The sequence below is a fragment of the Neomonachus schauinslandi genome, chromosome 12 (assembly GCF_002201575.2).
Source record: "Neomonachus schauinslandi chromosome 12, ASM220157v2, whole genome shotgun sequence".
Classification (NCBI taxonomy): Eukaryota; Metazoa; Chordata; class Mammalia; order Carnivora; family Phocidae; genus Neomonachus; species Neomonachus schauinslandi.
The window spans coordinates 17,839,267-17,911,355 of NC_058414.1; the positions used below are offsets into that span (position 1 = coordinate 17,839,267).

The following is a 72,089-nucleotide window of genomic DNA, read 5'->3' on the forward strand; positions in this document are numbered from 1 at the left end:
ATAGGGTAAGGAAAAAAAATCATCTGAAAGTGAAAATAGAAAGCAATGTAATCATAACACCAAAAGCTGAAGAAATGGTTTGCAAATGTGTTGCCTGATTTGGAAAATGGTTGATTCCTATGTCAAGAAGACATGGTTCCTATATCACTGATGTAAAATGAAACTGATCCCCCTCTCCAATTGCATTGTAGCTTGCTGGCACACTGAAATGGTACCTGTGGGATTTGCACTGTTTTCTGATACTATCCAGGAGGCGCTTCGATCCTAGAAGACCAAGAGCCCTAACCTTGACCATATTATTGCCAGAATAAAGAAAGATAATTTTCCAGACTTAAATGGCCTAATGAAGATATCTTTTGAGAGCATCTAACACTCTGTTAGATCTGCCAACCAAATTACTAATATGTAAACTCGTTTTCAGAGGGAAACTGCTATACAGAATCCCATTGTCAAGTCAGGTTTGTTTCACATTGCAATTTATTAAATTTTCCCATGAAGTGACCAACCTTGAAGCTGCTTGTGAGCTTAGCTGGTGTTTCACAGTCTCTCTAGTTTTATTTTAAGATTTTTTTTATTTATTTGACAGAGAGAGACACAGAGAGAGAGAACACAAGCAGGGGGAGTGGGAGAGGGAGAAGCAGGCTTCCCGCGGAGCAGGGAGCCCGATGCAGGGCTTGATCCCAGGACCCTAGGATCATGACCTGAGCCGAAGGCAGACGCTTAACGACTGAGCCAACCAGGCGCCCCTCACAGTCTCTATAGTTTAATCAGCTTTGAACAAGCAATTGATAGAACTCTTTCTAGGCCAGCTCTAGGACCATGTAGATACCCAAGATATTTTTTATATGAAGAACATAATGGCTTCTCCGGTGCTTCTCCCTTCATTTGCAACAGATATTTACTCTCTAAATAAGAAAATATCAATAATAAATATCCAACTTATATTTATTTAGTATTTGGCCATTTTCTAAAAATATATTTATTTCTTTGCTTATGCCCACTGAATGGACAAAAGAAGACAATTACACAAGACAAAAATTTCCAAGATCTTGTTTCATTCAAAAAAATGATTTGTCTATTCCCAGCAGCTTCATCTGTATAGACGTGATTTGCGTAGTCCCAAGGTATTTTGTGACTACAGAAACACAGGGTCAGAGCTCACTCTGGGGACAGAAAACCAGTACCAGGCAGAATGGAGCTTGGAAAAGTGAGAACAACAAAGACTAGTCTGAAAACAAATGGCCAGAAAAGTCCAGGAAAAAAAACTAAGGAATGGATAGGGGCACAAATTTGTTCCTAATTATGGAAGCCTTTGGGACCAGGTATCCATTTAGCCATCAGGACATAGGAAGGAGAAATCCAAGTAGTCAAAAACTCAGTAAGCAAGCAGGTAATCCTATAATTACCTAATAGAAATCTCAAGCTTAAAGCCCAAATTGAGCTTTTAATTTGATCCCCTAAATCTCTTTCTGAAGTTGTCCACAACTCATTTAATGAACCACCCTGCAGTTACAGCCAAAAGCCCAAAGCATTATATCATTTCTGCATTGCTTATTCTCAGAGAACGAAGTAAAGTTAAATCTTATTTAGGGCCCTGTTTTGGGGGGTTTGTTTTGGTTTGTTTTGGTTTTGGTTTCTGGTACAACCAACTAACTGTAACTGCATCCAAATACAGACTCTGGATGGAATAATGTGCTCTAACAAGGGACATGCTTTAATAGAGATAAAGCCTATCCCCTGTTTCTCTGCCTTCCGTGGTGGCCCTTTCAGACAGGGCCCCATCGCACGGAAGAAGGCTGCGGTCTGTGCATCCTGAGCTCTAGGAGCAGCAAGAGAACAGTGGTTTAAGGTGGGATGTCAGCAGAGCAAGGCTAAAGTACATCATTTCTGAGGGGACACGAAGGAGGGAAAACTGATTCTTGGGTTTCCCCATAAGATTGTTTGCCCCTAGGAGGCAGAGTTTCTATCATATAAATCGCTGTAGGGCCAACAAGATCTTGAGCTTAGTAGCTGCTCATGAAACAATGGAATTCAATAAAGGCCTTTCCGAGAGGCAACTATCCCTTTGAGCCCAACCTGAGCTTGGCCTCTTTCTTTGTCAGTGAAAATTATGAATTTTTAACTCAATCAATTACTTTCCTATATTTAGTATTAAAGCTCTGCTTAGGGGCACCTGGTGGCTCAGTCAGTTAAGAGTCTGCCATCAGTTCAGGTCATGATCCCAGGGTCCCGGGATTGAACCCTGTTTCGGGCTCCCTGCTCAGCAGGGAGCCTGCTTCTCCCTCACCTTCTGCTGTCCCCCCTGCTTGTGCTCTCTTGCTCTCTTTCTCTGTCAAATAAATAAATAAAATCTTTTTTAAAAACCTCTGTGTAAAATGTGTTGCATTGTTTTGTTTATATACCAGCTAGAATAGTACTACATGGAATTCAGTGCTTAATAAATGCTTTGGGATGGTGGTGATAACAATTTATTGAACAGAAGCTCACATTAATTTTTAAAGGTCTAACCATTAATGCATGAAAAAGTATCTAGATGGTACTTAAAAACTACTGTTGACAATATGAGAGCCAATACTGTGTTAGATTTAGTGTAATGATACATGGGCACATGATGTAAGATTATAATGAAACTAGTTGAGTAAATGTCTATGAGAGTAAGTCATTATTTTGTGCTCACTCCTCAGAGATTTTAATGATCACGCTAGAAAAAAGTGTAAACATTTTTGCTAGCCCACACACATTTTTCTGAGCCTGCTCAAGGAGTAAACATGGCCTTCTGTTGCTTTACTGTAGTAAAACCACAGGCAGGGGGCAGGGCAGGATGGGAAGTTAAGGGGCAGAGGTAGGATTCATTCTACACATTCTACTCAGGTTGATTCTGGAGTCCCAAAAGGCCACTAGGAGTTATATTTGTACTAAGACTGCCTTGGGAATGGTCAGATTATTACCCCATAACAAGGAGACAGAAGAGGCCAAGTGTAGGAGCAGATTCTTTCATGTAGGCAGAGAATTAATTCACCCTGAGACAGAAGACCTCTGAGGCATCTGGGCTCCTAGCTGGTAGTGATATGGTGATTACTGTTGTTACCCATGCAACAGACAATACTTTTTTTTTTTTTTTAATATTTTACTTTTTCATCTGAGAGAGAGAGAGCACATGAGCGGCGGGGGGAGAAGGAGAGGAAGAGGGAGAAGCAGACTCCCTGCTGAACAGGGAACCTGACATTGGGCTCGATCCCAGGACCCTGGGATCATGACCTGAGTGGAAGGCAGACGCTCAACCATCTGAGCCACCCAGGTGCCTCATAATAGATATTTGTAACCTCCGTCTTTCTTGCAGGTGGAGCTTTCCTCCCATTCTACCAACTGAATACTGAATATGCCTATATTCTTACTTTTTCTTTTTCTTTTTTTTTTTTTAAGATTTTATTTATTTATTCATGAGAGACAGAGAGAGAGAGACAGAGGCAGAGCGAGAAGCAGGCTCCACGCGGAGCAGGGAGCCTGCCGATGCGGGACTCGATCCCAGGACCCTGGGATCATGACCTGAGCCGAAGGCAGACGCTTAACCGACTGAGCCACCCAGGCGTCCCTCTTACTTTTTCATCCTCCCTTACAGCTAGGACACGGACATACATCCAGCTCTGGCCAATAGGGCCCAAGGGAAGTCTGTGGGGGCCTCTTGGGAAAGGTTTTTGCATCTAATAAAGAGAGACATGTGTTCCAAACAAAACCCCACTTTCTCTTCTTGCTTCTGTGTGTTCTTGTGGGAGGTCGTGATAATTAGAGCCGTGGCAGATAGCTTGTGACTTGTGTGACAAAGACACATCTTCAGTACATTGAGGGTAACAGAGTGGAGAAAATGGAGAAGAGCCAGGAATCTTGATATTCTTGAATTAGTGAGCCCACCCTAGAAAAACCTACCTTAAGACTCCCTGCTGTGGATGAAATTAAACCCCTATTCCTTAAGCCACTTTTAATAGTAGTTGTGTTAGCTGGAACCAAAAGCATCCTCTCTGAGAAAAGTGAGGGAGACTTTCTTAAGACAGAATGGTACCATGCAAATATCCTCTAGGTAAGTGAGCCCTTGAAAAGTTGTCCTACATATCTGAGATGAGAGAACTACAAAAGCCAGAATTCTTTTTAAGGGTGTATTCTGAGCTACAATCACTTAGTGGTCCCAGAGCCTTACCCAGCACCACAATTCACAGAAGTCCAAAGCCACCGAAAGCGCACGAGTTCAGGATATGAGCTGCAGAAGGATGACAAGTAGAATAGAAGAGCCCTCCATCAGCCAGAGCAAAGAGCAGAGACAATGACCCCCAAATCCAAGAGTAATCAGTGCCCTGAAGTGAGTGTCTTTGAAACATTTTCAAGGAGGATCTGGGACCGTTTGGAAGAGAAGACTGTAAGTCCTAAACCATGTGGTTTGTTTCACAAGTTCTTGATTATCCCACAAGGTTGGTGGGACCTCCCGAAACAAAAGAAAATCTAGAACAGTTTATTGTGTGAGCGTCTATGGTAACTGAGGCGTGGTTCAGCAGAAGAGAACACTTAAAAAGCCTTGGCAAGCTCCATGAGCCTTAATTAAATTGGATTATTTTAATTGAATAGTATATACAGACACACTGCTCAGTTTTCAGGGTGGTGCCCATGTTCATTCTTACTGAGTTTAGATGAATTTGAAGAGAGGATTCATATCCTTATACGCAGCTTATAGCATGAAGTATCTGTGGGAATTCCAGTCCATGTGCCCAACTCAGAATTCTGAATTTCAGAGAAGGCCACAGGGATTCTATTATGCATGAGGCACTCCTTGGCCTCCTCTGAAAAATAGGGGAAGACTCTTTGGGACTGAAGTTGGCCCCAGGTTGGTATGACTAACACCCCTGGCTAAAGATGGGATCCAAAATATTCCTTAGCTTCTAATTAGCAGAAGCTATAGGTGAACAGAAAATTCACCGCTGGGAAAGAAAGAGGCACCTGGTCCAGGTCCAGGTAAATTTTGGGGTAGATAAGAGACGATTTCCTCTGGGACCTACAGTCAAGTTCCATGCCAAAAGGAACTGTGGAATGATAGGTTCAGACTTCCTTTGGAGAAAATGCTGTCACCCTGGGGTCAGAGGGAAACACAAGAGGGATAATGGTTAAAGGAAGAAAAGAAAGGTTTTTTTGTGTTTTGTTTTTTCTTTTTACTGAGGTTATTAGCCAATATCTGTGAAATGTAACCATTGGGTCTGCCAGCCTGTCTGGCCAAAGGGTCAGTGCCACACAGACTGAGGTAGGCGAGATGAGGAAAGAAAGCAGAGACAGGAGGCAGAGACCTCTTTTTCTGGAAAAAGAGAGCGATACTGTGATAACTGGAAAAGGAAGTTTGGCTCTTTCAGTTTTGTTAAGAGGAGAGAAATCCAAATATGTCTATATGCCAAGAAGAAGTCAACAGGAAGGGGGTGTTTAAAGGTTCAGAACAGAGAGGGGTGATGTCTAATTGAGCAGGACCGGGGGAGACTGAGTGGGGGTGGGCAGGGAGGGATGGACCCAGAGCACCGATGAAAGAGATTCACCTGAGGCAGAAGGAAGGACTCCTCTTTCCCTGAGCCTGGAGAAAAAAGAAAACACAGTGTGTGGAGGCCTGTATCTGTCAGGATAAACCCGGTTATGCTTGTGGTAGCAACCTCTAAAATCTCCACGGCTCACAATAAGAAAGGTTTATTTCTTACTCACACTACATGGCCAGCACCAATTGGCCCTGATTTGGTTCTGGGTTGTCTGCATTTCAGGATTTAGGCACATGGACCAGCCCCTATGTGGAACACTGCAGTCTCTGGGGCAGAAGGAAAAGAGAGAATGACAAACCATGCCCGAGCTCCTAGAGCTTCTGCTAGGAGTGATGCTCATCCCCACGGTGCACATTTCATGGCTAAAGCAACTCCCATCATCACGCCTGAGCTTAACACAACAGGGACATAGAAAAAAGATGGTGATTTTAGGCGAACAATACAAGCTGATAGAAGTTGCTCCTTCGTTCATTCAGTAACTATTTGCTAAGCCCCTACTACGTGCCTGGTGCTACACTTGGCTCTCTGAATAAAACAGACGTGCTGTCGTAGCTAGGACCATTTAGGGAGTTCCCGCTGGTGGCCTTGCTTTGTCTGACCGACACAGGGGACTCCCCATCTGCTGAGAGGGAGGGAGTTGTTTCGAGGTAATAGGTTTGAGGAGAGAGGTGAACATTTCAAATAACCTCTGAGGAAAATGGGAAAGAAAGCCGAATAGAGGGAATGGAATGGAAGAGCAGCCCTACACGTCCTGCTGTGGATGCAAATTCACGGCTGTGTGATGTTTCCTATGAATGCTCAGTAGCCTGGATACTCTCAGAGCAGAAAAGGTAAGGATTTGCAACCAGCTGGGAGATGATGGAGCCAGGGATGGTGTGGGTAATATGAAGGAATGGGGTCTAGACTAGGTCTCGATAAGGAGAAAAGGAAAGTCATCCGGGCAGGTGCTGGGTCTTGAGAGCTAAGTTTAGGAGGACAGTGAGTGAACTAGAAAGGCAGGTGTACTGACCCAGAATACAAGCCTGCAATTGAAGGTCTCACAGGTAGAGCCTTTCCTGGTACAGAAACATTCTAGGGCCTGGGCATGGCAGCGCTCGTAGGTCTTTATTCGGGCCTTACTCTGCACTAGTCACTGCAGTTCAGGGTGATGTTCACAGGCAACTTGCTATTGACCTCACAGTCCCATGCTGAGTTTGCTGCGGATAACAGAGTAACTACCAATATTTTTTTGTCTCCCTTCACACCAGATCCCAGTGATTTCATAGCTGCTTTGGAAAAGACTGAGGATAAATACGGCATTTCTTCTTGAAGTCCTCCAATGCTGCTTTGGACATGTGTATACATTCCTATTGAATCGAATCACATTGGGATTAATTTTTTTCCTGCTTCCCACTCAATAGCAGGAAACTCCTTTTGACATCAGCGTTCTATACATGTTCACCAGCTTCAACACTATCCTCTCTGAGGAGGGTAAAATGGTGCTCATCTCCAAATCATGTAAAGTAAGATGGAAACAATAAAATGTGTAAATGGAAACATAAGAAAACAGAACAGGAAAATATTTAAAATGGTTTCAAGAAAACTGGTCTTTTTTAAAATTCAGTTTTATGGAGATTCAATTTATATATGATAAAATTCACCAACTTTAAGTATAGAACTTAATGAATTTTCACAAATGTATACAATTGTATAATCACTACCCCATTTATCATTTCCATCACCCCAAAAAGTTCCCTCACATTTGCCCCTTTACAGTCAATCTGCCTCCCTTAACAATCACGGATCTGCTTTCACTATAGTTTTGCCTTTCTAGAATTTCATATAAATGAAATCATACAGCATGTAGCCTTTCATGCTTAGTTTTCTTCAAGAAAACCAGTCTTATATTGAGAATATGAAAATCCTCGGTTATAAGTTAGGAAAGGCAAGGAAAATAGTTTCACCAGTCTGCGTCCGCCTACTCTGGCTTCATCCTCAGTATTAATTCCCAAGAAAAATCGAGTCTTACATGCTAGTTATATTATTCTCAATTCCATTAGAAATAAATACATCATTATTGAAATGAGAAATGTTTATCTGAGTACCACTGACACACATCTCATGTACCATGAGTGATCAGCAAACCACACTCCAGAAAACACTTCATTAAAAAATCTTAACAGTTTTTATAGTTCTAGCAGTCTCATTCTCTCAGTCATTGATTTTGGCTATCGAGTCTTCAGGTGACCGTCAGAAAAATGCATAAGTAATATGACACCCAAATCCTCACACAGAGCATCTAAACTTGTGCACATCTGTCCTACTTTTAAAAATGAACTCAAACCTTTTTTTCTTTTTGCTCTCTACCATGACTTCCCACTTTATATGGTTGGAATTAGAAAAATTTATGTTTGGATACAAAGGGAAACAACACAACTAATAAAGAGGAGGAAACTGATGCAGCATAAGGACTAGGGAGACTTCCTGCAGGATATAAGATTTGAAGAGGGTTTAACATCAGATGGATGATGAACCCGGCACTGTCCAGGTATATAATGGGTGTAGCAGTCAGACCACAAGGACATTTGCCGGGCAATGACGGTGAACAATCCAAGTCCATGTGCTAATCCTTCCTGTTTGTGGGTTACACTTAACGCTATCACTTCTGTACTTTCAGAAGACTCAGTAGTTTTCTGTGTGTTTCTGTGTGACTGCAGAGGGCCCAGCAGACTGAGTGATTAAAGAGTGCGCCAAGGGTGGGCAGCGCTGACAATCAGATCCATGAAGACCCACATCTTTCCGTAGATGAGTCCTTTTCCTTGCGAAATTACAACTCTAAGAGGTCCCCAAAGCGTCATGGAAGTTTGAATTTAAAAAGGCCTAAGTTTAATTAAAAAGTTCTTTTACATTTGTCTTTCTGACAGTAGTTGCTGCTTGGTAAAACTAGAAGTTATAAAGGGCAACAGACAGGACCATTGTCAGGAGTTGCAGATGGGTGAATCCCATGCCTACTTCTCTAGGGGTTTTTTCCTGTTTTTATTTATTTATTATTTATTATTTATTTATTTATTTATTTATTTATTTATTTGAACTGTGTTTCTTACTGAAGTGAAGCCAGGTCAGATTGGAATATCTGAGGCCACTTTGAAATACAAACGTGTACCAAAGTCTGTCTGGAAGAGTGTGTGGAAAACAGGAGTGGTGCAGTAACACCCACTTGGCCTGATCAAATATATGAGTGGCAAGCATTCATAGTACTCTGCAGGATATAAATCAAGAGCTGGATGCCCAATTTACCCTGCTTGACTGGCCATTTGGTAGGAATGGTAGTTTAATCCAGGGCTTTGAATAAAGTGAGGGATCCAGTTGAGTCTTTGTATTGACATTATTTGTCATGTGTGGGTACCCATGAGAAACAGTTTCTCAGAAACTTTTACATGCTACTAAACGTACTGAATGCTAGCTGTTAAGCTCTTTCAAGGGAGGCCATCTTAAAAATGAAATCTTAATTTTGTATAGTACTGAAGCCCAATTAATTCAAAATGGTCCGGTGTTTAGCATGTAGGTAGTTACATACAGTGTGTGCCTGATTATTAGGCAAATGGTGATTTTCTAACGTTCTCTCTTCTGGAGACAGCTATGAGGGTTTAAGTCACTAATACGTGTGCAGGCCTTGTGACTTTCGTACATTTAACAAACAATGTCAATGCAATATTAACATTTTTGCTTGTATTGATATTAAACTTTTTCACCTCAAAGACAGCAAAATCAAATTTTATTTTGCTTTAAAGAAAATGCTACCATAAACAAAGCCCATTTTGTAATCAGAACCCAATTTTTTTTTCCTGCATAAGGCAGCATAGAACAATGGTCATTTATACATACATGGATTCCAGGAAGCTAAGCCAAAAGAATTTGTCATTTAAGTAAGGTAGGTTATGGAAATGTTAAATCAAGAAAAAAGCACCAAATCAAGAGAGGCATAAAGGATCATCTTCCTTCTTTGAATCCCACTGCACGACTTGATAAAATTTGCCAAAATAAAAAAAATTTTAAATGATTTACCTACTTGTTTTAAAAAATAATTTCCCCCAGGAAACACAGGGTCAACCCAAAAAAATCCTCTTTGTTTTCAACTTTTTTGCTGAAAATTATTCTTATTCTATTATTCTAAATGTATTATTATTTACTACCTTGGTGAGTGTACTATTACTACCTTGGTATCTCACCACTTCCGTAATCTTTGCCTGTATAGACTCTAGATGGAGGCGACTCTCCAGAATCTGTACTTATTCCAAGACCACAGTCTGGACCCAAGTTGCTTTTAACTGAAGAGGTGTCCGTTTTGTTGTGATGAATCTCTCAATTCACAGCGTCCCCCTTCTCATCCCACCCCACCCCCCAGATAAAATGAGATTTTCACTAACTTTAAAAATAATCTATAAAGTTCCTGTGCCAGTTGTCATTGAACCGCTTTTTTTCCGGCTACTTGTATCTTGTAAAACCTAAATCTTGGAATTAAAAAAAAAAAAAAGCAGCAGCAGCTACGCTGACCATGTGGACAAAGGAAATCTTAGTTTTACGCAAAAATGCAATCACGTATGAGAATTGCGTAAGTGGATGGTCGGCACTTAGGTGAAGTCATTCGACGTCGTTTCCCTTACTTCTTTTTTGGAGGTTACCAAACCATTTCCCAAGATGTAACGATTAGAACAATGATGAAATCTGTTTTGCATCGTGTCAAAACTTGGCCCGTTGCCATTTACTTCTCGGCACTACTAGATTCAATTAGGCCTCGTACTTTCATTATCTGTGAGGACTGAAGTCAACCCCTGCCTTCACGTGCAGGCAATTTTCTCCGGGAAAGTCAAAACATCATTCAAAGGATCCAAGAGCTCAGCCACACAGCGGAGGAAAGCGGAGTCGATGCGGCAGAGCAAAGGGGACCCTTAGACCTTCTTCCTCACCGCAGCTCTTCGGATTTTAAAGAGAGCCTTAGGAGGACCAGGAGGGACAAGAGGGATGCAGGCAAAAGGTTCGATCCTCAATCCCAGCCGGAGACAAAGGTGAGTGCGCGAGCGGGATGGGGAGACCGGCAGAGGAAGGCTCCTCAGCCCCTAGCCGGGTGGCATGACTTCAGGGGACTCAGAAAACGAGCCAGGACAGGGTAGGACAGGAAGGTGTCAGCCGGGCGGGCGAACCGGCTAATCGCAGGAGGGCCGAAGCTGGGAATTCCCCCGCCCACCTCCGCTCCGCCGTGCCGGGAAATGAAACCGAGGCAGGGACGCGGGTCCCTGGCCGAGACTGCCCGGAAGCCTCCGGTTCCCCCCGCCACCCCCCCTCTCCGCTCCGCCGTGCCGGGAAATGAAATCGAAGCAGGCGCTCAGGCCCTGGCCGAGACTGCCCGGAAGCCTCCGGTTTCCCGGAGCGGGCGTCCGGGAGAAAGATCGCGTGCCTCACGTCTTCTCCGCCCAGCCCCGCCCCCCGCGCGCTGCGCACGCGCGGCCGCGCCCCGCCCCTCGCGTCCCCTCCGGGGTGATGGGGCGGGGGCGGGGGCGGGGAGCCGAGGTGAGGAGTCGGTCGGAGTCCCTGGGCTGAGAGCTCGAGAGCTACCGGCGCCACCACCCCCGGCCGCGTCACGGCTCCCGGACCCGCCCTCCAGTGGCCCCTCCTCCCCACTCCGCTTTCCCCTCCTCTCCCCCGCCCCTCAGACCGAGCAGTGACTTAAGCAACGGAGTGCGGTGAAGCCCATTTTTCTCCTTCCTCGCCGCCGCGCCGGGCAGCTCGCGGCGCGTGGCCCGCGCACTCCCGCCCGAGATGAATGCTGCGGCAGACGCCGAGTTCAACATCCTCCTGGCCACCGACTCCTACAAGGTAGAGGTTCGGGGCGGGGGCAGGTGAAGAAAGAGGGCGCGTCCAGGATGAGCGCGGAGCTTGGGGTGGGGGGCGCCGCTCTAGGGTCGTGGCGCGGCACTATCCCGAGGGAAGGAGCGGGCGGGCGGCGGCGGCGGCGGCGGGCTGAGGCAGGTGAAGCTGGCGCCGCAGTGGGGAGGAGGTGGATGGAGGAGGGATGGAGGGATGGACGGCAGGAGGCGGGGCTTTGGGGTGCGTGGTGGGGGGGGCGCGGCGAGGGGGCTGAGGCGGGCCTGAGCCAGCGCCGCCCGCCCGCCGGTCCGCCGCGGGGCGCGGGGCTCCGGGCTCGTGAGGCCGTGGCGCGGTCGGGGCCAGGGAGGCTTGGGCGTCCCCGGCCGAGCGCACGCCTTCCCCAGGAGCGCGGCCTTTTGGCCTTGGGCCGGGTCGGGCTGGGCCGGCCTGGGCGAAAGGTCGCCGGAGGAGCGGGTCAGTTAGGTAACGGCCCCTGGGGCTCGGCCATGGAGAAAGGGAATGGGGTTTGAGAAGTGGGTTTTCGCCCGCCAAGCTGAATCGAGTGCGCTCCCCCCTTGCTGGGCAGGTACGTCCCTTCCCGAGGAAGAGGTGGGCGAGGACCTCGTAGGGGTGCCGCAGCAGCCGGCTACGTTCTTCTGCCTGTGGCCGGGGTGTGGAGGACACTTATCCGCCCTCGGTAGGCGTGCTGGATTTCCTCGACCCACTCACTGGGCTCGGTTTCAAACTCCTTGGCTGCTGGTGATCACTCATACTCCTCATCCCTTGTTGTAAAGGCCGATAGGCTGCCCTTATTCCATTAGGGCCACTACAGGATTTCTGTGAAAAGGAAAGTGAAAACACGAGTTTTAACCCTGGAGAACTCCCAGAGAGAGAAATGACACCTTTGTGTTAATATGCCTATTGGACAGTTGAATGTATTGCTGCCCCATCAGTTTTGTTTGAAACTCATACAAGTAAGTAAAGGAAAGAATGATTAGAGGAAAATCTGGCAAATGTTCTTTGCCCCAGTTTCCAAATTACATGAAGTAAACTGAACTATACTTTGCTAAGCTTTGTTGGCCAACGCACTTAAAAGATGAAATGTCAGGCCAGACACCCCACTTGAACAAAATAAATTTTAGTATTTACTTGACAACATGGTGGTTTGGAATATGAAGGAAAGCATAATGCTCTCATATTGTTGGGTTTTTTTGTGATTTTTTTGCTTTTTGTTTCTTTCCTTAAATATTTGGAGAAAGTATTTTGGAGAATCCCATTTTACTTACGTTCTGTTTTGTTCATTTCTTCCCAATCACCTTAACCTTCTACTTAAGATAATTTAGGCCGGTACTTACTTAAAGTAGAGCAAGTTTCATTAACAAGTGGTCTTTTAAATGGAATTTTACAGTGGAAATCTACACCATTGCAAGGAGATCAAAGTATTATCAAGTATGGTTTACTTGGCCTTAAAACTTTCTCTTGTCTTAGTTCTAGTGTTTTGAGTATCTTCAGTAGTGATTTTAGAATGGTCTCATTCATAGTTTTTTCTTAACGAAATTTCTTTTGCTAATTTTTTTTCCTAACTAAATCTTTAAAATGATTTCCAAAAGTTTTCTTAATGTAGCAATTAAAGATTTGGTTGGAAATGGGATATGTAAACAGGTTGATGGGTCTAACTTATAAAAACAAAAGGAGTACAGATTCCTTTAGTTTGTAGTTCCTCTGGCAGTTATATATAAGGAATGTAGAATTGCCTTAACATCAGTTTTCTGGGCTGCTTTTAATTAAAAGAGTGAATTACCTTAAAGTTTCTAATCTCCTAGCGTGACATACTTAATGCATTGTTAAGAGTTTGCATCTATTTAATAAAGTTTATTCCTGCCCATTTTCAAATCAGACCAATATATTTTATTTTTCTCATATGAAACCTTTTTATTTTCTTACAAGGCTTTAAGTTTTTGTTTTAATTCTAGTTAGGTAACATACAGTGTAGTAGTTGTTTCAGGTGTACGATATAGTGATTCAATACTTCCATATCATCACCCAGTGCCCATCAGGACAAGTGCACTCCTTAATCCCCCCCTGTTTAACCCATCCCCTTACCCACCTCCCCTCTGGTAACTACCTTTATTCTCCATAATTAAGAGTCTGTTTCTTGGTTTGTCTCTCTCCTTTTTTCCCTTTGCTTGTTTGTTTTGTTTCTTAAATTCCACATATGAGTGAAATCATACAGTATTTGTCTTTCTCTAACTGATGTATTTTGCTTAGCATGATACTCTCTAGCTCCATCCATGTCCTTGAAAATAGCAAGATTTCATTCTTTTTTATGGTTCAGTAATCCATTGTGTATATATATATGTATATGTATGTATGTATATATATATATATACACACCACCCCTCTTTATTCATTGATCATGGACACTTGGGCTGCTTCCATATCTTGGCTATTATAAATAATGCTGCTATAAACATAGGGGGGCATGTATCCCTTTGAATTAGAGTTCTTGTATTTTGGGGGTAAGTATCCAGTAGTAAAAATTACTGGATTGTAGGATAGTTGTATGTTTAACTTTTTGAGGAATCTCCGTACTGTTTTCCAGATTGGCTGCACCAGTTTGCATTCCCACCAACAGTGCAAGAGGGTTCCTTTTTCTCCACATTCTCACCAACACCTGTTGTTTCTTGTGTTGTTGGTTTTAGCCATTTTGACAGGTGTGAGGTGATATCTCATTATAGTTTTGATTTGCATTGCCCTGATGGTAAGTGATGTTGAGGATCTTTTCATGTGTCTTTTGGCCATCTGTATGTCTTCGTTGGAGAACTCTGTTCATGTCTTCTACCCATCTTTCAAATTGGATGGTTTGTTTTGTGGGTGTTGAGTTGTATAAGTTCTTTATATAATTTGGATACTAACCCTTTATAGGACATGTCATTTGCAAATGACATTCTCCCATTCAGTAGGCTGCATTCTAGTTTTGTTGATTGTTTGCTGTGCAGAAGCTTTTTATTTAGATGTAGTCCCAATAGTTTATTTTTGCTTTTGTTTCCATTGCCTCAGGAAACATACCTAGAAAAAAAGTTGCATCGGCTAATGTCAAGAAGTTACTGCCCATGTTCTTTTCTAGGATTTTTATGGTTTTAGGTCTCACGTTTAGGTCTTTAATCCATTTTGAATTTATTTTTTCATATGGTATAAGAAAGTGGTCCAGTTTCATTCTTTGCATGTAGCTGTCCAGTTTTCCCAACACCCTTTGTTGAAGAGACTGTCTTTTTCCCATTGGATATTTTTTCCTGCTTTGTCGAAGATTAATCGACCATGTAGTTACGGGTTTATTTCTGGGCTTTCTATTCTGTTCCATTGATCTGTGTATCTGGTTTTGTGCTAGTACAATACTGTTTTGATTACTACAGTTTTGTAATACATCTTGAACTCCAGAATTGTGGTATCTCCAGCTTTGCTTTTCTGTTTTGAGATTGCTTTGGCTACTCAGGGTCTTTTGTGGTTCCATACAAATTTTAGGATTGATTGTTCTGCTCCTGTGAAAAATGCTGTTGGGATTTTGATGGAGATTGCATTAAATGTGTGAATTGCATTGGGTAGTATAGACATTTTAACAATATTTGTTCTTCTAATCTATGAGCATGGAATGTCTTTCCCTTTCTTTGTGTCATCTTCAGTTTCTTTCATCAGTGTTTCATAGTTTTCAGAGTATAGGTCTTTCACCTCTTTGGTTAGATTTATTCCTAGGTATCTTATTATTTTTGGTGCAAATGTAAATGGGATTGTTTTCTTAATTTCTCCTGCTGCTGCTTCAGTATTGGTGTATAGAAATGCAAGATTTCCATACATTGATTTTGTATCCTGCAACTTCACTGAATTCGTTTATCAGTTATAGTAGTTTTTTGGTGGAGTCTTTTGGGTTTTCTATATATGGTGTTATTTATCTGCAAATAGTGTTTGACTTCTTTACCAATTTGGATGCCTTTTATTCCTTTTTCTTTTCTGACTGTTGTGGTGTGGATTTCCAGTAATAGGCTGAGTAAAAGTAGTGAGAGTGGATATCCTTGTCTTGTTCTAGATCTCAGGGGAAAAGCTCTCAGTTTTTCCCCACTGAGGATGATGTTCGCTGTGGGTTTTTCAGATATGGCCTTTATTATGTTGAGGTATGTTCCCTCTAAACCTACTTTGTTGAGGGTTTTTTATCATGAGTTGTACTTTGTCAAAATGCTCTTTCTGCATCTATTGAAATGATCATATGGTTCTTATCCTTTCTCTTATTGATAAGATGTATCACGCTGATTGATTTGCAAATATTCAGCCACCCTTGCAACCCAGGAATAAATACCCACTTGATCGTGGTGAATAATTTTTTTAATGTATTGTTGGATTCGGTTTGCTAGTATTTTGTTGAGGATTTTTGTATCTATGTTCAGCAGAGATATTGGCCTGTAGTTAATTTTTTTTAGTGGTGTGTTTATCTGGTTTTGGTATCAGGGTGATGCTGGCCTCATAGAATGAATTTGGAAGTTTTCCTTCCTTTTCTATTTTTTTGGAATAGCTTGAGAAGAATAATATTAACTCTTCTTTAAATATTTGGTAGAATTTGCCTGTAAACTCATCTGGTCCCGGACTTTGTTTTTTAGGAGTTTTTTGATTATTGACTCAATTTCTTTGCTAATAATCACTCTTTTCTAATTTTCTATTTCTTCCTGTTTCAGTTTTGTAGTTTATATATTTCTAGGAATTTAGCCATTTCTTCTAGGTTGTCCAGTTTGTTGACATATAGTTTTTCATGATATTCTTATAATTGTTTGTATTTCTGTGGTATGAGTTGTTATTTCTTCTCTCTCATTTGTGGTTTTATTTATTTGAGTCCTTTCTCTTTTTTTTCTTGATGAGTCTTGATAGAGGTTCATCAGTTTTGTTGAGTTTTTGAGAGAATCAGCTCCTGGTTTCATTGCTCTATTCCATTGTTTTTTTAGTTTCTGTATCATTTATTTCTTTTGTAATCTTTATTATTCCTTCCTGCTACTCTTTCCAGGTTTTGTTTGTTGTTTTTCTTTTTCCTAGCTCCTTTAGGTGTAAGATTAGGATGTTTATTTGAGATTTTTCTTGCTTTTTCAGATAGTCTTGTATTGCTATAAACTTGTGTCTTAGAATTGTTTTTGTTGCATCCCAAAGGTTTTGGGCCCTGTGTTTTCATATACTTTTTAATTTATTTTTTGATTTCCTGGTTGACCCATCATTGTTGAGTAGCATGTTATTTAACTTCCATGTATTTGTCATCTTGCCAGACTTTTTCTTGTGGTTGACTTTTAGTTTCATAGTGTTGCGGTCAGAAAAGATGGCATGATGTGACTTCGATCTTCATGAATTTGTTGAGGCTTGTTTTATGGCCTAATATGTAATCTATTCTGGAGAATGTTCTGTGTGCACTTAAAAGAATGTGTATTCTGCTGTCTTAAGATGGAATGTTATGAATTAATCTGTTAAATCCATCTGTTCATTCAAAGCATTGTTTCCTTATTGCTTTTCTGTTTAGGTGATCAGTACATTGATGCACACAGGCTGTTAAGTTCCCTATTATTATTGTATTATTTTCCATCAGTTCCTTTTTGTTTGTTATTAACTTTTATGTATTTGGTGTTTCTGTGTTGGGTGCATAAATATTTACAGGTGTTACATCTTCTTGTTGGATTGTCCCCTTTATTATTATAGAGTGTCTTTCTTTGTCTCTTGTTACAATCTTTGTTTTAAAGTCTAATTTGTTCAATAAAAGTATTGCTACTCTGGCTTTCTTTTGACCTCCATTTGCATGATAGATGTTTCTCCATCCCCTCACTTTCAATCTGCCGGTGTCTTTAGGTCTAAAAGGAGTCTCTTATAGGCAGGATGTAATCTAGTTTTTTTTTTTTATTTCTTTTGTCACCTCATGCCTTTTGATTGGAGTCCATTTACATTCAAAGTAATTATTGATAGATATGTATTGTCATTTTATTCATTTTTGGGGGGGTGGTTTCTTTCTCTGATCTGTTCTTGTCTTTCTCTCTTTTATGGTTGGCTGGTTTTCTTTGGTGATATATTTGGATTTCTTTGTCTTTAGTCTTTGCGTATTTATTAGTGGTTTTATGTTTGTGCTTACCATTAGGTTTGTATGTAATCTCTTTGGCATTTAGCAGTCTATATTAAGTTGATGGTCATTTAAGTTTGAACCCATTCTTTATTCCTCTCCTCCCCACATTTTAAGTATATGTTGTCATATTTTCTATCCTTTTATTTTGTGAGTTTCTTGACTGATTTTTTTACAGAGCTATTTTTACTGCTTTTGTGTTTCCTACCCTTATACTGTCACTTTTGGTCTCTATGTTCCACTCAGGGATTCCCCTTTAATATTTCTTGCAGGGCTGGTTTAGTGATCATGAGCTCCTTTAATCTTTGTCTGGGAAACTCTTTATCTTTCCGTCTATTCTGAATGATAGCCTTGCTGGATAGAGTTTTCTTGGCTGCAGATTTTTCCCATTCAGGCACTTTGAATATATCATGCTCTCCTGGCTTAGAAAGTTGCTGCTGCATGATCTGCTGATAGCCTTATGGTGTTTCCCTTGTATGTGACTATATTCTTTTGTCTTGCCGTTTTAAAATGTTTTATCATTATATTTTGCCAATTAAATTACTGTATGTCTTACTGTGGATCTGCTTTTATTGATTTTGGGGGGGGCGGGGTAGGGTGTCTATGTCTCCTGGATCTGGATGTCTGTTTCCTTCCCCAGTTTGAGGGAGGTTTTCAGCTATTATTTCTTCAAATAAATTTTCTTCCCCCTTTTCTCTCTCTTCTTCTGGGACTCCTAGAATATGAATGTTAATATGTTTGATGGAGTCACTGAGTTCCTTATGTCTGTTCTTGTTTTGCATAATTATTTTTTTTCTCTTTTGTTCTTGATTACTTTCCATTACTCTGTGTTCTAGGTTAATAATTTGTTCCTCTGCTTCTTCCAGCCTGCTGTTCATTCCATTAAGCATGTTTCTTATTTTGTTTATTGAGCCCTTTATCTCTGCTCTGTTATTCCTTATTTCTGTGTTAATGGTCTCACTGATACCTTCCACTCTTTTCTCAAGTCCAGTGAGTATTTTTATGATCATTACTTTAAATTCTCTATCTGGCATGTTACATAATCTGTTTTCACTTAGATCTCTGCCTATGACCTTGTCTTGTTCTCTCATTTGGGACAAGTTTGTCTTTCTTCTCATTTTGTCTTAGTCTCTGTGCCTGCTTCTGTGTATTAGGAAAATCAGCTACATCTCCTGTTCTTGAGGCTAATGAAGAGGAGATCCTGTAGTGCTGTGCCATGTAATGTCCCTTGTTCCCCAGGGCCTGGCACTTCTGGGAACATCTCCAATGTGTGCTGCATGTGCTCAGCTGTTGTGTCCTGGCTGCTTTATCCTTCAGGCCAGTCATCTGCAGAGGCTCTCTTTGCTTGTTTTGGGCAGTGTTTGGTCCCTGGCCTGAATGTAGCACGTTTTAACTAGGTGTGCTCTGTTCTGCTTGTGGAATGAGGCCTGTCGCCACTGCCACTGGAACCGAAGCCCTGCAAATCTCCCATCTCTGGAGGCACTGTGTGAGCATGGGTTTGGGCTGGCCTGGGTGACGGGGCCCACAGTGCTAAGACTGAGGCAAATGTGACTGGGAGGGGCAGTCCCACCCAAGCACAGTGGAACTGTGGGGCTTGGTGTAAGCAAGTTAGGTAGGGAGTGTGGATGCTATGCTGGTTCTCATAGGCGGTCCTATTCTTACGGTGAGGGGCAGGGAGAGGGAAATGGCTCCGGCCAGTTCCTTTGTTCCTAGAGGGGTCTCTCCATCCACGCTGCCCCTCTGGGACATGCTCCAAGATGAGCAGATAACCTCCCCACTGTGTGCCCCAGGCTCTCTTCAGGTCATTGTTTCCACACTCTGTTCATGGGCTGTTTGACCTGCCCTCTCTCCAAGAGCAGTGCAATGCCCTCTGGGCTCTAACCCAGCCAAGCCTGCTCACCTTTAAAACTCAGGGCTTTAAGCCCTGCTAGTTGAAAGAACTCACGAAATTTGGCTCCTCTTGCTTTCCAAGCTCCTCTGTGTGTTAGTCTGTCTCTAGCCCTTCTCTCTTCCACTGCAGCAACAATGATCCATTTCTCCCAAACCTCATTTCCATACTTCCTACCTTCTTCGATGTGTGTGTTCTCTACTTTTTAAAAAATTTTTTATTGTTATGTTAATCCCCATACATTACATCATTAGTTTTAGATGTAGTGTTCCATGATTCATTGTTTGTGCATAACACCCAGTGCTCCATGCCGAACGCGCCCTCCTCAATACCCATCACCGAGGCTAACCCATCCCCCCACCCCCCTCCCCTCTAGAACCCTCAGTTTGTTTTTCAGAGTCCATCGTCTCTCATGGTTCGTCTACCCCTCTGATTTCCCCCCCTTCATTCTTCCCCTCCTGCTATCTTCTTTTTTTTTTTTTCCCCTTAACATATATTGCATTATTTGTTTCAGAGGTACAGATCTGAGATTCAACAGTCTTGCACAATTCACAGCGCTTACCAGAGCACACACCCTCCCCAGTGTCTAATCACCCAGTCACCCCATCCCTCCCACGGTTTGTTCTGCCAGTCTTCAGGTCAACTTCTGGGGTATTTAGGGTGATTAGATAGTTATCTAGTTGTGGGATGAGGCAAGCCTTGTATCCTCCTACGCGGCCACCATCTTCCAAGTTTGTCTAATATGAAACCTTTTAAGAAGATTTTCATCTTGGGGCGCCTGGGTGGCTCAGTCAGTTAAGCATCTGCCTTCGGCTCAGGTCATGATCTCAGTGTCCTGGGGTCAAGCTTCATGTTGGGCTCCCTGCTCAGTGGGGAGCCCGCTTCTCCCTCTCCTTCTTCCTCTCCCCGCTCTCTGAAATAAAATTTTTAAACAAACTTTTTAAAAAAAAATATTTTTATCTTAGTAAGATTTTTCATTTTTCCTCCCCAAAAGTCCCTCAAGAGGATTCAGTCAGGTTCATATGTTTTATACCAGTGGTTTACAACAGTACACTAAAATAGATGGTGTATTCCACACTGACATTTTTCAGTTTCATTTATCTTACATATTTTGTGATCCTTATAATCTGTATTCCATTTTTACCTTTTTATCTTCTTAGATGAAGAAGAGACAGGAATGATAATCCTGAGGTTAGAAGTAATAAAATTTTTATTTGGTGATTACATGAGACTATTACATATTCTACTTACTACTGGCCAGTTAAAGTAGGTAGGGAACATAGTGGTTTTAGACGTGTTGATGGAAGAGAGAATATTGTTGATTTCTTCTTTCTAAAACTAAAAGAATAGTTGGTTGTCTTAAGGTCTACAAAAAGTTTTTTTGCAGGTAGTAGGGTAGTGTCCAAGCACATGACAGCACGGTTATTTTGTTTTTACTTGTATCCTCTCTGGAGGGTTCAAGACAATTTGGATCAGAGGAGGAGCGTTGAAAATACATATTCATTTCTGTAATCTCCTACTATATTATATATAATAAACTGAAAAACAGGTAAATCTGGTTGTTTCTTCTATTTTCATCCTGGGCTCTTGTGTAATCATTTTCAAAATGGCATAAAGTAGAAGTATTTACTGGATTGTATTTATGTTTTGCTAAGCCAGCTAGGGAAAGGTGCATTGGGCTGCTTTAGCCATTGTAGTACTTAAAAAGCATTTGGAACTTCTTGTAAAGGAGACCGGTCAGATTTTTGTTTTGGGTTTTTTTTTCCTCCGCCTATCCCTGGGGTAGCCAGAGTTGGGGACAGATCTTACTGGCAAGTTAGTCCTGGCTGGAACTTTAGTTACCCAGTGTCTGAGCCGTTCCTATTTTTCATAGTTGCTTCTTTTTCATTACTTCTGAACAAACACTTAAGTTAAATGTCACGGTGACTCTCTCATGGTAGCCTGAGCCTTGTGAAGAGTGGAGTACTGTTGCAGTTTGTACGTCAGAGATTACCTGTACATTCGTATGATGCAATTTTCCAGTGAGTTTTATATTATAAATTATAGGAAAAGTTCAGGCAACAAATAAAATACTATATGTAAATCACGAATACACTTCATAGGAAGATTAATTTAGGTCAGTAGTAATTATATAATATTTTGCAAAACAAAGATAACCAGAAGCTGGTGTCCTCTTTGTCAGTTGACTACATCTTTTTTAATGGTGTTTCCAAAAAAAGGACAAATTATCAGGAACCCTGTGCTAGGAGGTTTAGGGGAAGGGGCAGTATGATTATAGCTGATTTGACAATTTCCTCTTTTCCCCAGAGTATAATCCAAAAATCTTTTAGCCATACTTTTGAAGTTGTTATTGCTTCAAAAGCCAAATAGCAAAAAATTATTTTCTGTGGCAATAGAAGTATTTCTAAGGCTTGAGAAATCTTAAATAATGTTGAAAAGAAAGAATCAGTTAATTTTTTTTTCTATTTCTAGCACATTAGCATTGACAAGGCAGAAGGTCTTAGCCATTGTAAGGCTAAGTGGATCCTCTTCTGAGTGCCCTTATAATTTATATAGATAATATAACTTATTTGTGACATTATATATATTTTCCCATGTGTTCTTATATACACATGGTATTGTTAAAATGTAGGCTTATGATCATTTCTTAGCTGTTAAAATTATAACTGATAAAGTAGGTTAGTAGTAGTTGCCTTTGTCTTGTGATCCCACTGTGAGAGGAAAGCTCTTGAAAAAACATCAACTTTATGGGAAACCTGGAGAGGCTCAGGAAAAACTTAGAGTTTGCTCTCACAGAAAGATTCTTTGCAACTTAAATACTTCTTATATTTCTCTTCATTTTTTAATTATTTTTAGGGGGGAGGAGGAGCAGAGGGAAAGGGAAAGAGCGAGAGAGAGACTTTTAAGCAGGCTTGATGCCCAGCGCCGAGCCCGACGCAGGGCCTGGGCTCACGACCCTGAGATTACGACCTGAGCTGAAATCAAGAGTTGGATGCTTAACCGACTGAGCCACCCAGGCATCCCTGATACTTCTCTTTAAATGTCATACTTGGGACAAGGATATTTAGTAGCCTAGGGATTGATTATAATTTTTAGCTTTTCATGAAGTAAATCAATCACATGACTGTGAAAATAACTTTTTTTTTTTTTAAAGATTTATTTATTTGAGAGAGCGAGAATGAGAGAGAGAGCGAGTACATGGGAGGGGGGAGGGTTAGAGGGAGAAGCAGGCTCCTCGCCGAGCAGGGAGCCCGATGCGGGACTCGATCCAGGGACTCCAGGATCATGACCTGAGCCGAAGGCAGTCGCTTAACCAACTGAGCCACCCAGGCGCCCGAAAATAACTTCTATTAAAAGAGCTAATTTTTCTGGTGTGCCAGTGTTCTTTACCACACATGTATGTGTATACTGCTAGTGCTCTATTAGCTGTAGGAAAAATCATGCTAGTTGAGGAAACATTTTTAGAGGTAAGGTTTGCTGAGGATATTATGAGAAGTTAGTTATTTTCATCTTATAAATAATGTTAAATTTATTATAGAACCATTTTCTCTATTGATAGAAGTCAAAAGTAACGCTAAAAAAACCCAACATGATTTAATAGCTCCCTTTTTGTAGTTCAGTTTAATTTTGAATACTATGAAACTTTGTGTTACTTAACATACTTAAAACTGAGCTCTTGATTTCCCAATCCATTCCTTCCACAGCCTTCCCCATCTCAGTAAATGGCACCATTATTCACCCAGTTGCTCAAGCCAAAAATGTAGGAAATACTTTTGTTTCCTCCCTTTTTATCCCCCAAATATAATCTATTAGCCTAATTCTCCTTTACCTCCAAATGAGCCACTTCTATCACGTAAGCTAGTCTTTAGCCTCTTACCTGATGGTCCTGCTTCCTCTTTGGTCACCCTGTAATCCATTCTTGACCTCACTGTCAAGCTGATCCTCATAAAATATGAATCAGATCATATTCATGCCAACTTAAAACATACTAAGGGCTTCCTATTGCACTTGATGTAATATTCAAGCTCCATGTGGTAACATACAAGCCTTTACACGATCTTATCCCTGCATCTCTCTGTGACCTTACCATGTACTCCCTCTTCCTCCTCCTCCTCCCCACTCTCCAAGCACCACCCAAGCTGGCGTTGTGTTCTGTCCCTTAAATCAATGTATTTCCTACCTCCTTATAGTTTAGGTCCTGTCACATGTCACCATCTCAGAGAAGCCTTCCTGGCCCCCTCTTTACAGCAGTCTATTAGGCCCCCTCCCAGCCCTTCATTTTCTTTTAATTTTTCAAACCTACATCTAGATCTGAAATTATTTTGTTGATTTATATGTTATTCTCTGACCTTCCAACCCTCATTAGCCCTTTGAGAATAAAAACCACCTTAGTCCATTTATTTTCCCATCCTCAGTACCTGAAACAGTGCCTGATACATAGTGGACAGAGAGTATATATTTGTGAATAAACTATTTTCAAAATAACAGTTTATTAATTTGATTTTCTGCTGTATCATCTCATTTTCTAGTGAAGGTTCCAAGTGGTTCAGCAGAAAGCAAAATGAAGAGGGTAGTAAACCTAGCAAAACTGGAACCATTACAAATCTTCTATTGGCTGTATTCTTAGAATAGTATTTACTAAAAAGCTCTGTTTAAAAATTTTTTCCCATTAAAACAATGGTATAAGCCAGTATAAAATAGATCCAAACATACTATTTGATTCTTTAAATATATTGGGTGTTCATTGGTAGGTGGTTAATTGCCTGAGAATTAGCTTCTTCAGCTAAATTCTAGAACAGTTCTTGAAAGTTCTCCAAAGAAGATTTTAGAAGTCACACTTCATTTCTAATTAAGCAGGCTAGACAATTTTGTGTTTTTAATGACATTTGTTTTCAGAGGAGGCATTCTGAATATTTATGCAAAGGTTTTAAGTATATAATTAAAGAATATGGCAGAAGTAAAGCTTTAAAATTATAAATACATTCAGTCATTGTCCAGAACTGGAACTATACTTGTATGATCGAAAAGTTTTAGTATACTTTTAGACCAAAGTGGAGTTAAATAGTTTAGGAACATTTCCATTCAGCATTTGACTGCTTGGTCTACTCAGAAGATGAAAATAATTGATTTGCCTTCTCATACTTTTAAATTTGACATAGAAAAAGTAAATTTATAAAGATACACCCTTAAGTATATGAACTGCAAAAAGGTCAAACTACTGAGAGTCACAGCTATGAATATGACTTCTGTAAACTTGCATAATGTGATCCAGACCTTTATTTTACTTCATCGTAGTTGACTTTTCTTCTACCTCACTACTTATTCCCACTAAAGGAGTTGGAGTTATTTAGATTGTAAACTGGACATTTTCATTTTATATACATCTTGCATATATTTTTAGGTGGTGTTACCTTTTTCTAATCATTTCTTAAGTAGTTGAAATAGTAGTGATTTATTACTGGGGTATCATTCATATATATACTTATGTTGTCTTTGCATTTTGGTGAATTGGTTCATAGATTTAACTGCTCTGGGTTTTTAACTGTTTTACTGAGCTACTGCTTCAGCTTCCAGCAGTATCAGTCCCTAGGTTCTAACCTAAAAAACAAAAAACCCAAACCAACCCTGGTGCCTACCTCTAGGTTTCAGATTCTTCTCGCAGGTTGCCTTCAAGCAGCATAAGGGTGCTGTTTTCATAGAGTTACAAGTTGCTTCTTTTGGAGAAGAAAGATTTATTAAACATTTGGGTTTTTTTGCTCTCTATATAGAGTATATTTATTTTAGAATTTTTGTGCTAAGCTACAAAGATTTTTTAGGTTAAAGCCAAGTTTTACTTTAAGATTGTGCATCCAAACAAGAAAAGCATTGGTTTCTCTAAACTTAGGATCAGAGCTAAACAGGAAGAATGGTTCATGTTCACAGTGGTCATCCATGGAACTTGTTCTGCAGCGATCATTCCACCATCACCTGCTTGACCGCCCTCTACCTTAAGCCTTAAGGCATTTTCATTCCTACTGTTTCAACAGAGCATATACGTATTATTCTTCCACTTACTTTCTATTGGTAAAATGTTTTAACCACATTAAAATATAAGAAAATTCAAATTAAAATGAACTCACTTTTTTCTTAAAACAAAGACGTATTAACTTTCAACAGTAACTCTAATCCAAATTCATGGAAGAGAAATAATATTTCTTCATGTTTTTAAACTCCTAGGGATTTGATGTTGCATTGGACAGGCATCTATTTCCCAATTCAGAGGAAATTTGAGAAAAAGTAATATAAAACAGGATTTTATTTTTTTTACTGCTCCTGCTGCATTCATCCAGGTTTTCATAGTGTTACTATGAAGACTGGAAGGAATCATTCTCACTACCTCGCTATATAGATGCAGTAGAGTCATGGGAAGTCGTTGACTATTGACTTATCAAACATAGCACATTTGGGTAGTAACAGTACCAAATTCTGCTTCCAGTTCATTTTTTATATCATGGGTATGCCCCCCCACCCCCCCGCCAGGCAGCTACATCTCTTTCCCTGAAGGAAGACCATTCCCCAAGACCAAATGAGATACCTGTCTTCAAACTTTGATTTCAAGTGTCCGTCCATCCCCTTAGAGGCTTCATACTTCCTTAAGTTCAGTTTATTTGTTTATAAAATTTAATACTCGCCTGTGGTTTTGAAATTAAAATACTGAACTATTAAAAAAGTATCCTAATAAGTATGATGCCTATTCTTTACAACTAGGAAAAGAAGCTGATCAGTAGCAGATAAGAAGTGTAGTTTCTCTGGTTTTAGATAATTTCAAGCCCTTTCTGTCATGATTTATATTGTTCTAATGTTCTCTAACTCAAGTATTTCTCTTTCCTTTAGGTTACTCACTATAAACAGTACCCACCCAATACAAGCAAAGTTTATTCCTACTTTGAATGCCGTGAAAAGAAGACAGAAAACTCCAAGATAAAGAAGGTGAAATACGAGGAAACAGTATTTTATGGGTTGCAGTACATTCTTAATAAGTACTTAAAAGGTATTATTTTTCCTAGTATGTTTAAAACACTGCTTTTATGTAACACTTCATAATTTTTCTCCTGTATTGTTATATTCTATGATTTGAAATAACTCCTTCAATAGTTTAATTTTGATATGTACTTAACTACTTTGCCTATTTAGGGGTTTATTTTGGAATTGTAAAAAATCTGTTAATTTGAATGCATTAAATCTTATAATTTGGTGTATGTGCTTATTGTTCTAAATATGAAAGATTTTCTGAAACTAGTAAGTTTGGGAATAAGTTTAGAAAAGTCAGTAATTTTCTGAGGATAATCTGGTATGTTAATAGATTTAAGTCATTCACAGTAAAGGATTCATTATTCATCTGGGAATTCATTTTGAATTATGGTAGCAATTAGAATATTTTTGTCATAATCTGTTTTATCTTAAAACCCTATTTTTCAGAACTGCCTGACACTGTGGCCTTAGTCTCAAATGCATTTTAAAATGGAAAAAAAAACCAAAATAATTTCTGTGCTTTTGTATTTGAAAGTCCATGTCTAGTTTGTTTTATAATAGTATTTCTGGGGCGAAAAGAGTTCACAAAGGTTTTTTATACATTTTGGAAAATTTCATCTCTGAAGCCTTTTCAAATAAAAATCTCAAATGAAGACAGATTAAGTTGAATTTTACACAGATAATAACCTTTTCCCATAATCTTGGCAGTTTTAAGATCAGACAGTTCAGATATGTTATACCATTGAAAACCTACTTGAGTATCCAAAGTACTTTGCAGTAAGACTTCCCAAGATATTTTAAATGAGTTTACTAGTGACCTTATATAGAGAAAGTTACTAAAGATTGATGTCATACTTCAGTTCTACAGCTTAAAGACTTTATAAAATATTATTTATAATTATAGCTAAAATTTATGAATTGCCTATTATAGACCAGCATTATGCTAAGTATATGTCTTAACTCACTTAGTCCTCATAGTCATCCTGTAAGTAGGTGCTCTACTATTATCCTCATTTTACAGCTAAAGATAACTAAAAGTATATTTGAGAAGCAAAAACTTAGTCCTTGTGTAAATTATTGGATTATCAGCCCTGAAGACACCCTTTATAAATAAAGTAAAAAGGTTCACCTGGAAAATTATCTATATCAAATTTGAAGGGTATATATATTAATAGTGATAGAAAAAATACCAACTTAGAAGTTAACTTATTACTGTGATTTAAAAAATAATAATTTCTTCTGTACATCTCCTTTTCAAATAAGAACTTATATGCTTAGGGTGAGTGAGCAGAAGGACAAATTCCTTTTCTGGCTGTGCTGTTGACTCTGGGTGATCATTTAACTTCTCAGTTCTTGGTTTTTTATCCATAGAATGGTGAAATATCTAGAAAGATTAATCCTACAGCAACTCAGCAATTTATAGAATGCCTTTAGAAATGTAAACAGGAGAAATCTGTTTTTTCAGGTAAAGTAGTGACCAAAGAGAAGATCCAGGAAGCCAAAGAGGTGTATAGAGAGCATTTCCAGGATGATGTCTTTAATGAAAAGGGATGGAACTACATTCTTGAGGTAAAAAATGGTTTTCACATTTTGCTCTACTTTGGTTTTGCTTTTAGTTCAAAATTTCTTAAAAGGAATTTGAATAGAAGACTATACTTATGACTTATTTTTCTGTCTGTGACCCGAATATAATGGCTATTTTAGATATTCTTGTGAAAAGTTAAGGGTGACATTTAAATTTTTTCTATAGCAGGTCTCAATAATTGGTTATAATATAAATGAATTATTTAAATCACTAGCATTTTTCAGAAAGGAGATTTAATCTTTTCTTTGAAAGTGTACTATAAGAAAGGGCATGGTTATTTGGCAGTTTTAAAATTTAGGTTTTTTTCTTGGCTATAGATCATTTAAGGGAATAGATGCAGTGAGTCTATCACTATGCATTAATTCTAGGAAATTTCCCTGACTGAATCATTGGAATGGTTCCATGTTGATCCATAAAGTCAATTTTTATTCTTTGTTGTCCTGATCAATTACTTAAGTCCTGTAATATTCATACCTAGCATGTTTGGATCGATTACTTAAACTTTTGAGCATCCAAAGACCTGGGAATTGAGTTATGAGTGTTGAATGTCCTCTGGTGGTGGTCTTTACTACAAAGATAGATTGGGAATTGGATCTTTTGGCATCTTGCCATGTCAAGTGTTCATTTATGTCTTAAAAACAAATGTCTTTTCCACTGTAGACTATCAAACACAAAATAATTAGGAATACTTTAACTTTCAGGCCTATATTGTAATACTGAGTTTTACTATTTTTTACTTAAGGGTCTTTGAAGAAGTCAAGTAAGCACTCTGTGCTATACTTTCCCTGTATCTTAAGTAAGATCAGTAAAATCTGTTGGCTAACTCCTGCACTTAACCCCATTTGGTTTGTTGGGAAGAGAAAAGTAATAGATAGGTGTTAAGCTTATTAATATAATTCCCAGTAGCCAGGGTGATAAACCTTTTGATTTTATGTTCAGAGAATTTTAGGGATCTAATCTAGTCTTATCTAACCCTGTTTTAAGAATAGTCTGAGACCTAGAGATGTTAAATGACTTGCCCAGAGTCCAAGTCAGTATTTTTGAGTCCATGCTAGGATTTCTAAGGCAGTAATTCTTTCTGCTCTATCATGAGGCCTTCCAGTGCTTCTCATTAAACAGATTTTTCTTTTATTTAGTTATCTGTCCCAAATCACATTAAAACTACTAGGATTTCTGAAATAATTTGCCTTCCTAGCCAACATTTAGCCACAGCTTTTACCTTTAAAAGAAGAGAGGCATAATTAAATGTCCGAAAACATACTCTGTAGCGAATATGTTTCAGGCTAATTTTGGAGAGAACTGTTGCACTTGGATATTGATTGCCAAAGCTTTAGAAAGTACACTTAATGATTGGTCTATCTATTCCTAAAGTGGTTTTGGTCAACTACCAGAATAAAGAGAAAACCTATTTAAGATTCTTCTACTGGCAGGGATCTCTCTCTCTTTTCTAAGATTTATTTATTTGAGAGCGAGAGACAGATAGAGAGAGAGAGCACAAGCAGGGAGGAGAGGGAGAAGCAGGCTCCCCGCTGAGCAGGGAGTTGGATGTGGGGCTCAATCCCAGAACCTGAGCCGAAGGCAGACACTTAGCCAACTGAACCACCCAGGCGCCCTCTCTTTTCTTTTTTGTTTGTTGTTATTTTGTTTGTTGCTAATAGCAGTCCCTTATTTTGTCTTTTAGCCTTTAGCTTTTCTTTTATGAAAATGACTACTGAAAAGAAAGATAGTGTTCTTGGAATATGTTGGAATAAACTTTTTTTGAAAAAATGGGAAAAAACAACTTTTTTCTTTAGATGACTTTGAGATTATCTTCTAGTGAGAAATGTTCTTATCAGAAGTACTCTGATAACATAAAATTTAAAAATTAGTATCAGTGCCTAAACTGTTAATCATTTTAGCTAATTTTATTTCAAGAGAATAAGGATATTCTAGCAATACAGTAACGTGTACAATTGCAGTTTCTATGATAGTAAGATTAGCTTCTGTAAAATATAAAGAACCTTATTAAAACAAGTAACTGCATATCATCTGTTGAATGAATAAATTCATTATTGTCTGTTACCAGAAATATGATGGGCATCTTCCAATAGAAATAAAAGCTGTTCCTGAGGGCTATGTCATTCCCCGAGGAAATGTTCTCTTCACAGTGGAAAACACAGATCCAGAGTGTTACTGGCTTACAAATTGGATTGAGGTGAATTGTTTTATTTTAATTACTATTTAACATCAACTCAAGGTGTAAAAACCATTCAACTGGGATTCTAGTTTTAAAATTGCTACTAATAAAGCTGTATAATCTCCTACAATTTACTAAACTTTTCCAGGCCTCAGTTTTCTCATTTATAAAGTAACAGTTGGATTAAATAATCTTTAAGGTTCCCTCCAGTGAAATATAATGTTCTGAGACTTTATCTAAGTGAAATTATTAAGAACTATTACTGTTAAAGCTCTGTTGGCCTCCATCTTGTTTGTTGCAATCCTAAGTGTTCATAGAGAAAACTGAGAAAAGTAGCACAGGTTTATTTTTAGTAATTTAAGATTTTTTGTGGATATTCTGTTCTAATTATACTGAAGGAATTTTGTTCAGATTTTTAATAACAGCTTTCTTCATTATCTAATCAGCTTAGAGCCTACGCTTTACCACCTGATATTTGTCATCTAAACAATACTCAAGACTTGCTGATCTTTTTGTTTAATTTCTAAGCCCAAAAAGGAGGATACACTAGAGACTCTGAGTTTATACTGCAAGGCTCTTTGTTTTCCGTTCATCTGTACCTAAGCAGTCCTGTTTTCATATGCTCATAGTTTTGACATTAATAATCTACTTAGCTTCTCAACGGCTTAATTTAGATTTTCTCTACTAGAGGAAATACCCTAGAAAGTGACTACAGAAATACCACCCTACTATCTGAGAGGTGTTTACCCAGTGCTTAGAACTAATTCATTATTTTAGTAGTTTATTGGTTAAACTAATTTGTTGTTATATTATAAAATCATACATTTGAGGTTATTTATAAGGACTGGAAAATTTAGAAGAATTAAGGGGTCTAAGAATGTGTTTGAAATACATTGTCTAAGTTGATAGAAAATTTAAAACTCTCTTAATTAGACTCTTTATGGGACATCAACTTATGGTAGGCTAATAGGCCCAGAAAAAATGTCAGTTACCCAAAATAAAGACTTAAAATAGTTTACTGCTTTGTACTGGGAAATACTAGATTTTAAGAGGATGATATTACAAAAACACAAGAGGAAGAGTTATCCATCTATCCTTTTACCTTCAATGCCAAAAGATCCCAAATAGATAAATCTTATTTTGAAAATCATCATCTATGGGTAACCTTTTTCACTTTTTTTTTAATTTTCTGATTGAGGGTTTAGTCAATAAGTACTTGTCCCTTGTGTCTAATTGAACTTCCATAAAGCAGATATTTATGGACATAGAGGTCTAATTCCCAGCTCACCTTGCTTCATGTATGTTTTTATCTTCTTCAGAAAGTGAAAAAAAAAAAAAAAAAAAAAAACTAGCCTTTAAAAACAACAATAACAACAAAAAAACCCTGTTGTAATAATCATTATTATTTTGGTGTATTTCACTAAAAAACCATGAAGTTAAAAATGTTAATATAGACATCTTAGAGCAGTAGTTTGTTAGCAAATAAATACCGTTTTTAATTTAAAAATGACTAAATGTAAAATCCAGCATGAGACTGTTCGCTTTTGAAGGGAAAAAACATTACGTAGTTCCTTGTTTTTATTTGCTTAGAACGTGAAACAGAACTTCCATCAAATTTGTTTTCTATTTTATTAATATATATTACCTTAAATAATTTCAGTCCTTGCTAGCTATTTTTATCTAAGCCACAACAGTTTATGGTCTGACACAATCCCTATTATGGTTTCTATTATAGATCCTTTGTTTTATAAAAAACTGTGTTTACTCTAAATACCAAGTCTCCAGAAGAGGCTTCTTCATAGTAACTTTGCATCCTTTGTGGGTTTCTGTTGCAAGGGTAAGAGGAGGTTTATCCCAATCTTATCAATCCCCAACCCAAGTTTACCACCTTGTAAATGAAGTCTGATCCCAAATCCAACAAACTTGTTACTTATAAAGATGTTGTTCAGGCAATCCTTGATTTAAAACATTTTAAAAAGCCACTAAATAGTATTCCTTCCAATGACCTTTCCCAGTGTATGTTCAGAGTTATTGCTAATATTCTTTGCTATTCACCATGCACTGTATTTTAAAACCCACTAAAAATACTGAATTGCTTTATCAATATCAATATTGGTGCTAGAAGAAACCTTAGTTCTCAAATCAGATTTCAGAACATGTTTAGAAGAGCCCAAGTGTTCTGCAAAGATGTCTCAGACTTACAAAGGGGCTGAGGAATGAACACATTGGGCTAAACGTAACCATCTCTTCCAAACAAAACGCAAAACCAAACCTTTTTGCTGTTAAAAAGAATTATAAAATAGACAGTGACCTCACAGCTTTACAGCATATGCAGAAATGTTTCATGTAGCTTTCTTAAAATGACTTGATAAAAGCCAAGGACGTAAAGCATAACTCAGTGAATAGAATTCTCTAGTGCTAAGCGAAAGCGTCTCCGAACTAAAGAACCTACTGGTAGTCACAATAGATCTAAGGAAAAATTAGATCCAAGACTATGTAGAGAAGTAAATGATACCCATACTATTCAAAGTGTATTCCCATGCTGGTCCATAAACTATTTGATGCAGGTCCATGTTAAATACAGAAATTGAGGATAACCAAACTTATTTAGAAACTTTCATGGTAATTGCCTCAACACCTAAGTGTGAGTGTATTTTATAAAACTATTTGTCCATGACAGATTGAAAATTTAAAAAAAATTGGTCCTTTATCACATAGTCTTTCTAAATATTATTTGCTTCGTTGGCGCTTTGGATAGAAACTAGGTAATTTCATGTTCTCTACTATTAAGGTCCTGCTGTGCTTATCCTTTGTGTTGCTGATTTGAGAGCTAAGCTATTCACTATATCTGGAATGCACAAGATGGGCATCTTGCTATACAGTTCAAATGTCTTAACTGGTATTTCTGGTATTATGGAGGTCTAGGACGTCCCTCCAGAGAAAACAGGGATTTTCCTCAGAAAGAACTCAATAGTTTATATTCTAATAATTGTGACTAATTTTATCACTACAGACTATTCTTGTTCAGTCCTGGTATCCAATCACAGTGGCCACAAATTCTAGAGAGCAGAAGAAAATATTGGCCAAATATTTGCTGGAGACATCTGGTAACTTAGATGGTCTGGAATACAAGTTACATGATTTTGGCTACAGAGGAGTTTCTTCCCAAGAGGTAAGAAACTGAAATGAACTTCATTTAATAGAATGTGGTTTGTTGGTTAGATTACCATTATAAATTTGGGGGAAGTTACTGATACTGATCTTGGTTCTGAGTAGGCTACATTTTAAAATTCCAGACATTCGGTCAATATATATATTAAGTACCTACTCTGTGTTAGCCTCTGTTCAGAGTACATGGCAAATGTCCCTATTCTTTATATATTGGATGGATGGACAGACATATAATGTTATATATTATAATAAATTTAGCAGGTGTCAGATAATGTTCTACAAAAAGGCACAAGGCAGAGTAAGGGAAAAGAGGTTGGTGGGAAATGGGGGTGGGTCACTATTCAGTAGGTCTCTTGCAGGAGGTAACAGTTGACTCCTTAAATATTTAGGAAAACTGGATCTTTGTCATAGGACGTGTTATCTCTGATAATAGTTAAATATCTCTCCAAGAATAGCTGAAGACGGGGCGCCTGGGTGGCTCAGTCGTTGAGTGTCTGCCTTCGGCTCAGGTCAATGATCCCGGGGTCCTGGGATCGAGCCCCGCATCGGGCTCCCTGCTCCGCAGGCAGCCTGCTTCTCCTTCTCCCACTCCCCCTGCTTTTGTTCCCTCTCTTGTGTCTCTGTCAAATAAATAAAATCTTAAAAAAAAATAAAAAGAATAGTTGAAGACAATTCCTTTGAGAGATACACTTTATACCTCAAAGCATGGGTCTTTTTCTTTTGTTGGATTTTGGTTTGTGGTTTATTTTCCAGACTGCTGGCATAGGAGCGTCTGCTCATTTGGTTAACTTCAAAGGAACAGATACAGTAGCAGGAATTGCTTTTGTTAAAAAATACTATGGAACGAAAGATCCTGTTCCAGGCTATTCTATTCCAGCAGCAGAACACAGGTACAATTCTGTTTTCATCCTCCTATTATCTAAACATTTGTTTTCTAAAATGACTTTTTTTCACTCTTGTATTGGTGATTCAGTGATGTTTTGCTTAATTACAAGCCAGGAACTACAGTAAATCTTCACAAATGTAAGCAATACAAATTCAGTATTTATAGTAGGTATTAAAGATTAGTATCAGAGAGAGAACTTGGAACCATCCTAATAAAAACTGTTGAAGAGCTTTCTTTTGACACTTTCATTGCCATGTAAGTTTTATTTTAAGAACTTTTAAGAACTGCTCTGTTGCCACATGCAGGTATGTTTTATTTGTTAAATCTAGGAGCACTCCCTGTAAAACTTGGTCACTTTCCTGCTTTCTGCATGCCCTGCAAATTGTCACCTGGACCCAGTACCCTCTATTGTAGAAGAGCAAGGCCCTTTGATGAAAGCTTCCTTATCGGCTCTGGCTAAGCCAGCTCAAGTTAAATGAGAAGGCAGTTACAATCTTGAGTGCAACTGCTCTGCTCCTGCATTTAACTTCATTCAAAGTCAGTGGAGCTTTTATAGTTTCTGGTTCTTAATAACCAAAATTATTTACTGTAATCAGTTTGGGGAAGTTTATTAAGTTCTACTCATACTTGGATATCGCAGGGTGCTAAAACCAGCAGTGAGTTTTAGAATAAAGCTGAGGTTTTATCCAAGGCAATCTACTGGGTGCTATAAGGGATAGAAAGATACAAGAAATGGACCCTGTCTTCAGTATAAAAATAATAAACTAGCAACATTCTGCTCTGTTGATGAAGTACTTGTAAAGAAGTTAAAGTGCTCTAGTTGTACAAGGGAAGGAAAGGAAAGATGTTACCTCACTGGCAGGATCAAGAAAGCTTTTTGTAGAGATGGTTATGTGAAATCATCACTTCTTGAATAAATAGCAAAATTTAATGGCAGACATAATCTTTATTGCATGCCTACCACAGGTCAAGCATTGTCCTGAGAGAGCAGGAGTGAAAGAGGAGAGTGAATGTGTTTGTTTAGGGGATACGGGCTGAAACGTAATGGAGATTTTGTTGGGAACATAGGGGTAGACCCAAGACAGGTTAGTAAAGGCCCTCAAATTCATTTGACATTGAATGTTAACTGCACATCATGCTAGGTTAATCTAATTACTTTTTCAAATGAGAGTGAGCATTGACGTTTTGAGCATAAGGAGCTTTGTCATCAGAGAAATATTTTAGGAAGATTGTTTTGATAGCAGGATATCCTATAAATTGACAGAAACAAGAAGTTAGGAGGCTGAATAGGAAGCTGTTGCAACAGTTTGGAGAGATGACAAGATGCAGAACCCAGTGGGTCAGTGAATGGAAAGAAGTGGCTAAACATGAGCTTGGGAGATGAAATTGCTAAAACTTGATGATTAGGTTGGGGCTGGTAGAGGGTAGATTCCGCAAACATTCATGGGCATTGCTGTATCAGTAGGGCCCTGTTGAATACTCTCACAGTCAAGACATGTCATCAACAGATGAAGGTTCTAGCATTACAGTATTTTTATTTTGGACTTAGATGTATGTCCATCTTCTAAAAACTTAAATAGTATCTGCGGGCACCTGGATGGCTCAGTGCGTTGAGCAGCGGGCTCTTCATTTTGGCTCAGGTTATGATCTCAGGGTCCTGGGATGGAGCCCTGCGTCAGGTTCCACGCTCAGTAGGAAGTCTGCTTGTCCCTCTCCCTCTCCTCCTCCCCCCATTCATGCTCTCTAATAAGTAAATAAATCTTAAAAAAAAAAAAAAAAAAGTAAGTAGTATCCGTATATTAGACTCTTCACTGATGGTTTTGTTTTCATAGTAGTAACATCACGAGTATGATACTATAAATCTGAGAATAAAGACATATTTTCTTAGTGTGTTCATGTTAAAACAGAGTGAAATCCATTTTAAAGTCTCATAATACTTGCTACACTTGTAAATTTGACTCTAATATATAAGAATATTTCAGATGTTCTTAAATAGAAAAGTCTTTTAAACAATAGCATGGTATAGTGAAAGGAGCTTTGGACTGAAAGTTGGGAAATCTGAGTGACCCAATGAATCCTACGCTGACAATCTAGGTGGCCTTGAGCAGTTTGTCCATCCAGCCAAAAGGAGGAGCTAAAATTCCAGGTCTCCAACATCAGAAGGTCATTAAGGATAAATGAGCTAACATCTAAATAACTTCAAGACAAGAGAACTCTAAAAGAGCATTGCCATTATTGTTATAAATATTTTAATATACAAATCTGGACTTAAACATATGCTGTTGTCATTTGTTTTAACAGGACTTTTCTGTTTTCTTCCCAGTGTACTACCAGTTCACAAACTTAGATTCTTATTTTGCCCTATTCATATAATGGTTTTCATATTCCTGATTTACTTTTTCTGAGAATGTGCAAAAGCAAAGCCATGCTTTCTTATAGCCAGTGATAACACATTTTTTAAAAAACCCCACTGAACCCAAAGATGTGGGGAGAGTTTGGTTGACCAAGAAATTTAAGAGAGGTATTAGTCTATTTAATGCGGAACCCAATTTAAAATTGTACATCATGTGGTTAAGAAAATGCTACTTTTTTGAGCTTATGTAAAACTGCCTTGTTAAACTATATAAGTAAAACAAAAATAAATCAACAGAACATTGAGGAGGGAAAAAAACATGCTATTATATAATCTTTCCTTCAAACTTTGGAAAGATGATTTGATTTGATGCTGGAAATTGGAATATGGCATTAGTAGAATTCATTGAACAAATATTTATGAGCTCCATATACCTAATATTATTATCAGAAAAATAGGTGTTACAAATGGATTATGTAGAGGGTGCTGTAGGAAATGTCTCCACAGTGATCGATATAATAAAGATAATCATCTTCCCACCTGACAAGTCCAGAAGAAAAACCTGGACTCTAAGGTATAGATTTTGGAAACCCTTACCACAAGGGGATTTTGAGTGTTTTTCACAAAGGGAGGTGGATGGAGGAAAGCATGCACTGGGTCAGAGCCTATGGTTAGACTGAAGAAGAACACAGCCTCTGAGGGAGACTAAAGAGAAACCACAGAAATCGGAAAAAAATAAATAAAAATGGGGGAGAGGTCACTGAAGTCATGAGAAAGCAAGCTTCGGGGAAGTTCAAGTACCAAAGAGAAAACAAGTAAAAGACTAAAAATGAACAATGAAGTGTGGTCGGTGATACAAAGAGCAGAGTTAGGTGGCTGTATTGATCCAGCGCTGGGAAAACATCCCTGTGTCGGCGACGAGCTTTACCTGTATGAGTTCATGCTTACATTGCAAAGCTCTCTAGTGTTGGTATTCTTTGAGCTCAATTCTCTCCATCCTTCTAAAGAGGACAGTAGTGGTTCTTGATGGGAAGAAGGGGCTGCTCTTCATCCATGTCTTAATTTTCCCTTTAGCCTGCAGATGCTGGTGTGAAGTAGGGAGCTGGCTTCGGAGCTACTGGCAGACTCTGAAATTGTCAGGAAGAGCGTTCGCTCCAGAATGAGTTGTATGGGACTAGACATGCTGTCTCTCCATTTCAGATAAAAGGAGTCTCTGGATAGCTAAGTCTTTATAACCCTGAAGTGTCCATGCTCTGTTAGCACCAGCATATCATTGACAGCATGGGAAAATAGTTTACTCCAGTCCTTTAGGGGGAAGAAACAAAACCCGTAACGAAATGACAGTTTCAATCATAGATTAGTATGACTCTTTAAACAGTTTTGAGGGGCGCTTGGGGGGCTCAGTTGTTAAGCGTCTGCCTTCAGCTCAGGTCATGATCCGGGGGTCCTGGGATCAAGCCCTCCATCGGGCTCCCTGCTCCGCGGGAAGCCTGCTTCTCCCTCTCCCCCTGCTTGTGTTCCCTCTCTTGCTGTCAAGTACATAAAATCTTTAAATAGTTTTGAGATAAACTTGTACCTACATGGGTTAGACAATAAATGAATGGGTTGTCTTCCCATTATTTTACTAGAAAAACGGAAGTGGTAGAGATGAAGACTGGAAAATTAGGGAGAAGGAAAAATTGCTTAGCATGAGGAATTGGTAACAGTTTTCAAATTCATTATTAAATTGTTTGACTTATATTTATTAGCCAAGAAGTACTTGTTACATATTATTAATCTATTCAATAAGAAGAATCATTATTGAGGACATTTTAAAAATCACTATAGCAGTTTTTGCCTAATACGTACTCTCACATTTTATTTCCCATCTTAATTATGTTTTGCCCAAACTAAGTATTAAAATCCTTACAGTCCCTGGGCATGTATTAATTAGTCGTGGATACTCTATAGATGAAATAAATGACTGCCTCATATTGGCCATTTGAAAATATAACCAGTAAAGGGTTAGTTGACTATGTGTATATATAGTACAGTACAAATAATTGCCTAAGTAATTGCCTTTAAGTATAAGATTTTTAAAGTTCAAAAAGACAAATATATGTCCCTGCTATTATTGGTATATGGTTTTGAAAATTCACAGAAGGGAGCCAAGTGCTTGCATTGCCTAGCAAAATAGGAATATGTGTTTATTCTTTCTGACATCTTGCCATAATGTACAGAGTGCATTCAGCAGGTGCTTTTTTTAGTTAACTGATTTGATTTGATTTTTTTAAGTAAACGCTACACCCAACATGGGGCTCGGACTCACAACCCTGGGATCAAGAGTCGCATGCTCTACTGCCTGAGCCAGCCAGGCGCCCCTAGTGAACTGATTTAAAATGAGTAGGTTCAGGAATACAAAAAAAATTGGGTGACTATGACTTTAAGTTAAAATAACTATAGTTATTTTCAGCCAGGGGGTGTCATGACCCAAATAGTCAATGAACCTTATGATGTGTATTCATTAAGCTAAATCACTCACCTTTGCGCTGTTGATGGTGTAAGTATGGTACATGAGAGATGATTCAGCAATAGATGTGTCTGCCTAAGTAAATCTGTTTTCATTTTGTTTTCTAGTACCATAACAGCTTGGGGGAAAGACCGTGAAAAAGATGCTTTTGAACATATAGTAACACAATTTTCATCAGTGCCTGTATCTGTGGTCAGCGATAGCTATGACATTTACAACGCATGTGAAAAAATATGGGGTGAAGACCTAAGACATCTAATACTGTCAAGAAGTAGAGAGGCACCGCTGATAATCAGACCTGATTCTGGAAATCCTCTGGACACTGTATTAAAGGTAAATTTTAATACATAACTTGATTATTAAAATGCCTGTAGATGAGCTATATCAGTACTATTTTAATTTGTGCACATGCCTTTTCAGAACTATCTGTTTTAGAATTGTAGCCCAGGGGTGTTATAAATTTGTCCAAGGATACAAAGTTCTGGGTTATTTATATGTTGTCAAATAGATAATAACATTGAACAGGTATTTTCTACTTACCTTGAAAATTAATTAGTAACATTAATCCTGTGATTTGGTTACCAAGTTTGTGGTTTGTTTTCTTTACCACAAGTCATTGCTATACCTTTGAAGTTTTTAGTGCAAAAGAAATACACGCAAGGTGACGTGGAATTAAAAAGAATTCGAAAATACTTCTTAGATAGTGATTCTTTGGAGATGCTGTTGATCCTCAATGTAGCATTGCTGTTTTGGTTTTTTTGTTTTGTTTTGTTTTAGCGTTCAGGACTTGGTTTGCCTTCTTTGAAAATCAGTAGTAAGAGCAGGTTATTTGATGCCTACCACTAGAAAAATATTGTGTTAGGTGCTTTATTTAAGCTGTGTCATTTAAGCTCTATGAAAACCCTATGATAAATATTACCATCTGTTTTATAGACAAAGCAACAGGCTTAGAGAGGTTAAAATAACTTGCTAAAGGTCACACAACATGTAAAATATGCCAAATACCCAACATAGATCTTTCTGGCTCCTGCCTTTCCACTTTACCACACTTTCCCAGCTAATGATTAGATGATAAATTACTTACCCTTGAGAAAGGGGGATATAGAACCAAGGAAGTCTTTTCCTGTTCCATTCAATAATAGGCCATTTTGAAGGTCTTAGTCTGAAATACTAATAAATTTGGTTTTAGCAAACTTAACAGGTTTCATGTTTTCCCTGTTACCTAATAAAAATGTACTGACCTAGTTAAGAATAAACCAAGTCATCAATATGTAATTTTCTCATTGGTAAAATCTTTGTTTAGGAAAAGGGAGTGATTGGGGGTAAATATATGTCTGGTAGTTCTTTTATATCTCTGACCAAGCTTTCTGAGAAATTTTAGATCAGTGTTCAGGAATTTCAGCTGTTCTAAAACTTAGTAGGCGGGGCGCCTGGGTGGCTCAGTTGGTTGAGCGACTGCCTTCGGCTCAGGTCATGATCCTGGAGTCCCTGGATCGAGTCCCGCATCGGGCTCCCTGCTCGGCAGGGAGCCTGCTTCTCCCTCTGACCCTCCCCCCTCTCATGTGCTCTCTCTCCCTCTCTCATTCTGTCTCAAATAAATAAATAAAATCTTTAAAATAAAATAAAATAAAACTTAGTAGGCAATGAATGAGCGGGATGATTTGCATAATATGCAATTTGTCTTTAAAAAAATGGGTGTCACCTTTAAATGAGAACTCCAGAGAAACTTGGGTTATATATGATTCATTTCCAGCTGTGCATATCATAATTTCTTTGAGGTTTGTAATTCATATTTGGGTTCTGTCAGACAAAATAAGCCAAACAGGGGCACCTGGCTGGCACAGTTGGTTAAGCGTCCAGCTCTTGATCATGATCTCAGGGACGTGGGATGGAGCCCCACATCAGGCTTCGCACTTTAAGATTCTCTCTCTCTCCCTCTGCCCCTCCTGCTTGCTCTCTCTCTCTCAAGTAAATAAATCTAAAAAAATAAGTAAGCCAAACAAACTGTTGGGCATAGGCAGAATAAATCCAAATCATAATTATAGGTTTGTCAAATGATGTTTTATATACCTACTAAAAATACCATATTTACTGTTTTTGATTCATTGACCTCTGGGTTATGGGCCCGCATGCTTTCACTGGGCCACTCTGCTCACTTATATTTACTGTTTTAATTTCCTAATGTTAAAGGTTTTTTTCTTGAATCTGTATAATTTGAAAAATGGGAAGGAGAAAACTTGTGTTTTGAGCAACTTTACAGTATAAATTGACATGAGAGAAAAATAGCATGTCTGTTTCTAATGTAATCAAAAGGAATTGAGACTAAATTTTAGAAGGCTTGTACATAGTGTTGTAAAACGTTTTAAGTAATTTGATCAATTTTTATATTCTCAAGATTGTCTAGCAAAGTCATTTTTTTAACTGTGGAAAGCTTTTACACATTTTTTTTTCAGTTGTAGTTATTTTGTGTTGGGTCTGTATTTTCCCCTACAGGTTTTGGATATTTTGGGTAAGAAGTTCCCTGTTACTGAGAACTCAAAGGGCTACAAGTTGCTGCCACCTTATCTTAGAATTATTCAAGGGGACGGAGTAGATATTAATACCTTACAAGAGGTGTGTATTTTATATTAAAGTTCCAGTAAAGCAATCCTTAGAATTAAGTTCCTTATCAGTTTGGTAAATAGCACATTAATAATTTAAGTACAGCTGTGATTCTTTTCATAAATGTTTATGATCATATGTCTTTTCTGTTAATTGCTTAAAATTTATAAACAGTTGATTCTTGAGTAATGCAGGAGTTGCATTATTATACTCCCTCCACCCAGCACAGTCAGAAATTCATATATAACTCTTGACTCCCCCAAAACTTAACTCCAGATAGCCTGCTATTAACCAGAAACCTCACCAATAACATAAACAGTCAATTAACACATATTTTGTCTATCCTATGTATTATACACTATATTCCTGCGGTAGACACAAAACCTTAAATGTTTTATCACCAGTTGTTTCTCATTCCCTCATTTCTTTCATTCCCCCAACCCTAACCACAGTCAGAATGGCAACACCACACATGCAGGAGCTTGGAATGAAATCCCCTCCTTTCACAGTTATACCTTTTTGAGGTGGGTAGGTCTTTTAAAAGAGAAAATGTGGAATATAACTCTGCAGGCCTTACTCTTACCTCACCATGTATGGTGTTATAAAATGGCTCTAGGGATATTTTTATTCATCCGTATGACTCAGCAAAAATAACCTTTATCAGATTACTTAGTTTTTGTTTTTTAATCCTCTAGATTGTAGAAGGCATGAAGCAAAAAAAATGGAGTATTGAAAACATTGCCTTCGGTTCTGGTGGAGCTTTGCTACAGAAGTTAACAAGAGATCTTTTGAATTGTTCCTTCAAGTGTAGTTATGTTGTAACCAATGGCCTTGGGGTATGTCCTTCAACTTTTACTCCTGTGTTAACTTCTATGTCTGACTGTTGCATTGAATAACTGCATTCTACTGAAGGATATGGTCCTAAACTCATAGTATGTTTACATGTACCACTGACTTTGACTCAAAACAAAGAAGAGAGACATTAGGTAAAAAATAACATGACTTGGAGAGAGGAGGAAGAATAAAATTTAAGAGATGATACAGGCCAGTCATTTCCCACTGCTTCAGTATTCTACCTTTGAGTCAAAGAGCTGACCATTTCGAGTGGGAATGCCAGCTAACCTAGCCATCACATACTAAAGCTAAGCATGTCAGCACTGTCAGTGTTTTAGGAAGGTGCAGCATGAGGTTGGAGTTGTGATGCCAGAATCCCATTCTAATAGCCTTAAAACAGGGGAACCCAAGCTGTCTGTTTCAGGCAGCTGAACAGCAATTGCCCTGACCCTTCATAGACTTTTGAGAATCTGTGGATCCAAAGGTGGGAGTGGGGGAGACTAAGAACTCCTCAGAACACCTGGGTTGGTTCCCTGCTTTACTTCATTTCTGTCTGTCTTTGGAAAGTTCTGGGGTTGATCACTACTTGCTTCTATTTTGTTGGCCTCCTACCTTCTGATCTTTAAACAAACCTTCTGTTCTCTTGAGGTTCTCTAGGTCTTCTTTGCTTTTCGCAATAACAAGGAATGAGTAAAAAGTAACAAAAGGAGAGGTTATCAAGTAATGGAATGAATGGAAGCCTTTACCTTAGTAAAAATTCTAGTTCCCTTGCCACAGATTCTATAATACATTTGACATAGATTTTTTTTTTTTCGGTAGCATGCATGTGCTATAAGTTGAATCAGTTAAAGGCAATGCAAAATATAAAAGATCCCTTAAGGGTTACATGTTAACTTCAGTGACGTCCTACAACTAGAGTAGTAGTTATCTACAGTGGTAAGAAAGGATATTCAGTACTTGGATTTTGTTCATACTTTACATAACAGAGGACTCTGTCCTCCAACACAGGCTAGAGTTATGCTTCTAAAAGCCAGATGTGGATTCGTTTAGTTATACCTATAAAGTACCTAAAGTTTATGTATAAATTATGTATAAACTTTTTTCTTTAATGGGAATTGAGTCCACATTCCTGATTAGTCTTACTTCTCTTTCTTCCAGATTAATGTCTTCAAGGACCCAGTTGCTGATCCCAACAAAAGATCCAAAAAGGGTCGATTATCTTTACATAGGACACCAGCAGGGAATTTTGTTACACTTGAGGAAGGAAAAGGAGACCTTGAGGAATATGGTCATGTATGTTATCTATGCTGATCTTTTTTTTTTTTTTAACAGTAGGTTAGCTTTCCAAATTAAGAAAGGGGGCTCTTATGTTGTATTTTTTAATTATTTTCAAAACAAATTTTTTCTTGAAGGACGAAGTACTTTTGTTGTAAAAAGTGTACAAATGCTGACCTAGCCTACCAAAATAAGATGAAAAGCAAGACGGGGCTAGATCCTAAGTGAGATTGGGCATACAATGGAGTGAAAAACTTTATAACATTAAAAAAAACAAAGTAAAAGTTCTTCCACATAGTGACCCGCAGGGTAGTGATTGATGAGCTTCAACAAGCTTTTGTGTATTTGATCTTACTCTTACTGCCAATTTAGCAGCAAATAATTTCTGAAGAGGAGTAGCCAAGAATACTTAAAGGAAGCTATTGATGTTAGAGTAAAACTTTGGTAATTTTAATAAAGGAAGGGCTATCCAAATTCTGAGATGTTCTTAAAGATAACTATTTTTTTTAACTTAACAGTATCCAGTCGAGATAGTTTTCTTTAGTCTCATATGATTCTCACAGCAATTCTGGGCTTAAAAATAAAGCAAATTATGTTATGTTAGTGTAAGATATGAAAAGGCCAGGACTGGATTCTGATGACATAATAATGGTGAAACCTAGACTTAACCAAGTTTTTGGATTCAAATCAACCAAACTGGAAAAATTTCTAGTGTGCTGAAGTGGTCCATATGATCTAACGGTCTTTAACATGCAAAAGTACACTTATATTCGTGAACTCAGAAGTTACAAAATTTATTTAAGCCACTGGATTGAAAAAACTCACTTTTAGAGGGAAACTACTCATGAACATTCATATTATCAGAAAGAAGTTAATACCAAAAAAAAAAGTTTATACCAAACATTAATTTATTACTATGGATTCTTAATACCATATCAGATATTCTGCTTAAAGTATATTACTTTGATATTCTTTAAAGATTTTGAGCCAAAATATTTTTCTGTCTTTAATGAAAAGTATTTAATCAAACCTAAATTAACTTTTAGGTCTAGCCTGTTGTTTAGGGCTTTGGTAGCCTTCACTTAACTGTTTTAGCTACCAAGTGTTTCCAGATGGACTAGAGACATTTTAGACACAGACCTAACTATGATTTTAAAAAGGCACTGATTTTAAGAGTATGTAAATGGTACTCTAGAACGTTTGAGGCAGTAATCAATTATAATCCTAAATGCCATTTTGATTTAAGAGTAGGAACCACCATTCTCTGATAGTACTTAACTTTATGAAAGAAAAGGTCACTAACCTCAATCTTAATGGAAAACTTAGGCATGACAGATTATGTCTGTGGGTGTTTTAAAGAGAAACTAAAGGCAGGCAGACAGTTCCTTAGGGAGACCAAGTGGCTTTACCAGACCCAAAAGGGGATTTAGTTTTAATTCTCGATTGTTACCCTTGCATAGATCAAATGGATTACATGTATCAGTAACTTCTGGAATATACACAGTTTTTAAATCAGTCACTGTGCATTCATCAAGGAAATCAATACTTACTTTTGTTTCTGGTTTGGTTTCTTGTTTTTTTTAGGGGTTTTTTTGTTTAAGTCCAAAACTCAGTGACTAGGAAATTTATTAAATTCCAGGGTTGGTAAGTTTAATCAGTGTTGAGCCCGTTGTCTAGGAACAAGGGAAGGTCTGGCAGGCTCTCCTCGCTCACTGTCAGTCATGATGATCAGCAACAGCATGGCTCTTCTGGGCAGCAGGCATCTTCCACCTGAAAACATAGAGATGGATCAGCTAGTGGGGTTTTTTTTGTTTTGTTTTTCCTTCAAGGAAAACTTTTAAGAATATTTAGATTATTGCTTCTTTTAAAGCTAAATATTTTTACATAGCCCTTTTAGATATTGCCATGCTCTCTGCCTGCTCCACCAGCATTGTGTATAAAGTTATTTCATAATTTGAACACCATCAAACATCTCTGTATTTGACTAGTCAGTCTGATTCATCAAAGCATTACTGAAGTATATTTTGCTTGATAGTCTAATATAACCATTACATTTTAGTATTATTATGTTTGTACAGGATCTTCTCCATACTGTCTTCAAGAATGGGAAGGTGACAAAAAGCTATTCATTTGATGAAATAAGAAAAAATGCAAAGCTGAATATCGAACTGGAAGTAGCACCTCATTAGGCTTTATGAGTGGGTGTGTGTGCTCGCCTGCGTGTGTGTGTGTGTACGTGCATGCACGCACGTAGACACCTTGCGTGTGAGTATATAATGTTTATTGTACAGATGTGTGGGGGTTTCTTTGTGTTTTATGATACATTGCAGCCAAATTATTTGTTGGTTTATGGACATACTGCCCTTTCATTTTTTTTTTTTTTTTCCGTGTTTAGGTGATCTCAAATTAGGAAATGCACTTAACCATGTAAAAGATTAATGCTAAAGTAAGCTTTTTAGGGCCCTTTGCCAATAGATAGTAATTCAATCTGGTATTGATCTTTTCACAAATAACAGAACCCAGAAACTTTTATATATAACTGAAGATCACATAAAACAGATTTGCATAAAATCATTGATTGCTTTATGTTTATATTTAACTTGTATTTTTGTACAAACAAGATTGTGTAAGATATATTTAAAGTTTCAGTGATTTAACAGTCTTTCCAACTTTTCATGATTTTTATGAGCACAGACTTTCAAGAAAATACTTGAAAATAAATTACATTGCCTTTTGTCCATTAATCAGCAAATAAAACATGGCCTTAACAGAGTTGTTTGTGTTATTGTACAATTTGAAAATTATGTCGGGACATACCCTATAGAATTACTAACCTCACTGCCCCTTGTAGAATATGTATTAATCATTCTACATTAAAGAAAATAATGGTTCTTACTGGAATGTCTAGGCACTGTACAGTGATTATATACGTTGGTCATTGTATTGTACCAGTGAAATGCCAAATTTGAAGGCCTGTACTGCAATTTTATATGTCAGATATTGCCTGTGGCTCTAACATGCACCTCAAGATTTTAAGGAGATGTTTTTAGAGAGAATTTCTGCTTCCACTATAGAATATATACATAAATGTAAAATATTAACAAAAGTGGAAGTAGTGTATTTTAAAGTAATTACACTTCTGAATTTATTTTTCCTATTCTATAGTTGATATGACTTAAATGAATTACTGGAATGGGTAGTGAGTGTACTTATTTTAAATGTTTTGATTCTGTTATATTTTCATTAAGTTTTTTAAAAATTAAATTGGATATTAAATTGTATGGACATCATTTATTAATTTTAAACTGAATCCCTCAATAAATAATGCTCAAGCAAGTTCTTAAATGAGGATAAATTAAAGCATGGTGACATGAGTTTGAATAGAAGAATCTTAACCAAGAGTAGTAAGTTGGCTACATTCAACGTGTTCAACATCAAAATGTTCTAGAGTGATTAACTGCTAGATTCTGAGTCAGTCATCACATCTGACTAGAGACCAGTTTTTACATCATCTGTTCTAAGGCAGGAGTTGGCCAACTATGGCCCACAGGCCAAGTTCAGACTGCTCTCCTTTGTAAATACCTATTGTCTATGACTGCTGTCTCAGGACAGTGCAGAAATCAAGTAGTTACATAGTGACCATATGACCCACAAAGCGTGAGAAGTTTAATTATCTGGCCCTTTGCAGAAAAAGTCTGTCGACTCCTGGGGTCTAAGAAAAGGAGTGTGTGCCTTGAAGTTTAAGAGAAATGTTGATTTCCAGGGAAGGGAGGAAGCTATGTTGATAAGGAGTTTGTCTCTCTTTTGTCCTTTCTGTTCTTATTTAAGAATCTGATCTTGGAAGACTGATTTTGAAAGCTTTAACAACATGACATTAAATGTGAAACTAAAAATTAAAAAGCCATAAATCATCTGTCCTAAACAGTTACATGAGAAAGGTATTTATCAGTAGAATAATGTCTCTTAAAAACATCATTAAAAAGAACATGGTTTTTGCAGATGATTCTAAACACTTGTTTATTGAGAATAATAAGCATTATTCACTTTTATTAAGAGTTTTCATCCTGTAATTCCTAGTGGAAAATAATTTTAAGCCGATTCTTTTAAATGTATCTAAGTAAAAGTTAGTATTAAAAACACAGCTTTCTTCACAAAATGTGCTAAGGGGCTTATAGAGAATTAAAAAAACATTTATTACCAAATAACAACTTTGATAACCACCAGTAATTTTGATTTTGTTTAAACATCGGAATTATACTAGAGACAATACTCTTTGTGTACTGTGAATCTCAGCAGTTTCAGAGTAGCTAGAGGAGTTTTATTTTAAAACTTTCAGTGAATGCTAAACTCTGTACGTTAGTAACATGGCCATAGATTGGAGGGGGGGGGGGGGAATGATTAATTAGCCCCTTGGAACTGATTCATCTGAATTTCTATGACTAAGCACTTAATATTTGGCCATCCCCATTCTCAGTAGCAAATGGTTGACATAGTTATCAAATAGAATTCTGCTGTGTATCACCTTTAAATCAGCCTAAATCTTCCAGACAAAAGCAAATGGCATGTATGGGTTTGCTTAAGTCATTAGATTTGCAGTTGACGTCAGTTAATCCCTCTCAATTCATAATATCATGAAGTATTTGTATTTTAAATAGAAGATAGGAGTTCTGCGTTAAGACTCTTTAATTTTTGTACGCTATACTTCAAGTCAAATGGTTTTAATGATTAGCCCTTATTTCCTTTCTTTAAATAAATTGTTACGAAAATATTTTATAATGAAATTCATCTTGGAGAACTAGAAAGAGAAAAATGGCAAGGTAATTATTGTTCTGTTTGCCATAATTTAGAATTCAACACTTCAACAAGGATTTTTGTAGTTTCACATTCCTTTTTAACCCATTCAGTGGAGAATGTCCAGCTTTTCTCCCAAGTTGTATGTTAATTCTAATATGTATACAACATCAAAGGTGAACATGTAATAAACATGGAAATAAAGTTTAGCTCTATTAGTGAAATGATAAAGTTGACTGTGTGCTTCAAATACTGGCCATTTCGAGATTTACCCCCTTTTAAAGGTATTCCTCCAATTCAAAGAACGAGAAAAGGAGAGAGGCATCAAGGACGACTGCTCTCCTTCCTGCCTCGTGCAGCTATCTATCTGAATGGCAGTGCCTCTTACTAAGGACACTGAAGGGAGATCAGATTTGGGGGGGGAAAGGGCACGAGTCCTAGGTTAAGATCTGAGACGCCATGGAGACACCTGAATGTGGATATTAGGGACACGAGGGTCTCCAGGTGCCACCCGCATTGGTCCCATTATCGCCTGTGGCCGCTTTCACGCCACAGTGGCACAGCTGAGAAGTTGTGACAGAGACTTTAAGGCCTGCAGAGCCTAAAATCATTTGCTTTATGGCCCTTTAAAGAAAAAATGTGCCAATCTCTGCTGGAGGGTGTAAGGAAAAGAGGACCCAGGGCAAACCCAGGGGAACTCTAAAAAGGTAAGTGGCAGAAGCTAAGCAGAGAAGACAGGTAGACGCTAAAGAGATGCAGGGAAAACCGGGAGGATTAAAGGAAGGATGAAAGAAGGGAGTGTTTCTGCACGGTGTTGGTGCCGCTCAGAGACCGAGCAGAGTGAGGGATTACAAGCGCCCGCTGGACTGAACCTGGAAATACCGAGTGGCTTACGGACATTCCCTCCACGGTAGAGACGGCACACAGCAGAAAGCGGCCGCCTTACAACAATGAATTCTGGATGTAAAAAGGAGGCAAGAAATGAGGCAACAGTGTGTCTTTCTTCCCTTCCCTTTTTAGCTACTGCTTTGTATCTGAAAAGGACTCGGGAAAGAGGGAGAAGTTGAAGGTAACAGAGCCAGAAGGACTCCAGGATGGTGCTGGGGTCCAAAGAGGGTGGAAGACGATGGGGTCCAAAGCGCTGGTCGAGAGACTGGCAGGCTTGCAGATGGGAGTGGGATAGGTGCACATGCAGGCTGTGGTTTTCTCGATGAAGTCAGAGACCAAAGGGGATTGGGCTTTTGAAAAAGGAGGTTTTAAAATAGTTTTTGTGGGCAGTATAACAGGACTACAGAACAGTGTGGAGGACCCAGCTGTTTGGTGACTGAGAACTTAAAAGTGAAAGTTGTGATTCTTTTGTTCCCTTCCATAGTAGCACCCTGATGCCTGGGTACAGACACAGAGAACATGGAGATACTTGGTGTTTTGACAGATGAGTCTGATAAAACAAAGGGATGAGAATTGAGTAATTGCTGAAATAATGGTCCTACATATCTAAACTGGATAGGTAAGGACATGAGGGCTACGCAGAGCACTGGGAAGGTAGTAGGGAGCCCGATGGACAGTCTGATAGCAGCTCTGATCTACTGGGAGTTGCTGGAACAGGCAGGTTTGGAAGGACAGAAAACACTAGGCTCAGACCAGGATGCTTGGATTAATGATCCGGAGTGTAGCAAGTTCATGGTGTAGTACTTTCCAAGGTAGGACCTTGCAGTGGCTAAATGCAGAAGATCATGAGACACAAAACAAGATCAGGAAACCTGAGAGGGCAGTTGGGTTGGACAGTGGACATTAGAATCATCCAGAAAGACGGCAGAAGTTGAAGTAGTAGAAGAAAGCTGTATGAGGCACCAGCATGTTCAGTGAATGAAGGGAAGGGACCAGGAGGTCAAGAGGAGGCAGCAACAGTGAGCTGTGTGAGCCTCAAAGGGATCGGGCAGTGGAGACCACTGACCCAGGCCAGCCTGCACGAGGAGCTCAGCCTCTCCAAAGCGTCTGAGCACGCATGGACAAGTACAAACTGATAAAAAGCACTTTGTATATTGCCGAAGGTTTGATGTCCTTTACCAGGCACTCAGTCAATATTTGCTGACATAATGAATGGAGGGAAGGAATAATCTCAATTTAAAAATGTATTGATTTTATTAGTGTGCTACAAACACCCCTTCCAATGACATAGACCCAAGTGTTCAAGCCTTTAAGTGCATTTTTGAAATTGCATTTTTTTATTTTGAATGGTTTGAATGTTTTAAGATTTACATTTTGTTTAGTTATTTTTAAAAAAGCAGCCAGAGCATTCTGCAGCCAAATAAAACCAGTCACCTCTCATGTATCCAGGTTCTTCCCACCTCGTTTTAAATTACTATTTTATTTGAAGTTTCTCTAATTGTGACCTGTTCCCCAGAGACAACTCCATCTTTATTTGGTTCAGTTATTTGTTCTATTAAAACTTAGGAAAATATTTGTTTAGGTTATTCTAACAAAGAGAAATATGTTCTTGAATTTTAGAATCAAATTACCAACTTCACCAAAATTTCTTTAACGAACATAGAAGTGGGCCTTGATAATCAGGAATTTGCCTGTAGACTACCACAGGGCAACTGAGCCTTCACCTTATTGGTATAGACTCTTGGTGACTTAGTATTAGTAGTAGTAGTAGTAGTAGTATTCACAGGAGACATGGGGCTTTTACCACATTTCATGGCTTGTGCTACTCTCTTGGTGAGCAGAAGTTGCCAATTGACTTTTCTACCGGTTTATAGCATCGTCTCTGCAAAAAAATACAATTTTGGTTTACACTGATTTATATTCATCCCAGAGAAATGAAGCATCATTCTTTGTTGACAACAAAATTCAATTTAAAAAGTTATCCTGACCAACTTTATTTTTTTGTTTTATTCTATCATTGGTTACTGAGCTGTTACTTCTTTGACTTAAACTTCAGGAAGACATAGTTTTTAACTTAAGCTCTTGTGCTTATGAGCAATCCTGATGAATTAATTGGCTACAAGTTTAATTCTGATGAGGTCTTCCTGAGTAGCATGAAGATTTCTACCAGATTCCTGAGCTCGGGGGAAAAAATAACTTTATCTTCAACTTCTCACTTTCTTTTCCTCCTCAGAAACAAACATGTTCCTATTTCTCTCATCCTTTTAAAAACACTAACTCCCTTGATAACACCAGCTGTACTCTCCCTTCTCCCATTCACATCCAGAGTTCTCAAGCTGTGCACATTTACTGCCTCACTTCATGTTCATCCCCATCTGGTCTTCATCCCTCATACACAGTGACCTCCTGATTGTCAACTGAGTGTGTTTAGTTCTTATCTTACCAGAGGATCTCTCCGCTATTTGCCACTGCTAATAATTGAAACTACTCCTTTGTGTCTGTGTTGTAATATGATGGGGGCCCCTTCTCTCTCTTGGGCTCTTCTTCACACCTTTTAAATGTTGTCCTGTCCCATTTATCTCCACCTTCCTCTTGGCTGATCTTAGCCATTCTCATGGTCTCAGCTATCACCTATCTGCTAAAGCTTCTATGCATTGATATCTCTAGCCCAGACCTCTGAATTTTTCTATGATGCCTTGTCACCCAGATACCTACCTACTCAAATACAACAGGTCCAAACTTAGCATATTCTTGAAGATCTACCTCATTTGGGGGTTCAGCCAACCACCCAAGTGAGATTTCCCACCCCACACGTGATCAAACTCAGTCCTGTTAATTTACCTACTAAATGTTATGATCTGTCTTCCCTCAAACTCACATTTCAGACTTGCAAATCTCTTCCTGAAACAACACAAAAAATACCTAACTAGTTTTCCTATCCCAGCCCCCTCTCCCTCCCATTGTACTACCAGAGTATTATTAACATAATCCAATAGTTTCAGTCCCCTGCTTAAAACATTGAAGCTCCGTCTAGCTTCCAGGATAATGCTCAGAATCTAGCCTAAACTACAAAACCCTCCTTGGTCTGGCCCATGCTGCATAGATAGCCTCTTGTTTTGCTTTTCATTTTCTGTGCCAGGATTAACTGACTTGCTCTACCTTACACACACTCATGCACACATATTCACAATACACTATCTTCTGTTTTCTCTGCCTTTGCTCATGCTGACTCCTCAGCCAGGAATGCCTTCCTTTTAGGCATTCATTTTAGGTGATTAGGTGATAACGCCTCCAAGAAGCATTCAACTCACTCATCTGCCATCCACACTCCATGGGCCCTTCCTCTGGGCTCCACAGGTATTGAGTGTATTTCTAAAATGCTCTTGTAATCCATGGGTCTATGTCCTATGGCGTAGGATGTGTACAGTGGCGTTTTATTCATCCCTATTTCCTGCATTCAGCTCATAGACATACAAATGTTGAGTAAATGCCATTAAGATAAACGCTTTTCTATAATGTTTTGGTACCCTATGTAATGCTAATACCCTGAACATTTTACTTAGTATTAAAAAAAGAATATTTTACCTTTTTTTAAAAAGATGGGTAACTTTCAAAGCATGTTCACATATTACTGTCTTTTTGAAAAATCATCACAGTACATTCATGAAATAAGGTGTTTAATCAAAATATAGATTAGAGCCCAGAGGTTAGACAATGGCATGGAGTAGGACAACCCTAGGCTCACATCATTCCACGAATACAATGAGATAACTATCAAATCATCCCAAATACCCCAGAAATTGTCCTGAAGACTGGCAGAACAAACTCTATAACTAAAGAATAAAAGAGGCCACATTGAAGAAGGTAGGAAGGGGGGGAGATGCAGTTTGGGACAGAAATGGATTGTGGCCAATGTGGTGGGCAGGGAGCTGTAGTTGAGGAGAAGGGCTAGAGACAGACTTAACACATAGGGGAGCACACAGGAAAATGAATCCCCATAGCAGTTGGCTTCAAAAGTGAGAGGGGCCAAATTTTAAAAGTTCTTGAAACCAGTAGGACTTAAAGCCTGGAGTTTTAAAGGTCAGCAGGCTTGGCTGACATAGAGCCCCAAGGACACTGTGCAGCTCTTGGAGAGAATGTAGTCAAACAACCGATGGATGTAAGCTTAGAAACAGTGATCTGAAGAGCACCTGGGGCACACAGTGGGGAGGTTATTTGCTCATCTTGGAGCACATCCCAAAGAGACAAAATTTGTGGAGAGACCCTTCTGGTAACAAAGGAACTGCCATTTCCCTCTGCCACCACTCAGCAAACCACAGGGCTTCCTGTGGGAGCCAATGCAGCACCCACTCTCCCTACCTAAATTGCTTACACCAAGCCCTACCACCAAGTGCTCTGGGGGAACCACTCTTCCCAGTCATGCTTACTTCAGTCCCAGCACAGCTGGCCCCCTCCACCAGAAGACTTGCCCAAACTCCTGCTCACACTGTATCTACCAGTGTGGGAGTTTTGTGGAGCCTCGATTCCAGCAAAGGTGGTGACTGGTCTCATTTCAAAAACAGACCAGAGCACACCTAGTTAAAACATGCCACATTCAGGCCAGGAACCAGAGTGCCCACAACAGGCAAAGAGAGATGCTGCAGATGACTGCCCTGAAGGATAAAGCAGCCAGGACACAACAGCTGAGCACATGCAGCACACATTGGAGACGCTCCCAGAAGCGCCAGGCCCTGGGGAACAGGACACCACATGGCACGGCACTACTGGACCTCTTCTTCATGAGGCCATTAACCTCAAGATCAGGAGGCTTTCCTGACACACAGAAATAGGCATAGAAACTTAGAAATGAGAAGACAAAGTTACTTGTCCCAAATGAAAGAACAGGACAAGGCAATGGGCAGAAATCCAAATGAAAGATATAAGTAATATGCCTGATAGAGAATTTAAAGTAATGTTCATAAAGATACTGGACTCTACAAAAGAGTGGAAGTCATCGGTTAGACCATTAACACAGATAAGGAATAATACAGCAGGGATAAAAGGCTTAAGAAACAAAATCTGCTTGAGAGAATGAGCAGCAGGCTGGAAGAAGATGAACAAATTAATAAGCTAAAAGACAGACTAATGGAAAGCTGAGAAAAAAGAATTACACAGAATGACAATAGACTTAGGGAACTCAGTGACTCTATCAAATGTAGTAACATTCATATAAAAGGAGTCCCAAAAGAAGGAGAGAAAGAAAAGGAGAAAAAAATTATTTGAAGAAATAATAGCTGAAAACTTCCCTGATCTGTGGAAGGAAACAGATATCCAGATCTAGGAGACACAGAGGACCCCCCAGAAAAATCAACAAAAGCAGATCCTTACAAAGACATATTGTAATTAAATTAGCAAAATATAGTGATAATGATAAAACTTTAAAAGTAGCAACACAAAATAAGACAGTAACTTACAAGGAAAACCCCATAAGTCTATCAAGGGCTTTTTCAGCAGAAACTTATCAAGCAAAAAGGCAGTGGCATGATATATTCAAAGTGCTGAATGGGAAAAATCTGCAGCCAAAAATATTCAACCAAGCAAGGCTATCATTCAGAATAGGAGAGAGAGTTTCCCAGACAAGAAAGACTAAAGGAGTTCATGATGATGAAATCAGCCCTGCAAGAAATATTAAAGGGGACTCTTTTGAGTGGAAAGGGGAGACAAAAATGACAGTATAACTGTAGGATACCAAAAGCAGTTACAATGAGTATTTCTCTAAAGCATCAGTGAAGGAACTCACAAAAGCATGTAAAACATGACAACATATACCTAAAACGTCGGAGGAGTAAACAACCATCAACTTAATATAGACTGCTATGTGCAAAAGAGGTTATATACAAACCTAATGGTAACCATATATCAAAAACCACTAATAAATATGCAACGAACAAAGAGAAAGAAATCCAAATATATCATTAAAGAAAATCACCAAACCATGAAAGACAAAAGATCATAGAAAATCTTAAGAAACAACCACAAAAAAAATGCAGTGACAATAAATACATATCTATCAGTAATTACTTTGAATGTAAATGGACTAAACACCCAATCAAAAGACAGGGTGACAGAATGGATTAAAAAAAAAGACCAAACTACATCCTGCCTACAAGAAACTCCTTTTAGATCTAAAGACAACTCACATTGAAAGTGAGGGGACAGAGAAACATTTATTCTACAAATGGATGGCAAAATAAAGCTGGAGTAGCAATACTTAGACAAAAATAGCCTTTACAACAAAAACTTTAACAAGAGAAATGAAAGGACACTATATATTAAATAATAAAAGGGACAATCCAACAAGAGGATATAACAATTTTAAGTATTTATGCACCCAACATAGGTGCACCCAAATACATAAAACAGGTAATAACAAACATAAAGGAACTAACCAATAATAATACAATAGCAGTGGGGGACTTTAACACCCCAGGTACATCAATGGACAGATCATCTAAACAGAAAACCAACAAGGAAACAATGCTTTGGATGACACACTGGAACAGATGGATTTAACAGATATATGCAGAACATTTCATCCTAAAACAGCAGAATACACATTCAAGTACACACAGAACATTACCCAGAATAGATCACATATTAGGCCACAAAACAAGCCTCAACAAATTCAAGAAGATCAAAGTCACACCATGCATCTCTTCTGACCACAATCCTATGAAACTAGAAGCCAACCACAAAAAAAATCTAGAAAGATGACAAATACATGGAGGCTAAATAACATGCTACTAAACAATGAATGGGTCAACCAGGAAATCAAAGAATAAATTACAAAGTACATGAAAACAAATGAAGATGAAAACACAGTGGTCCAAAACCCTTGGGATGCAGCAAAAGCAGTTCTAAGAGGTAAGTTTATAGCAATACCAGCCTCATTTGAGAAGCAAGAAGAGTCTCAAACAACCTAACTTTACACCTTAAAAGAGCTAGAAAAAGAACAAACAAAACCCCAAAACAGTAAAAGAAGTAAATGATACAGAAACTAAAAAAAACAACAGAACAATGAAACCAGGACTGGTTCTTTGAAAAGATCAATGAAATTGATAAACCCCTAGCCAGACTCATCAAGAAAAAAAAAGAAAAATGATTTAAATAAGTAAAACCACAAATGAGAGTAGAAATAGCAACCAACAGCACAGATATACAAATAATTATGAAAGTATTATGAAAATTATATAACAAAATGGACAACCTAGAAGATATAACTTCCTAGAAACATAGAAACTACAAAACTGAAACAGGAAGATATAGACAATTTGAATAGACCAATAACCAGCAAAGAAATTGAGTCGGTAATCAAAAAACTCCTAACAAAAAAAAGTCCAGGACCAGATGGGTTTACAGGCAAATTCTACCAAATATTTACAAAAGAATTAATATTTATTCTTCTTAAACTATTCCAAAAGATGGAAAAGGAAAAAACTTCCAAATTCATTCTATGAGGCATCCCCCTGATCCCAAAATCAGATAAACACACCACTAAAAAAGAGAACTACAGGTCAGTATCCCTGATAAACATAGATGCAAAAATCCTCAATAAAATACTAGCAAACCTAATCCAACAATACATTAAAAAAAATCATTCACCACGATCAAGTGGGATTTATTTCTGGGTTGCAAGCGCAGTTGAATATTCGCAAATCAATCAACATGTTACATCACATCAAGAAGAGAAAGGATAAGAACCGTATGATCATTTCAATAGACATGGAAAAAGCATTTGACAAAGAACAACACCCATTCATGATAAAAACCTTCAATAAAGTAGGTTTAGAGGGAACATGCCTCAACATAATAAAGGCCTAATACGAAAACTCATAGTGAACATCATCCTCTATGGGGTAAAACTGAGAGCTTTTCCCCTAAGGTCAGGAACAAGACAAGAATGTCCACTCTCACCACTCTTATTCAACATAGTACTAGCAATCAGACAAACACAGCAATCAACCAAGAAAAAGGAATAAAAGGCATCCAAATTGGTAAGGAAGGAGTCATACATTCACTATTTGCAGATGACATGACACCCTATATAGAAAACCCAAAAGACCAACAAAAAACTGCCAGAACTGATAAATTCAGTAAAGTTGCAGCATACAAAATCAATGTACAGAAATCTGTTGCATCTCTATACACCAATAATGAAGCAGCAGAAAGAGAAATTAAGAAAATAATCCCATTGACAATTGCACCAAAAATAATAAGATACCAAGGATTAAAACTAAACAAAGTGAAAGACCTGTACTCTGAAAACTATAAAATCCTAGTGAAAGAAATTGAAGACAATACAAAGAAGTGGAAAGACATTCCATGCTCATAGACTAGAAGAACAAATATTGTTAAAATGTCTATACTATGCAAAGCAATCTACACATGTAATGCAATCCCTATCAAAATACCAATAGCATTTTCCACAGAACTAGAACAATCCTAAAATTTCAATGGAACCAGATCCCAAATAGCCAAAGCAAATCTTGAAAAAGCAAAGCTGGAGGCATCACAATTCTGGACTTAAAGATATATTACAAAGCCATAATAATCAAAACAGTATGGTACTAGCACAAAAATAGATGCATAGATCAAGAGAAGAGATTAGAAAACCCAGAACAGATCTACAACTATATAGTTACTATATAGATAATGGTCAATTAATTTTTAACAAAGCAGGAAAGAGTATCCAGTGGGAAAAACAGTCTCTTCAACAAATTATGTTGGCAAAACCAGACCACTTTGTTACACCATACACAAAAATAAATTCAAAATGGATTGAAGATCTAAACATGAGGCCTGAAACCATAAAAATCCTAGAGGAGAACACAGGCTGTAACTCCTTTGACTATCATTGATGGGACTTTTTCCTAGATATGTCTATCCCTAGATAAGGGAAACAAAAGTAAAAATAAACTTTTGGGACTACATCTAAATAAAAAGCTTCTGCACAGCAAAGCAGAGGGTAACAATCAACAAAATTAAAAAGCAACCTATTGAATGAGAGAAGATATTTGCAAAGGACATATCCTATAAAGGGATAGTATACAACTCAACACCCACAAAAAAATCATCCAATTTGATAAATGGGCAGAAGACATGAACAGACAGTTCTCCAACAAAAACATACAGATGGCCAAAAGACACATGAAAAGATCGTCAACATCATTTACCATCAGGAAAATATGAATCAAAACTATGAGATACCACCTCATACCTGTCAAAATGGCTAAAATCAACAACACAAGAAACAACGGGTTTTGGCGAGAATGTGGAGAAAAAGGAACCCTCTTGCAGTGTTGGTGGGAATGCAAACTGGTGCAGCCAATCTGCAAAACAGTATGGAGATTCCTCAAAAGGTTAAAATTACAATACCCAGGGTGCCTGAGTGGCTCAGTCGTTAAGCATCTGCCTTCAGCTCAGGTCATGATCCCAGGGTCCTGAGATCAAACCCCGCATCGGGCTCCCTGCTTCGTGGGAAGCTTGCTTCTCAGGAAGCCTATTTCTCCCTCTCCCACTCCCCCTGCTTGTGTTCCCTCTCTCGCTGTGTCAGATAAATAAAATCTTAAAAAAAAAATACAACTACCCTATGATCCAGTAATCATGCCACTGGGTATTTACCCAAAGAATACAAGAACACTAATTCAAAGGGATACATACACCCCTATGTTTTTTGCAGCATTATTTACAATAGCCTAGATATGGAAGCAGCCCAAGTGTCCATTGATTGATAAATGGATAAAGAAGATGTGATATATATATAAACACACACACAATGGAATATTATTCAGCAAGCAAAAAAAAATGAATTATTGCCATTTGCAATGACATGAATGGAGCTAGATAGTACAATGCTAAGGAAAATAAGTCAGTCAGAGAAAGACAAATACCATATGATTTTACTCATAGGTGGAATTTAAGAAACAAAACAAAGGGAAAAAAAGAGAAATTAAGAAACAGACTCTTACCTAAAGAGAACAAACATGGTTACCAGAGGGAGGTGGGAGAGATGGGTTAAATAGATGATGGGGTAAAAGGAGTGTACCTGTCATGATAAGCACTGAGTGATGTATGGAATTGATGAATCACTATATTATACACCCGAAACTAACATAACACTATATGTTAACTAACTAGAATTAAAATAAAACTTTAAAAAAGCCCAAAATAAATTATAGATTAAAAAACTAAGGTATAAAAAGGACAAATTTTTTGTATGTAGTTCACTAGCTATTAATTTTCCTTGGGCCTTAGACTTCTGAGAATTTGCTTAAAGCAATGTACCCTCTTGGCAGAAAAATTCTTATTTGCAAATAAACTTAGCAGAGTACAGAACTTAGCAGGTTGTTCCATAGACTCTACAGGTTGTTCCACAGACTCCACATTGAGAACTCTGGTTAGTTGCAGAACAGAGATTAGCATTCAAGGCTCTACCAAATGCCCTTATCTCCCTTTGAACTTCTAGTGGTGCTCTTAGGAATTTTGAGATTTCAGTCACCTTCAATTGTTTTTGTAACAAGGCAAAGTAAATAAATATAACTTTAACTCAACTCTCAAAGGGTTGCTGAATAACTTAAAAATTCAACTGAGTAAATTTAAAGATCAAACAATTCATGGAAAGCAGGCAGCATCCCAATAGAAAGGAGCTCCACTGAGCTTTAGAAAAGTCAACATTTTTTAAAGGCAGAAAGGGGGCAGAAAAAAATTATTAGCAAAGAATGCACTGTGTCAAGGCAAGGTCATTCTCCTAAGGGGAAGAGAAGGGCCTATGAGGTGGAATACCTCACTAGTGCTGGCCAGGTGATTTCAAAATGACTGGTTAAAGGTTTCATTCCTGGGGGGTTGAAACTGCAGGTAGGATAGGCATTAAGGAGTAATGAGTTAAGATGGTGGAGGAGTAGGGAGACCTTAGGCTTGCCTCATCCCTTGAACACAGCTAGATAAATATCAAATCATTTATCATTTGAACACCCAAGAAATCAATCCAAGGACAGAGAAAATCAAAATGAACAACTAGAACTGAAAAAGTAACCCCACCACATTGTGGAAGACAGAGGAATTCTCCCAAAAAGAAAAATCAAGAAGAAACCACAGCCAGGGATTTGCTCAAAACAGATAGAAGTAATATATCTGAACAAGAATTCAGAATAAAAGTCATGAGAATAGTAGCTGGGCTTGAAAAAAACAAAACCAGAAGACTCCAGAGAAACCCTTGCTGCAGAGATAAGAGAACTAAAATCTGTAGTCAAGCCAAAATTAAAAATGATATAACCAACATGCAATCCCAATTGGATGTAATCACAACAAGGGGACAAGCTACAGATAAGTGATCTAGAAGATAAAATTATGGAAAATAATGAAGCTGAAAAGAAGAGGGAAAGAAAGCTATTACACGATGAATACAGACTAAGGGAACTCAGTGATTCTATAAAGAGAAATAATATCGATATCATAGGAGTTCCAGAAGAAGAAGAGCAGACAAAAGTGACAGAAGGTATATTTGAACAAATTATAGCTGAGAACTTCCCTAATCTGGAGAAGGAAACAGGCATTCAAGTCCAAGAGGCACAGAGAACTCCCCTCATAGTCAACAAAAACAGGTAAACACCAAGACCTATCATAGTGAAACTTGCAAAATACAAAGATAAAGAGAGAGTTCTGAAAGCAGCTAAGGACAAAAGGTCCTTAACCTACTAGGGTAGACACACAAGGTTAGCAGCTGATCTGTCCACAGAAACCTGGCAGGCCAGAAGAAAGTGGCATGATATATTCAATGTGCTAAATGGGGAAAATATGCAGCCAAGAATACTTTATCCAGCAAGACTGTCATTCAGAATAGAAGGAGAGACAGTTTCCAAGACAAGCAAAAACTAAAAGAGTTTGTGACCACTAAACCAGCCCTGCAATAAATATTAAAGAGAACTCTTTGAGTGGGGAAGAAAGAACACTAAAACAAAAAAGACTAGAAAGGACAGAGAACATCACCAGAAACACCAAATTATAGGTAACAATGGCAGTAAATTCATATATTTCAATGATCACTCCGAATGTAAATGGACTAAATGTGCCAATCAAAAGACATAGGGTATCACAATGGATAAAAAAAAAAAAAAAAAAAAAAAAAAAACCCAAGACCCATCTATCTATTACCTACAAGAGACTCATTTTAGACCTAAAGATACTTGTAGATTGAAAGTGAGTGGATGGAGAACCATCTATCATGCCAATGGATATCAAAAGAAAGCCAGAGTAGCCATACTTATATCAGACAAACTAGATTTTAAACCAAAGTCTGTAACAACAGATGAAGAAGGGCATTATATCATAACTAAGGGGTCTATCCATCCAGAAGATCTAACAATTATAAATATTCATGCCCCCAACTTGGGAGTACCCTCATATATAACTCATTTAATAACAAACATAAAGAAACTCATTGATGATAATACAATAATAGTAAGCAACTTTAACACCCTACTTACAGCAATGGACAGATCATCTAAGCAGAAAATAAGGAAACAATGGCTTTGAACGACACACTGGACTGGATGGACTTAGATATATTCAGAACATTTCATCCTAAAGCAGCAGAATACACATTCTTCTCCAGTGCGCATGGAACACTCTCCAGAATAGATCACATACTGGGTCACAAATCAGCCCTCAACAAGTACAAAAAGATCAAGATCATACCGTGCATATTTTCAGATGACCACACCATGAAACTTGGAAGTCAACCACAAGAAAAAATCTGGAAAGACCACAAATACATGGAGGTTAAAGAACATCCTACTAAAGAATGAATGGGTTAACCAGGACATTTAAAAAGAAATGTAAAAGTACATGGAAACAAATGAAAGCACGACAGTCCAAAACCTTTGGAAGGCAGCAAAGGCAATCCTAAGGGGGAAGTATATTGCAATACAGGCCTACCTCAAGAAGCATGAAAAGTCTCAAATACATAACCTAATCTTACACCTAAAGGAGTTAGAAAAAGAACAGCAAATAAAGCCTAAAGCCAGCAGAATGGAAATAATAAAAATTAGAGCTCAAATAAATGATACTGAATTTTCAAAAACTATAGAACAGATTAATGAAACTAAGAGCTAGTTTGTTGAAAAAATTAATAAAATTAATTAATAAAATTGATAAACCCCTAGCCAGACTCATCAAAAAGAATAGACAAAGAATCCAAATAAATAAAATCACAAATGCAAGAGGAGAGATCACAACCAACACCACAGAAATACAATTATAAGAGAATATTATGAAAAATTATATGCTAATAAACTGGGCAATTCCTAGAAACATACAAACTACCAAAGCTGAAACAGGAAGAAATAGAGAATGTGAACAGTCCTGTAACTAACAAAGAAATTGAATCAGTAATCAAAAATCTCCCAACAAACAAAAGTCCTGGGCAGATCACTTACCAGGGGAATTCTACCAGACATTTAAAAAAGAGTTAATACCTATTCTTCTCAAACTGTTCCAAAAATAGAAATGGAAGGAAAACTCCCAAATTCCTCCTATGAGGCCAGCATTAGCTTGATTCCAAAACCAGACAAAAACCTCACTAAAAAGGAGAATTACAGGCTTATATGCCCAATGAACATGGATGCAACAGTTCTCAACAAAATACTAACAAACTGAATTCAACAGTACATTAAAAGAATTATTCACCATGATCAAGAGGTACTTATTCCTGGGCTGCAGGGGTGGTTCAATATTCACAAATCAATCAACATGATACACCATATTAATAAAAGGAAGGATAAGAACCATATGATCCTGTAAATAGATGCAGAAAAAGCATTTGACAAAATACAGCATTCTGTCCCGATAAAAACCCTCAACAAAGTAGGTATAGATGGAATATACCACAACATCATAAAAGCTATATATGAAAGACCCACAGCTAATATCATCAATGGGGAAAAACGGAGAGCTTTTCCTCTATGGTCAGGAAAGACAGGGGTGTCTATTCTCACCATTACTATTTGACATAGTACTAGAAGTTTTGGCCTCAGCAATCAGACAATATAAAGCAATAAAAGGCATCCAAATTGGCAAGGAAGCAATCAGACTTTCGCCCTTTGCAGACAACATGATACTCTATGCAGAAAACCTGAAAGAATCCACCAAAAAATTACTAAAACTGATGCAAAGTCACAGCGTATAAAATCAATGAATAGAAATCTGTTGCATTTCTATGTATCAATAATGAAGCAGCAGAAAGAGAAATCAAGGAATCAATCCCATTTGCAATTGCAACAAAAACCATAAGATACCTAGGAATAAACCTAACCAAAGAGGTAAAAGATCTATACTCTGAAAACTATAGAACACTTATGAAAGAAATAGAAGAGGACAGAAAGAAAGGGAAACACATTCCATGTTCATGGATTGGAAGAACAAACATTGTTAAAATGTCTATAGTACCCAAAGCAATCTACACATTTAATGCAATCCCCATCAAAATACCACAGGCATTTTTCACAGAGTTAGAACAAACAATCCTAAAATTTGAACCACAAAAGACCCCGGATAGCCAAAGAAATTCTGAAAAAGAAAAAACTGGAGGGATCACAATTCCAGATTTCAAGCTATGTTACAAAGCTGTAGTCATCAAGACAGTATGGTACTGGCACAAAAACAGACACATAGATCAACGGAACAGAATAGAGAACCCAGAAATAGATGCACAACTATATGGTCAATTAATCTTCGACCAAGTTGGAAAGAATATCCAGTGGAAAAAAGACAGTCTCTTCAACAAATGGCGTTGGGAAAACTGGACAGCCACATGCAGAAGAATGAAACTGGACCACTTTCTTACACCATACACAAAAATAAATTCAAACGAATGAAAGAACTAAATGTGAGACAGGAAACCATCAAAATTCTAGGGGAGAACACAGGCAGAAACCTCCCTGACCTCAGCTGTAGCAATTTCTTAATAGACACGTTGCTGGGGTCAAGGGAAACAAAAACAAAAATGAACTATTGGAACTTCATCAAGATAAAAAGCTTCTGCACAGCAAAGGAAACAATCAACAAAACTAAAAGGCAGCCTACAGAAGTGGAGAAGATATTTGCAAATGATATATCTATAAATAAGGTTTAGTATTCAAAATCCAAAAAGGAGTTATTAAATTCAACACCCAAAAAACAAATAATCCAGTTAACAAATGGGCAGAAGACATGCATCAACATTTTTCCAAAGAAGACATCCAGATAGCTAACAGACACATGAAAAGATTCTCTGTATCACTCATCACAGGGAAATACAAATCAAAACCATGATGAGATGCCACTTCACACCTGTCAGAATGGCTAAAACTAATAACACAGGAGACAACAGGTATTGGCAAGGATGCAGAGAAAGGGAACCCTCTTGCACTGTTGGTGAGAATGCAGCCACTCTGGAGAACAGTATGGCAGTTCCTCAAAAAGCTAAAAATAGAACTACCCTATGATCCAGCAATTGCCCTACTAGGTATTTACCAAAAGGATACAAAAATACACATTTGAAGGAGTACATGCACCCGATGTTTATAGCAGCAATGTCTACAATAGCCAAACTATGGAAAGAGCCCAAATGCCCATCGAATGATGAATGGATAGAGAAGATGTGGTGTATATACAATGGAATACTACTCAGCCATCAGAAAGAATGAAATCTTGCCATTTGCAATGATGTGGATGGAGCTAGAGTGTATTATGCTAAGTAAAATAAGTCAATCAGAGAAAGATACTGTATGATTTCACTCATGTGGAATTTAAGAACAAAATGGATGAACTTACAGGAGGGGGAGAAAATAGAGGAACACAAATCATGAGAGACTCTTAACTAGAGAGAACAAACAGGGTTGATGGAGGGAGGTGGGTGGAGGATGGGATAGATGGGTGATGTTGAGCACTGAGTGTTATGTGTAAACGATGAACCACTGAACTCTACTCCTGAAACTAATACTGAACTGTATGTCAACTGATTAGAATTTAATTTTTTAAAAAAAGGATAGGCATTTAGTCTTGGTTTGCTGATGTGGGGTTTAACACAAGTGACTTCATTTTGGGCTTGCTGTCTCCTTTTTAACAAGATTCTGCAGACTTCACTGATGCAGATGCCAAAATTGGTGGCTATTTTATTTTATCTTAATTTTTTAAAAGATTTTGTTTATTTACTTGTCAAAGAGAGAGCACAAGCAGGGGTAGCAGAAGGCAGAGGGAGAAGCAGGCTCCCCACTGAGTAGGGAGCCCGATGCGGGACTTGATCCCAGGGCTAGCTTTCAACAATAACTACAGCTTTCAACAATAATAACCCTGGGGGATCATGACCTGAGCTGAAGGTAGATGCTTAACCAACTGAGCCACCCAGGGGTCCCTCGGTGGCTATTTTAAATCACTTTTTCTTTTGGATAGAGAAATAGAAGTTTAGGAAGTAAAATTAAGAAATCTGATCATGTGATGTGGGAAGATTTAGAAGAAAATTCCTCAAAAAGTTGAAAATAGAGCTACTCTATGACCCAGCAATTCCACTACTGGGTATTTACCCCAAAGATACAAATGTAAGGATCAGAAGGGGTATATGCACCCCAATGTTTATAGCAGCAATGTCCACAATAGCCAAACTATGGAAAGAGCCAAGATGCCCATCGACAGATGAATGGATAAAGAAGATGTGGTATATATATACAATGGAATATTATGCAGTCATCAACAGGAATGAAATCTTGCCATTTGCAACAATGTGGATGGAGCTGGAGGGTATTATGCTGAGCGAAATAAGTCAATTAGAGAAAGACATGTATCATATGACCTCACTAGTATGAAGAATTCTTAATCTCAGGAAACAAACTGAGGGTTGCTGGAGTGGTGGGGGGTGGGAGGTGGGTGGCTGGGTGATAGACATTGGGGAGGGTATGTGTTATGGTGAGCGCTGTGAATTGTGTAAGAGTGTCGAATCACAGACCTGTACCTCTGAAACAAGTAACACATTATATGTTAAAAAAAAAGAAGAAGATAGTAGGAAGGGAAAAATGAAGGGGGGGAAATCGGAGGGGGAGACGAACCATGAGAAACTATGGACTCTGAGAAACAAACTGAGGGTTCTAGAGGGGAGGGGGTGGGGAGATGGATTAGCCTGGTGATGGGTATTAAAGAGGGCACCTATTGAATGGAGCACTGGGTGTTATATGTAAACAATCATGGAATACTACATCAAAAACTAATGATGTAATGTATGGTGATTAACATAACACAATAAAAAAAGAAGAAGAAGAAGAAAACCCAGGAATCTTCTGTCCAAATCAGCAGCATCAAATTTTTGACAAAAGCTTCTTTTGTATTTTTATCACCAGAAGATTTTGTTTCCTGAAATGTAAGCAGGCTAGATAATTCTGATCCTCCTACCACTGCAAACAACAAAAACTAATGGGTATCTTTATTATTATTATTATTATTGTTTTAGAAGTAATGACCTAACAGGACAGTAAGAAATTACCAGATCAAAATCCAAGTGAAAATGGGACCCTGAAGAAAGAACCAAGCTCTAAAGGTGGTTTTGTCCTGCAGCATTTACCAAACCTGGGGACTATGACCTTCAGTTTTTAAGGCCTGACAGGACATGGTAAACAGAAATCAAAGACCCTCCTTCAATAAAGTAGGCCCCCAAAAGGCTACACTTCAGGATGAGGATGAACCAATGGTAAACCTACCACTGCACTGCTAGGGCACTGCAAGAAAAGCTGCTTTAGGCAAGCAAAGTTGGGGAAAAAATCCCTAAGAAGTTATTGTTGAAAGCTAGCCCTTGCATGTATCTGAAGTGCACACCCCCTGCATGTTACAGAAACCTCAAGCTATACATTTAGATTAAACTAGACTGGTAGAGTTCCCTAAATACCTGACAGAAGGTAAATCCTCTCTGATAGGACTCTCATCCTAAGTCTCAAAGTATTGCCAGAATAGTTTTCCAAGGAGAATGAGAGTTCACAGTCAAACTAATTACACAAGGAAACAAGACACCATGAATGAGGGTGACGGAAAATGGATCCATAAAATCCTCGGATATTAAAATTATGAGACATTCTAAAATACCCATGCTAATGTTTTTTTAAAAATAAAATAGCTTGAAAATATCTATAGGGAACAGAAAATCTTTTAAATGACCCAGAAGATTTGAAAATTAATAGATTAATAGAACTTATGGAAATTAAAAATGCAGAAATAAATCCGATTAGATAGCTGCAGAGAGAACAGAGGGGAAGACAGCTCAGAAGGCATTTTTCAGAATCAGCACAAAAGAAATGGACAAGGGCGCCTGCGGGGCTCGGTCGGTTGAGCATCCAACTTGATTTCGACTCAGGTCATGATCTCAGGGTCGTAAGATAGAGCCCCGCTTAAGATTCTCTCTCCCTCTTCCTGTGATTCTCCCTCCCCACTCACGTGCTCTCTCGCTCGTTCGCTCTCTCTCAAAATGGACATCAAAAAGAAGTTAAGCAATGTAGAAAAATGAAAGGGACTAACGTGTCTAATCAGAGCTACAAAGAAGAAAGAGAAAATGGGCTAGAAGCTACACTTCAGGAGATAAGCACTCAGGATTTATCCAAATTTATAAGAAAGAAGCGACAATCTAAAGATTAAAGAAGCTCAATCAGTCTCAAGCACCCAGACACATCACTGTGAAACTGCAAATCAACATGGCAAAGAAAGGATCTCAAAAGCAGCCAGAGGAAAAAAGTTGGCATTCTAAGGAAAGAGACTGACGGCTGAACTCTCAACAATAGAAGCCAGAAGATAATGCTATGTCCCAAAAGGACCATGTCTTTTTTGTGTGTGTGTGTGCTCTACCTGCATTATTTCCCCTCACCCTCCCCACAGCACTCTCGGTTTGCATGATTTTTTTATTATGTTCAGTTAGCCAGCATATAGTACATCATAAGTTTTTGATGTAGTGTTCAACGATTCATTAGTTGCATGTAACACCCAGTGCTCATCACAACATGTGCCCTCCTTAATACCCATCACCCAGTTACCCCATCCTCCCCTCCCCTCCCTTCTGAAACCCTCAGTTTGGTTCCCGGAGTCCAGAGTCTCTGATGGTTTGTCTCCCTCTCTGATTTCTTCCCGTTCAGTTTTCCCTCCCTTCCCCTGTGGTCCTCCCCACTATTCCTTATGTTCCACATATGAGTGAAACCAAATGATAATTGTCTTTCTCTGCTTGACTTATTTCACTTAGCATAATCCCCTCCAGTTCCATCCATGTCAATGCAAATGGTGGGTATTCATCCTTTCTGATGGCTGAGTAATACTCCATTGTATATATGGACCACATCTTTATCCATTCATCTGTTGAAGGGCATCTCGGCTCCTTCCACAGTCTTAAAAGGAAATATCTGCCAACATAGAACCATTTCCACACTAAAAATATTTTTCAGGAATAAGGATAAAATAAAGACATTTTCAGATCACCAAACACTGAAGGTTTGCCACCAACACACCTTCACCAAGGGAAATTCTAAGAGAAGAAAGACTAAATAACAATAAAAGTAGTAAATATTTATGGATAAACTAAACAAAACTGGCTATATGAAATAATGATACTGTCTTATGGATTTAAATTAAACAATACTTAAAAGCCGCAAGTACAGCCTAACTCAGGAACAAGGTAAATGTAGTTAAAAGTGTTTTAAGATTGGGGCGCCTGGGTGGCTCAGTTGGTTAAGTGACTGCCTTCGGCTCAGGTCATGATCCTGGAGTCCCGGGATCGAGTCCCGCATCGGGCTCCCTGTTCAGCGGGGAGTCTGCTTCTCCCTCTGACCCTCCCCCCTCTCATGTTCTCTCTCTCTCTCATTCTCTCTCTCTCAAATAAATAAATAAAATCTGAAAAAAATATATTAAAAAAAAGTGTTTTGAGGCACTTGAATTTGTCAGGAGGAGATTAAATTTATTCATTGATTTCGGATTTTAAGTATGTAAACTGAATTAATAAGAATAGGAACAAAGTATGTTACTTTCAAACAGGAAAGTTTAAAATTTTCAAAAGAAGGCTAAAATGGGAGAAAAAGAAATAAAAATAAGTGGGACAAATAGCAAAATTAAAAGATGAATGATACATTCTACATATATGTAACATATGAATAATATATACATATATCCTATATGCACATAAAATCAGTTAAAAGAATGGTTTGGGGTTTTTTTAATCCAAGTATTTGCTGCTTATAAGAGACACATCTAAAATTTAAGATGCAGAAAGGTTGAAAATATTTTCTAAATTAGCCATTTATTTAAAATATAATTGCTATTTTCCTTTAAATCAGATGGCCTGTTTGCTCAGTGTTGCTGACGAAGGCAGGCTGAAACAACACATTGCATCACTGGGCTCCGGAATGATGCCAACTAAGTGGCACTCACAAGGAACACAGCATTCCAGCTCTGTGCTTCTGGCTTTATTTACAAGCTTTGTGGATAATATGTACCTCTGGCAAAGAGCTCTTTTGGTCTCCCCCCAGAGTGTGGTGATGCCCAGGAAGCCACTTTAGGAATGCCAGAGGACATTTTAGTGCAGGAAAGAATGCATTCTGAGAAATAGTGCCTGCCGTTGGTTCTTTTTCTGGACTCTCTTGTATCCAATTTTTATATTTTTTACATGCATTCTCTGTATCCTTCGGCAGGGTTTAGGTGCATTACCCTTTTATCAGTAGGTGGAGTAGGAAAGGGATAGGGTGAGAATTATCTGTGGGGTTTTTCTGAACCATATTTATTCCTGAACATTTGATACTTGCCACGATATGACAGCAGAAAAGTCCTGCGTAACTTGGATAAATCACCAGAGAATTCTTAAACACCCATCATCACTGGTTGAGAACCACTGCCCTATATAAAACACTGCCCAAATATTGATTCAGGACTTTATTTCTATGTGCTCCATAGAGCATATCACCTCTATTCTAAACCTTCAGCAGTGTTCTCCCTTCTGCTTGGAGAGCAAGGCAGAGTGAAAGATGGCCCAGACTTAGCTCTGGGAACAGGACACATTTCATATTATTTGCAGGCTCTGCAAATCTATTAACATGTCAAAACATTTTGACATTCCACTCCTCCTCAGATACGATAACCTGGAAAAATAAACCTCTAAGGAGACTTCTAGCAACAATTTCCACATACAGAAGAGTTCTAAGTATATACTTTTCTGTTACATATATTCTGTAAAAGGGGTAAGTATAACTTATTCTCAAGAAAGGCAAGCATTTTTGATAAATGGAATTACAAGTACTGGTCTCCAAACACAAGACAGTGGCCCAGGACTCCTCTGGAAATGAGTTTTTCTAATGCTGGAGGTGGGTAAAGAGAGCTTTCAGCTACTGAGAGCCACTGGCCCATTGAAAAAATCATAAGGCCACCTAACTGAAAAGCAACTTAATTTAGCATTATGTGTATAAGTATGTGTGTATACATCTGTGTGTGTATACAGACATTTTATATACATATATATGCATACACATACATACTCATTCCTCTCCTTCTTAGCGAGTTTTAAAACTAAAAACAGAAAACAAAATAATCAATATATGTACCACAAATAGTTAAGATGCTATTTCAATCCCACGTTGTATCCAAGGACACTTTAAATCTTGATAGGCAAAAACTATGATTCATTGGATAAAACAATTTCTTTGGCAGGTCCTCATCTGTTTCCACCACTAGTTACTGTGCTCTCTGAGGGCAGGAACAATGCCTGACCTGTTTAATTACATTCCTGAGGCTTTTGTGAGGCACAGCAGACATTGAGCAATTACATGCTGAGTGAACAAAGCTTCATCATCCTATCTCACTTCCACCTCACACCACTGTCGAGCCACATCTCATTCTCCAACTGCCTCATCTACAGCATACTCCCCCAGATTCTCATTAACCTGAGCCAAATGCTGATGTTTTTTAAGGCAAAATAGTGATCGGTGGAAACTGGTCAACCATCCAAGTAGCTCTTGTTTATCTGCATCTTGTGGGGGAATTTCAGACCAGCATTTCCATCTGCTTTACCCAGAAAAGGTCAAATTTGATCATTTCTCAACAGCCCCCCAAAACTACAAGTGGTACGAAGCTCTTGGGATTGCACTGTTCAGAAGGCCTGACCTCTCAGGGTAGTTAGAACTTCCTAAAGTACAAGCCAGTCACACACATACACATGTGTTACTGAAACCCTTACTATGAGCAGTGCCCTCTGATACAGCTGCATCTGTTCTGTTTGGTTCTCTTCTCCTCTACTATACTCTAATGCTGGTTCTAGCCCACAAAACTGAGTTCTTGAACCACTAATGGTCATGACCTGCAGCTAAAAAACACAGACCTAAACTGACCCAAGTATAGCATCACCCACCCTGGTCTTGTATTCACAAAATCATTAGCTCTCCAGGAAGCCCCACATCAAGCAGCTCCTAAGCCAAATTTAGGAGCTCCAAGTATAACTAGATGAGCTTCAGGAACATAGTGAGTTAACAGACTTGCTCACTGTGCCATTTCCTATGTAAAGAAAGACTAGG

General features: G+C 38.3%; 1 protein-coding gene across 1 annotated transcript; it reads left to right on the forward strand.

Annotated features, from left to right (window-relative positions):
* The first annotated feature begins 11,080 nt into the window (after positions 1-11,080).
* NAMPT (nicotinamide phosphoribosyltransferase) lies at positions 11,081-48,841 on the forward strand. The gene is made up of 11 exons (XM_021682932.2): positions 11,081-11,411; positions 26,297-26,453; positions 27,900-28,003; positions 30,085-30,213; positions 33,209-33,367; positions 34,120-34,256; positions 39,222-39,447; positions 41,608-41,727; positions 42,411-42,551; positions 43,708-43,842; positions 45,903-48,841. Exons 1-11 carry the CDS (start codon positions 11,355-11,357, stop codon positions 46,011-46,013), a joined length of 1,476 nt encoding a protein of 491 aa, XP_021538607.1. The 5' UTR covers positions 11,081-11,354; the 3' UTR covers positions 46,014-48,841.
* The last annotated feature ends 23,248 nt before the right edge of the window (positions 48,842-72,089 follow it).

Coding starts and splice junctions, on each gene's coding strand:
- NAMPT (XM_021682932.2), top strand. CDS start 11,355: ATGAATGCTGCGGCAGACGCCGAGTTCAACATCCTCCTGGCCACCGAC. Junction 26,454..27,899: donor TCTTAATAAGTACTTAAAAG/GTATTATTTTTC, acceptor CTGTTTTTTCAG/GTAAAGTAGTGACCAAAGAG. Junction 43,843..45,902: donor ACCTTGAGGAATATGGTCAT/GTATGTTATCTA, acceptor ATGTTTGTACAG/GATCTTCTCCATACTGTCTT.